Consider the following 71831-nt stretch of genomic DNA (forward strand, 5'->3'; position numbering starts at 1 on the left):
TATAGCGCGCAGTTTTTCATCATTTTTGAAGATTTGAAAAAAATGACGAAATGACAAAAACGATGGGTTATAGCCCATGTTTTTTGAAATTTTGAAAAAAAAAGTTATCCTCGTTTCTCATCATTTTGGACCATGGGCTACAGCCCATATCGTACGGCATACTATAGCGCGCTGTTTTTCATCATTTTTGAGGATTTGAAAAAAATGAAAAAATGAAAAAAACGATGGGTTATAGCCCATGTTTTTTGAAATTTTGAAAAAAAAAGTTATGCTCGTTTCTCATCATTTTGGACCGTGGGCTATAGCCCATATCGTACGGCATACTATAGCGCGCAGTTTTTCATCATTTTTGAGGATTTGAAAAAAATGACGAAATGACAAAAACGATGGGTTATAGCCCATGTTTTTTGAAATTTTGGAAAAAAAAGTTAGCCTCGTTTCTCATCATTTTGGACCGTGGGCTATAGCCCATATCGTACGGCATACTATAGCGCGCCGTTTTTCGTCATTTTTGATGATTTGACAAAAATGAAAAAATGAAAAAAACGATGGGTTATAGCCCATTTTTTTTGAAAATTTGAAAAAAAAACCAGGTCTATGAATTAGAGGATAAAGCTCACATGTTACCCAAAACGTTGAATACACAAAAGCTAAGGCACTGGTGTGGTACTTCTGGTTTACCGGAACGGGGTTCAACTCCCTGCAGTGCTCAATGTGTTGTATTTACCAGAAAAATTCAGTGTTGCGGAGGATGAGAAACATTAGCAAATTGCGGAATGTTGTGGAGTATGAGAAACTTGCGGAAATTGCGAAATGCGGAAATTGCGGAAATGGTAATTGCGGAAATTGTGGAATTGCGGAAATTGCGTAAATGGAAATTGCGTAAATTGCGGAATTGCGGAAATTGTAATTGCGCGAATTGCGGAATTGCGGAAATGGTAATTGCGGAAATTGTGGAATTGCGGAAATTGCGGAAATGGAAATTGCGGAAATTGCGGAATTGCGTAAATTGCAGAAATGGTAATTGCGGAAATTGCGGAATTGCGGAAATTGCGGAAATAGAAATTGCGGAAATTGCGGAAATGGTAATTGCGGAAATTGCGAAATTGCGTAAATTGCGGAACATGGGCTATAACTCATCGTTTTTTTCATTTTAAATAATTTAAATGTACACAATCCCTTGGAGGCAACCCATGACACCCGTCTGAACTCTGATGTCTGATTTTGTACATTAGTTTTCTCAAAAACAAACATGTAAATCACGTGGCATTTTAACATTGCAAATTGCATACATTTACCATATCATTCTGCTTATAATAGGTCGTAACTTAAGTTATAACATTGATTTAAACAAACGATTTCCAGAATTTATCAGCTTAGGTTTTATCCTCGTTTCAAAATGATCTCCATCTCACAAGGGGTGAGATGGATGGGTGTCGTACTATATTCAGTCCAAGCACAATAATAAAACAAAGGCTCAACATGAATGTTTTTATTTCATAGACACCTTTGGGTTTACATGTGAATCAAACATGTTGTACTTTTAACAGAGACAAACACATCTGGCTCCTGCCCTGAAAACTTTAGACAAGAACCTTCATTTACTGTTCTGTCAAAACTCAACAGTCTCTCAGATGTTCCCAGAATCACCACGACTACTGACGGCGTTCAACTACCCTCTTTGCGTGCTCCAGCAGAGAGTCATATTGAAGCGTCTTGCTCTTCCATGCAGTTGGAATTCCCTGAAGTCCCATCTATGGAAATGAAAGCACACTTAGTTATACAGGCATGTTGGTATATCAACATTATTCTATTTAATTACAGAAGCAGGCATTTAGATTCACAGGCATACTTGCCACTGACCGGACTTCTAATACCGTAATAACTAAATTCCTGAATCAATCAATCAATTGTTGTTGCAAAGTTAAAACATCATAAATCCTGTACTAAACCTAGAACAAACAATTTAAATATTCATTCCAGCAGTCCCCAAACTATTTTAGCCCTGCACCCCCGTTACCTCCTGACCTACAGTATAGCTGACGCACCCCTTCGCTAAGTTTCGTTGTATTTGACCGAAAGTTAGATTTTTAATATGATTTATGGCAAATAATCACAGAATGTCACTGCACTGAGAGACAGACTGGATTACCAGCCAAGGTGCCTTGACCATTGAGCCATGGCCCAGGCCTTACAACAGTGTTTTACCAGATTTTACCATTTGTGCTAAATAACACCATAAAACCACCAACCGTGGTGCACGCACCACAATGTGGGTACCCCTGGTTTAACCCGATTTCTAATTGCAGATATGAGAGGACAGCAGCGTTGTGCTCTCAGTAGTACCTGAGCCCCAAGACAGGCCCCGATGAAGGAGCCCCGGCTGCTGGTGCATGAAAAAAAAAGTTAGCCTCGTTTCTCATCATTTTGGACCGTGGGCTATAGCCCATATCGTACGGCATACTATAGCGCGCAGTTTTTCATCATTTTTGAGGATTTGAAAAAAATGACGAAATGACAAAAACGATGGGTTATAGCCCATGTTTTTTGAAATTTTGAAAAAAAAAGTTAGCCTCGTTTCTCATCATTTTGGACCGTGGGCTATAGCCCATATCGTACGGCATACTATAGCGCGCAGTTTTTCATCATTTTTGAGGATTTAAAAAAAATGACGAAATGACAAAAACGATGGGTTATAGCCCATGTTTTTTGAAATTTTGAAAAAAAAAGTTAGCCTCGTTTCTCATCATTTTGGACCGTGGGCTATAGCCCATATCGTACGGCATACTATAGCGCGCAGTTTTTCATCATTTTTGAGGATTTGAAAAAAATGACGAAATGACAAAAACGATGGGTTATAGCCCATGTTTTTTGAAATTTTGAAAAAAAAAGTTATGCTTGTTTCTCATCATTTTGGACCGTGGGCTATAGCCCATATCGTACGGCATACTATAGCGCGCAGTTTTTCATCATTTTTGAGGATTTGAAAAAAATGACGAAATGACAAAAACGATGGGTTATAGCCCATGTTTTTTGAAATTTTGAAAAAAAAAGTTATGCTTGTTTCTCATCATTTTGGACCGTGGGCTATAGCCCATATCGTACGGCATACTATAGCGCGCAGTTTTTCATCATTTTTGAGGATTTGAAAAAAATGACGAAATGACAAAAACGATGGGTTATAGCCCATGTTTTTTGAAATTTTGAAAAAAAAAGTTAGCCTCGTTTCTCATCATTTTGGACCGTGGGCTATAGCCCATATCGTACGGCATACTATAGCGCGCAGTTTTTCATCATTTTTGAGGATTTGAAAAAAATGACGAAATGACAAAAACGATGGGTTATAGCCCATGTTTTTTGAAATTTTGAAAAAAAAAGTTATGCTCGTTTCTCATCATTTTGGACCATGGGCTATAGCCCATATCGTACGGCATACTATAGCGCGCAGTTTTTCATCATTTTTGAAGATTTGAAAAAAATGACGAAATGACAAAAACGATGGGTTATAGCCCATGTTTTTTGAAATTTTGAAAAAAAAAGTTATGCTCGTTTCTCATCATTTTGGACCGTGGGCTATAGCCCATATCGTACGGCATACTATAGCGCGCAGTTTTTCATCATTTTTGAAGATTTGAAAAAAATGACGAAATGACAAAAACGATGGGTTATAGCCCATGTTTTTTGAAATTTTGAAAAAAAAAGTTATGCTCGTTTCTCATCATTTTGGACCGTGGGCTATAGCCCATATCGTACGGCATACTATAGGCTATAAAATGACGAAATGACAAAAACGATGGGTTATAGCCCATGTTTTTTGAAATTTTGAAAAAAAAAGTTATCCTCGTTTCTCATCATTTTGGACCATGGGCTATAGCCCATATCGTACGGCATACTATAGCGCGCTGTTTTTCATCATTTTTGAGGATTTGAAAAAAATGACAAAATGACAAAAACGATGGGTTATAGCCCATGTTTTTTGAAATTTTGAAAAAAAAAGTTATGCTCGTTTCTCATCATTTTGGACCGTGGGCTATAGCCCATATCGTACGGCATACTATAGCGCGCAGTTTTTCATCATTTTTGAGGATTTGAAAAAAATGACGAAATGACAAAAACGATGGGTTATAGCCCATGTTTTTTGAAATTTTGAAAAAAAAAGTTATGCTCGTTTCTCATCATTTTGGACCGTGGGCTATAGCCCATATCGTACGGCATACTATAGCGCGCAGTTTTTCATCATTTTTGAGGATTTGAAAAAAATGACGAAATGACAAAAACGATGGGTTATAGCCCATGTTTTTTGAAATTTTGAAAAAAAAAGTTAGCCTCGTTTCTCATCATTTTGGACCATGGGCTATAGCCCATATCGTACGGCATACTATAGCGCGCAGTTTTTCATCATTTTTGAAGATTTGAAAAAAATGACGAAATGACAAAAACGATGGGTTATAGCCCATGTTTTTTGAAATTTTGAAAAAAAAAGTTATCCTCGTTTCTCATCATTTTGGACCATGGGCTATAGCCCATATCGTACGGCATACTATAGCGCGCAGTTTTTCATAATTTTTGAGGATTTGAAAAAAATGACGAAATGACAAAAACGATGGGTTATAGCCCATGTTTTTTGAAATTTTGAAAAAAAAAGTTATCCTCGTTTCTCATCATTTTGGACCATGGGCTATAGCCCATATCGTACGGCATACTATAGCGCGCAGTTTTTCATAATTTTTGAGGATTTGAAAAAAATGACGAAATGACAAAAACGATGGGTTATAGCCCATGTTTTTTGAAATTTTGAAAAAAAAAGTTATGCTCGTTTCTCATCATTTTGGACCGTGGGCTATAGCCCATATCGTACGGCATACTATAGCGCGCAGTTTTTCATCATTTTTGAGGATTTGAAAAAAATGACGAAATGACAAAAACGATGGGTTATAGCCCATGTTTTTTGAAATTTTGAAAAAAAAAGTTATGCTCGTTTCTCATCATTTTGGACCGTGGGCTATAGCCCATATCGTACGGCATACTATAGCGCGCAGTTTTTCATCATTTTTGAGGATTTGAAAAAAATGACGAAATGACAAAAACGATGGGTTATAGCCCATGTTTTTTGAAATTTTGAAAAAAAAAGTTAGCCTCGTTTCTCATCATTTTGGACCATGGGCTATAGCCCATATCGTACGGCATACTATAGCGCGCAGTTTTTCATCATTTTTGAAGATTTGAAAAAAATGACGAAATGACAAAAACGATGGGTTATAGCCCATGTTTTTTGAAATTTTGAAAAAAAAAGTTATCCTCGTTTCTCATCATTTTGGACCATGGGCTATAGCCCATATCGTACGGCATACTATAGCGCGCAGTTTTTCATAATTTTTGAGGATTTGAAAAAAATGACGAAATGACAAAAACGATGGGTTATAGCCCATGTTTTTTGAAATTTTGAAAAAAAAAGTTATCCTCGTTTCTCATCATTTTGGACCATGGGCTATAGCCCATATCGTACGGCATACTATAGCGCGCAGTTTTTCATAATTTTTGAGGATTTGAAAAAAATGACGAAATGACAAAAACGATGGGTTATAGCCCATGTTTTTTGAAATTTTGAAAAAAAAAGTTATGCTCGTTTCTCATCATTTTGGACCGTGGGCTATAGCCCATATCGTACGGCATACTATAGCGCGCAGTTTTTCATCATTTTTGAGGATTTGAAAAAAATGACGAAATGACAAAAACGATGGGTTATAGCCCATGTTTTTTGAAATTTTGAAAAAAAAAGTTATGCTCGTTTCTCATCATTTTGGACCGTGGGCTATAGCCCATATCGTACGGCATACTATAGCGCGCAGTTTTTCATCATTTTTGAGGATTTGAAAAAAATGACGAAATGACAAAAACGATGGGTTATAGCCCATGTTTTTTGAAATTTTGAAAAAAAAAGTTAGCCTCGTTTCTCATCATTTTGGACCATGGGCTATAGCCCATATCGTACGGCATACTATAGCGCGCAGTTTTTCATCATTTTTGAAGATTTGAAAAAAATGACGAAATGACAAAAACGATGGGTTATAGCCCATGTTTTTTGAAATTTTGAAAAAAAAAGTTATCCTCGTTTCTCATCATTTTGGACCATGGGCTATAGCCCATATCGTACGGCATACTATAGCGCGCAGTTTTTCATAATTTTTGAGGATTTGAAAAAAATGACGAAATGACAAAAACGATGGGTTATAGCCCATGTTTTTTGAAATTTTGAAAAAAAAAGTTATCCTCGTTTCTCATCATTTTGGACCATGGGCTATAGCCCATATCGTACGGCATACTATAGCGCGCAGTTTTTCATAATTTTTGAGGATTTGAAAAAAATGACGAAATGACAAAAACGATGGGTTATAGCCCATGTTTTTTGAAATTTTGAAAAAAAAAGTTAGCCTCGTTTCTCATCATTTAGGACCGTGGGCTATAGCCCATATCGTACGGCATACTATAGCGCGCCGTTTTTCATCATTTTTGAGGATTTGAAAAAAATGACGAAATGACAAAAACGATGGGTTATAGCCCATGTTTTTTGAAATTTTGAAAAAAAAAGTTAGCCTCGTTTCTCATCATTTTGGACCATGGGCTATAGCCCATATCGTACGGCATACTATAGCGCGCAGTTTTTCATCATTTTTGAGGATTTGAAAAAAATGACGAAATGACAAAAACGATGGGTTAAAGCCCATGTTTTTTGAAATTTTGAAAAAAAAAGTTATGCTCGTTTCTCATCATTTTGGACCGTGGGCTATAGCCCATATCGTACGGCATACTATAGCGCGCAGTTTTTCATCATTTTTGAAGATTTGAAAAAAATGACGAAATGACAAAAACGATGGGTTATAGCCCATGTTTTTTGAAATTTTGAAAAAAAAAGTTATCCTCGTTTCTCATCATTTTGGACCATGGGCTATAGCCCATATCGTACGGCATACTATAGCGCGCCGTTTTTCATCATTTTTGAGGATTTGAAAAAAATGACGAAATGACAAAAACGATGGGTTATAGCCCATGTTTTTTGAAATTTTGAAAAAAAAAAGTTAGCCTCGTTTCTCATCATTTTGGACCGTGGGCTATAGCCCATATCGTACGGCATACTATAGCGCGCCGTTTTTCATAATTTTTTCGGATTTGAAAAAAATGACGAAATGACAAAAACGATGGGTTATAGCCCATGTTTTTTGAAATTTTGAAAAAAAAAAGTTAGCCTCGTTTCTCATCATTTTGGACCGTGGGCTATAGCCCATATCGTACGGCATACTATAGCGCGCCGTTTTTCATCATTTTTGAGGATTTGAAAAAAATGACGAAATGACAAAAACGATGGGTTATAGCCCATGTTTTTTGAAATTTTGAAAAAAAAAGTTATGCTCGTTTCTCATCATTTTGGACCGTGGGCTATAGCCCATATCGTACGGCATACTATAGCGCGCAGTTTTTCATCATTTTTGAAGATTTGAAAAAAATGACGAAATGACAAAAACGATGGGTTATAGCCCATGTTTTTTGAAATTTTGAAAAAAAAAGTTATCCTCGTTTCTCATCATTTTGGACCATGGGCTATAGCCCATATCGTACGGCATACTATAGCGCGCCGTTTTTCATCATTTTTGAGGATTTGAAAAAAATGACGAAATGACAAAAACGATGGGTTATAGCCCATGTTTTTTGAAATTTTGAAAAAAAAAAGTTAGCCTCGTTTCTCATCATTTTGGACCGTGGGCTATAGCCCATATCGTACGGCATACTATAGCGCGCCGTTTTTCATAATTTTTTCGGATTTGAAAAAAATGACGAAATGACAAAAACGATGGGTTATAGCCCATGTTTTTTGAAATTTTGAAAAAAAAAAGTTAGCCTCGTTTCTCATCATTTTGGACCGTGGGCTATAGCCCATATCGTACGGCATACTATAGCGCGCCGTTTTTCATCATTTTTGAGGATTTGAAAAAAATGACGAAATGACAAAAACGATGGGTTATAGCCCATGTTTTTTGAAATTTTGAAAAAAAAAGTTAGCCTCGTTTCTCATCATTTTGGACCGTGGGCTATAGCCCATATCGTACGGCATACTATAGCGCGCCGTTTTTCATCATTTTTGAGGATTTGAAAAAAATGACGAAATGACAAAAACGATGGGTTATAGCCCATGTTTTTTGAAATTTTGAAAAAAAAAGTTAGCCTCGTTTCTCATCATTTTGGACCATGGGCTATAGCCCATATCGTACGGCATACTATAGCGCGCAGTTTTTCATCATTTTTGAGGATTTGAAAAAAATGACGAAATGACAAAAACGATGGGTTAAAGCCCATGTTTTTTGAAATTTTGAAAAAAAAAGTTATGCTCGTTTCTCATCATTTTGGACCGTGGGCTATAGCCCATATCGTACGGCATACTATAGCGCGCAGTTTTTCATCATTTTTGAAGATTTGAAAAAAATGACGAAATGACAAAAACGATGGGTTATAGCCCATGTTTTTTGAAATTTTGAAAAAAAAAGTTATCCTCGTTTCTCATCATTTTGGACCATGGGCTATAGCCCATATCGTACGGCATACTATAGCGCGCCGTTTTTCATCATTTTTGAGGATTTGAAAAAAATGACGAAATGACAAAAACGATGGGTTATAGCCCATGTTTTTTGAAATTTTGAAAAAAAAAAGTTAGCCTCGTTTCTCATCATTTTGGACCGTGGGCTATAGCCCATATCGTACGGCATACTATAGCGCGCCGTTTTTCATAATTTTTTCGGATTTGAAAAAAATGACGAAATGACAAAAACGATGGGTTATAGCCCATGTTTTTTGAAATTTTGAAAAAAAAAAGTTAGCCTCGTTTCTCATCATTTTGGACCGTGGGCTATAGCCCATATCGTACGGCATACTATAGCGCGCCGTTTTTCATCATTTTTGAGGATTTGAAAAAAATGACGAAATGACAAAAACGATGGGTTATAGCCCATGTTTTTTGAAATTTTGAAAAAAAAAGTTAGCCTCGTTTCTCATCATTTTGGACCGTGGGCTATAGCCCATATCGTACGGCATACTATAGCGCGCCGTTTTTCATCATTTTTGAGGATTTGAAAAAAATGACGAAATGACAAAAACGATGGGTTATAGCCCATGTTTTTTGAAATTTTGAAAAAAAAAGTTAGCCTCGTTTCTCATCATTTTGGACCATGGGCTATAGCCCATATCGTACGGCATACTATAGCGCGCCGTTTTTCATCATTTTTGAGGATTTGAAAAAAATGACGAAATGACAAAAACGATGGGTTATAGCCCATGTTTTTTGAAATTTTGAAAAAAAAAGTTATCCTCGTTTCTCATCATTTTGGACCGTGGGCTATAGCCCATATCGTACGGCATACTATAGCGCGCCGTTTTTCGTCATTTTTGATGATTTGACAAAAATGAAAAAATGAAAAAAACGATGGGTTATAGGCCATGTTTTTTGAAATTTTGAAAAAAAAAGTTAGCCTCGTTTCTCATCATTTTGGACCGTGGGCTATAGCCCATATCGTACGGCATACTATAGCGCGCAGTTTTTCATCATTTTTGAGGATTTGAAAAAAATGACGAAATGACAAAAACGATGGGTTATAGCCCATGTTTTTTGAAATTTTGAAAAAAAAAGTTAGCCTCGTTTCTCATCATTTTGGACCGTGGGCTATAGCGCATATCGTACGGCATACTATAACACGCAGTTTTTCATCATTATTGAGGATTTGAAAAAAATGACGAAATGACAAAAACGATGGGTTATAGCCCATGTTTTTTGAAATTTTGAAAAAAAAAGTTATGCTTGTTTCTCATCATTTTGGACCGTGGGCTATAGCCCATATCGTACGGCATACTATAGCGCGCAGTTTTTCATCATTTTTGAGGATTTGAAAAAAATGACGAAATGACAAAAACGATGGGTTATAGCCCATGTTTTTTGAAATTTTGAAAAAAAAAGTTATGCTCGTTTCTCATCATTTTGGACCGTGGGCTATAGCCCATATCGTACGGCATACTATAGCGCGCCGTTTTTCATCATTTTTGAGGATTTGAAAAAAATGACGAAATGACAAAAACGATGGGTTATAGCCCATGTTTTTTGAAATTTTGAAAAAAACAGTTATGCTCGTTTCTCATCATTTTGGACCATGGGCTATAGCCCATATCGTACGGCATACTATAGCGCGCAGTTTTTCATCATTTTTGAAGATTTGAAAAAAATGACGAAATGACAAAAACGATGGGTTATAGCCCATGTTTTTTGAAATTTTGAGAAAAAAAAATTATGCTCGTTTCTCATCATTTTGGACCGTGGGCTATAGCCCATATCGTACGGCATACTATAGCGCGCAGTTTTTCATCATTTTTGAGGATTTGAAAAAAATGACGAAATGACAAAAACGATGGGTTATAGCCCATGTTTTTTGAAATTTTGAAAAAAAAAGTTATGCTTGTTTCTCATCATTTTGGACCGTGGGCTATAGCCCATATCGTACGGCATACTATAGCGCGCCGTTTTTCATCATTTTTGAGGATTTGAAAAAAATGACGAAATGACAAAAACGATGGGTTATAGCCCATGTTTTTTGAAATTTTGAAAAAAAAAGTTATGCTCGTTTCTCATCATTTTGGACCATGGGCTATAGCCCATATCGTACGGCATACTATAGCGCGCAGTTTTTCATCATTTTTGAAGATTTGAAAAAAATGACGAAATGACAAAAACGATGGGTTATAGCCCATGTTTTTTGAAATTTTGAAAAAAAAAGTTATGCTCGTTTCTCATCATTTTGGACCGTGGGCTATAGCCCATATCGTACGGCATACTATAGCGCGCAGTTTTTCATCATTTTTGAAGATTTGAAAAAAATGACGAAATGACAAAAACGATGGGTTATAGCCCATGTTTTTTGAAATTTTGAAAAAAAAAGTTATGCTCGTTTCTCATCATTTTGGACCGTGGGCTATAGCCCATATCGTACGGCATACTATAGGCTATAAAATGACGAAATGACAAAAACGATGGGTTATAGCCCATGTTTTTTGAAATTTTGAAAAAAAAAGTTAGCCTCGTTTCTCATCATTTTGGACCATGGGCTATAGCCCATATCGTACGGCATACTATAGCGCGCAGTTTTTCATCATTTTTGAAGATTTGAAAAAAATGACGAAATGACAAAAACGATGGGTTATAGCCCATGTTTTTTGAAATTTTGAAAAAAAAGTTATGCTCGTTTCTCATCATTTTGGACCGTGGGCTATAGCCCATATCGTACGGCATACTATAGCGCGCATTTTTTCATCATTTTTGAGGATTTGAAAAAAATGACGAAATGACAAAAACGATGGGTTATAGCCCATGTTTTTTGAAATTTTGAAAAAAACAGTTAGCCTCGTTTCTCATCATTTTGGACCTTGGGCTATAGCCCATATCGTACGGCATACTATAGCGCGCCGTTTTTCATCATTTTTGAGGATTTGAAAAAAATGACGAAATGACAAAAACGATGGGTTATAGCCCATGTTTTTTGAAATTTTGAAATAAAAAGTTAGCCTCGTTTCTCATCATTTTGGACCGTGGGCTATAGCCCATATCGTACGGCATACTATAGCGCGCCGTTTTTCATCATTTTTGAGGATTTGAAAAAAATGACGAAATGACAAAAACGATGGGTTATAGCCCATGTTTTTTGAAATTTTGGAAAAAAAAGTTATGCTCGTTTCTCATCATTTTGGACCGTGGGCTATAGCCCATATCGTACGGCATACTATAGCGCGCAGTTTTTCATCATTTTTGAAGATTTGAAAAAAATGACGAAATGACAAAAACGATGGGTTATAGCCCATGTTTTTTGAAATTTTGAAAAAAAAAGTTATCCTCGTTTCTCATCATTTTGGACCATGGGCTATAGCCCATATCGTACGGCATACTATAGCGCGCCGTTTTTCATCATTTTTGAGGATTTGAAAAAAATGACGAAATGACAAAAACGATGGGTTATAGCCCATGTTTTTTGAAATTTTGAAAAAAAAAAGTTAGCCTCGTTTCTCATCATTTTGGACCGTGGGCTATAGCCCATATCGTACGGCATACTATAGCGCGCCGTTTTTCATCATTTTTTCGGATTTGAAAAAAATGACGAAATGACAAAAACGATGGGTTATAGCCCATGTTTTTTGAAATTTTGAAAAAAAAAAGTTAGCCTCGTTTCTCATCATTTTGGACCGTGGGCTATAGCCCATATCGTACGGCATACTATAGCGCGCCGTTTTTCATCATTTTTGAGGATTTGAAAAAAATGACGAAATGACAAAAACGATGGGTTATAGCCCATGTTTTTTGAAATTTTGAAAAAAAAAGTTAGCCTCGTTTCTCATCATTTTGGACCGTGGGCTATAGCCCATATCGTACGGCATACTATAGCGCGCCGTTTTTCATCATTTTTGAGGATTTGAAAAAAATGACGAAATGACAAAAACGATGGGTTATAGCCAATGTTTTTTGAAATTTTGAAAAAAAAAGTTATGCTCGTTTCTTATCATTTTGGACCGTGGGCTATAGCCCATATCGTACGGCATACTATAGCGCGCAGTTTTTCATCATTTTTGAAGATTTGAAAAAAATGACAAAATGACAAAAACGATGGGTTATAGCCCATGTTTTTTGAAATTTTGAAAAAAAAAGTTATCCTCGTTTCTCATCATTTTGGACCATGGGCTATAGCCCATATCGTACGGCATACTATAGCGCGCAGTTTTTCATCATTTTTGAGGATTTGAAAAAAATGACGAAATGACAAAAACGATGGGTTATAGCCCATGTTTTTTGAAATTTTGAAAAAAAAAGTTAGCCTCGTCTCTCATCATTTTGGACCGTGGGCTATAGCCCATATCGTACGGCATACTATAGCGCGCAGTTTTTCATCATTTTTGAAGATTTGAAAAAAATGACGAAATGACAAAAACGATGGGTTATAGCCCATGTTTTTTGAAATTTTGAAAAAAAAAGTTATGCTCGTTTCTCATCATTTTGGACCGTGGGCTATAGCCCATATCGTACGGCATACTATAGCGTGCATTTTTTCATCATTTTTGAGGATTTGAAAAAAATTACGAAATGACAAAAACGATGGGTTATAGCCCATGTTTTTTGAAATTTTGAAAAAAAAAGTTAGCCTCGTTTCTCATCATTTTGGACCGTGGGCTATAGCCCATATCGTACGGCATACTATAGCGCGCCGTTTTTCATCATTTTTGAGGATTTGAAAAAAATGACGAAATGACAAAAACGATGGGTTATAGCCCATGTTTTTTGAAATTTTGAAAAAAAAAGTTAGCCTCGTTTCTCATCATTTTGGACCGTGGGCTATAGCCCATATCGTACGGCATACTATAGCGCGCCGTTTTTCATCATTTTTGAGGATTTGAAAAAAATGACGAAATGACAAAAACGATGGGTTATAGCCCATGTTTTTTGAAATTTTGGAAAAAAAAGTTAGCCTCGTTTCTCATCATTTTGGACCATGGGCTATAGCCCATATCGTACGGCATACTATAGCGCTCAGTTTTTCATCATTTTTGAAGATTTGAAAAAAATGACGAAATGACAAAAACGATGGGTTATAGCCCATGTTTTTTGAAATTTTGAAAAAAAAAGTTATCCTCGTTTCTCATCATTTTGGACCATGGGCTATAGCCCATATCGTACGGCATACTATAGCGCGCAGTTTTTCATCATTTTTGAGGATTTGAAAAAAATGACGAAATGACAAAAACGATGGGTTATAGCCCATGTTTTTTGAAATTTTGAAAAAAAAAGTTAGCCTCGTCTCTCATCATTTTGGACCGTGGGCTATAGCCCATATCGTACGGCATACTATAGCGCGCAGTTTTTCATCATTTTTGAAGATTTGAAAAAAATGACGAAATGACAAAAACGATGGGTTATATCCCATGTTTTTTGAAATTTTGAAAAAAAAAGTTATGCTCGTTTCTCATCATTTTGGACCGTGGGCTATAGCCCATATCGTACGGCATACTATAGCGCGCAGTTTTTCATCATTTTTGAGGATTTGAAAAAAATGACGAAATGACAAAAACGATGGGTTATAGCCCATGTTTTTTGAAATTTTGGAAAAAAAAGTTAGCCTCGTTTCTCATCATTTTGGACCGTGGGCTATAGCCCATATCGTACGGCATACTATAGCGCGCCGTTTTTCATCATTTTTGAGGATTTGAAAAAAATGACGAAATGACAAAAACGATGGGTTATAGCCCATGTTTTTTGAAATTTTGAAAAAAAAATCCAGGCCCATGAATTAGAGGATAAAGCTCACATGTTACCCAAAACGTTGAATACACAAAAGCTAAGGCACTGGACAGCTAACAAACCAGTTTGAAATCAAGACCGGGGTCAGACAGGGTTGTCTCTTATCCCCATTCCTGTTTTTACTGGGATTATGAGAACAACAACAGAAAACAGGAAGAATGGAATCAGGTGGACATTATGGACACAGCTGGACGACTTAGATTTTGCAGACGACCTGGCACTACTGTCACATACCCACCATCAGATGCAAGACAAGACCAAAACACTTGCAGAGACTTCCGCACAAGTAGGGCTTAACATCCATCAAGGAAAAACCAAGAACATGAGGATAAATACGACCAGTACCGAACCAATCACACTAGGTGACACCACAATAGGAGAGGTAGAGTCCTTCACCTACCTGGGAAGTACTATCAGCCACCAAGTACTATCAGCCACCAACCGTAACCACACCATAAAACCACCAACCGTGGTGCACGCACCACAATGTGGGTACCCCTGGTTTAACCAGATTTCTAATTGCAGATATGAGAGGACAGCAGCGTTGTGCTCTCAGTAGTACCTGAGCCCCAAGACAGGCCCCGATGAAGGAGCCCCGGCTGCTGGTGCATCCCCCGCAGCTCATGGTGTCTCTGACGGCCTGGTCGTACTCCGTGGCCACCAGGACTCCATGCAGCGCTGCTTGGAACGCACCGGGCAAACCTGAAGGGAGAAAAAAGCAAGGGAGTGTTCATTTCTCACGCTGCAATTCACCCTTTGTCAAGTCCCACCCGTGGTTCTGCCCCTCTTCACACCCATTGGTTGCCGTTTGGTTGGACAAAAATCCTCCCTCTCCATCCACTACCATTGAAATAAGGCGTTTTTCAGTTGCTTCGTATTGATATTCTGTGGCGTTCAATTCGTATTTTAAACTTGGTGTCAGTAAAAAAAAAAGAACATCACAGCTGGAGCATGGTGACTGGGCATATCATGTTTATTTTTTAGTTTTTTCCAAAAGAAAATATAAAAAACAAGGCGGAACCAGGGCGGAAAGAGCCTGCTGGTTAGTCAGACAGGGACCAATCAGAAAGAAAAGCTGACAAAGGGTGAATTGTAAAAGGTTTCTGAGAAGTATCCACACTTTTCCTGGGCTGTGTGTGCTCCAGTTCCTGTCGATTTGATCCAATGAAAGCCAATGAAACTGGTCAGATGACCAATGATATCCAATGAAATCAACAGGAACTGGAGCACACACAGCCCAGGAAAAGTGTGGATACATTGACAAGCTTCAGAAGGCTATATCAGAAGTACTCTGTTGCCAGAATTCAGAATTCAGAATTGCGGTTACCTCAGGTGTTTGGAAACACAGTGGGGATTAGCTCCTGGGGAGTCTTGGACAAATTATCCTTTACTTGATGAATATGGCCTAAAAAAAAAGAAACAACAATGTGCACGTTTTACTTGGAAGGATACAACAATTATTATGCCAAAATATGTAATTTGTGTTTGCGCGCGTGTGTACAGTAGACAAATTGTGCATAATATATTTGTTTAACTAAGAAATATAGTACTGCCTTCAATATCAGGTCAAAGAAAAATAAAATGGCATTGTAACTTAAAAATGCGACCCCAATTAGCTGACTGCTCAAAACAACTGCAGAGGTCACACTCACACACACACACACACACACACACACTTAGGAGCGCTTGGCAGTTGGCACTGCTCAATAAATAAAACAGAAAAAGCTGATGAAATGATGAAGAGAGCATTATTAGCATACAGTAGAATAAACCCTGAGTGCCGTGACCAGGGTCACATGACTGTGGTGTGATGGAGTGAAAGTGCTGTGGGCCTCACATACCAACCACAGCTTTGTCCAGGTCCTGAGCCTGCTTTCTGTTCGGGTCACTGAGCTGCGCAAGCACCGATTCCAAGGCCTTCGGATCGGCACCATTCAGGATGAAATGTTCCAGGAACCTGGAAAAATAATTCAGCTCGTCTATATTTTTACTCCCATTGTCAGCGAGATGATCCCCCTTGTCTGCCGAGGTCGCCTGGTCATTTTGTTCCTCCCTCTCGGGTTTTGTGCTTATTAGATTTGAGGTATTTGGCCATAGTTGATGGACACCAGATTTACAGTAAATCGTTTTTATAATGCTCAAGCAAGTGATTTTCATATCTGATACTCAAAGTAACGGAATCCAATCCAGTGAAAATATAACAAACCACTACGGTGTGTTTTTGTCGGAAAATGTTCGGCAGTAATGTCAAGTGGGCTAAAACAACATGAGCCCTGTTGTTAAATGCACTGACCTCGCTGCTGCCAGAGTCTCTGCCACACACAGGTCGTTGTTCTGGGTGACGCGGACAGCGCTCTCCACCTTTTCCAGCATGTCAGGTTTCCCTGCATAGCGAGCCACCACAGGAGCCAGTTTTGCGATGCCATCTATCTGGCAGTCTGTTTCACAACCTTGAACAAAAATGCAAAGTAACATTACCATGCTTCCCTTTTGGGATATATCCCAGTTAGCACACTTACATTATAGATTTTTAAGCATTGCAGTTTTACCAGTTTCTTCGTTGCCTGCGTCTATATTCTTCAGGAAGCTCTTTAAGCTTGCATGTCTCCATGGTCCCTCAATGGGTAGTTGAGGTCTTGGGCCTGGTATAGCGACAATAAATAAATAGAAATGCATCAAATAAAATGAAAATACATTTATGCATTCTTTGCATATACTGTATGTATTTTACCTACAGCAAAACCTTAGTCCATAACCTTCAATCAATATGAACAGAATAGGAATAATAATTAAAGTATCCTTTTCATGTCACTGTGAAAATGTCTCTTTTCTGTGTCCTTTGACAAATATATTGCACATTCATCCACTATCTCAACACCAATGTCCTTACCTCCTTTCTCTCTGTACGGATCGTTGACCGGTGTATCATACTCTGACCCGGGTCCAAAGGACTGTAATGTCCGCTTCTTCAAATCGTCAACATCTAGACCTGGTTAAGTAGGGAATAAACCACATTGCAGACAACATTATATTCTTCACATCAAACATTAGACTGACACAAAACATAATAAAATTGCCAAAACATGAAGATGCCTTTTGAAGTCCTGTGTTTATTACTTTATTTGAACTAGAATTTCGTGCGCGCTTCGCGCGCACTCATCCCAGAGCTACTTCGCCACGCACTATGGGAAGAAATAAATGGCGGGAGTTGACTCCACATGTAGTAACGGATGGGTTATTGGAAATGTACCATTGTTTTGTCCTGAATATTTCCACAGCCTAATTACTAAAGGATTGTGACTGTGGGACACACATACAGTCTGACATACAATAGGCTACACGTGTGCACAGTGAATAAACAATGACCTATATGCCCAGAGTTCTTAAATTAACATAGTTGGATTTTAACAGAAAGACAATGCCATAAATCAGTCAAAGTAAGTGACAGACTCAACAGTAGCACACAGCATGCAAGGCAGCGAAGCATGCATGCAAACATGTTTGTCCAGCTGAGATTTAGTGTCTCCATCTCTCTGTGGAAGAGGTTGCACATGACCTGTACGGCCACACTGAGGCGCTCCAACACAAACACAGACACAAAACAACACCACGCTGTTTGTCCAGTTGACCCAAATCAACACCAATACCTAGCCTGTTTGTCCAAAACACACTATCTGCTCGCCACGTTTCTACTTCGCCACAACCTAATGTTAGTAACAAATGTAGGGGAGAGCCGCCAAGGTTGTAACGCTTCACGGTTGTAACATGGACGTTATCTCTTGATTGGTCAACGCCACCATGACGCCATCGCGTCAGTATGTGTACAGCAACGTACTCTACGTGCCCAGGAAGTTTGAAGTGTTTACCTTTGTCCTACGGGGAGTTATTGGCGAAAATCTGACTTGTTTCAAAATGCGTATAATTTTACACCTGGAGTATAATATACTCCAGGTGTAAAATTATACGCATTTTGAAACAAGTCAGATTATGTGTGCTACATTTGTTTTCTTTGGTGTTGGTGAATAAAAATCCACATGGATGTCTTCATGCTTATGTTCTTCATTAGTTTGCATCGTGTTTAGACGGAATTCACGTTCATTCTGGTCTGTAAGCAACGGCAAAGAAAACTTGCAAAAGCGGGTCATTTGTAACATGTGTTACAAATGGTCCGCTTCCATTCAATGCCATTATATGTAATATTTACATATTTGACATATTGGCCAAGATTATATGTTCTAAAATTGTATTGTATTGTGTAGTGTATTCTAAAATTAGTTTAGGGTTGTATAACATTGTACAACTCAATCAATCAAACGTTTGTTTAATCAATGTATTGCCCCATTGAAAAAAAAGAAAAGGCCAAACTGGTACACCCGATACTATTTAATATTTCCCTTATGTTTGATACATTTTCTTATCACATCCATGGTATGAAAACAATGCTAAGGAGTTGCTTCAATGAAATGTAATTGCTTTAAGCTGAAAACGGGTTATTAGTTATTATGTGTAGTGTAGTGTAGTCAACATGTTAAGGCTCGTACACAGTGGCCGGTATTTGCTGCGATTATGCTTTCGGGGAGCATTTTTGGCGCTGGCCGAGAAAAACCCCTGATCTGACGTTAAGTGCCCAAATGGTAGATCACGATCTACAAAGGCTTTGCAGGTAGACCACATGACATGGCACGAAAAATATATTTAATTGTAATATCAAAAACGATTTTTGCATCTGCCGCTTTAGATGACCTGAGATGACTTGATTGATTGACATCAAAAAGGGCCTGTCAGCTCAAACACACAATGCAATACTTGTTGTTGCTTACAATCATCAGTAGCAAAGTCAAATACCAACAAAAATAAAAGCCTACGATTTGCATTTTTCCCCCTCTATTTCCCATGCATGTGCGTTTATATGAAAGGCCCCTCAATTACATTTTGTCACTATTTGCAGCAATGGGATGATAGTTTTATTTGGTGGGTATGTTGTGCTGGTGGTTTTGAAAGTAGCTCTCAAGTCCATAAAACAAACTAACATAGGCTACTTCTCTATAAGCAGAATCATGAATAGGCCTATTTAATTTATACAAAAGGAGAAGAGAGAGAGAGAGAGAGAGAGCAATGTGTTTGTGTCTCAAACTTTGTCTAATATTGTTTTAGAGCAGTGGTTCTCAAACATTGTCATGGCAAGAGCAAAGGACCCCCAATATTTTTGTCAATCTACAAAAATAATCCCAAAATCGCTGATAAATTAAAAGACATTACTTACTAATCGCTTATTTGGCAACACTGGCCAGCTTTGTGTTGCAGCTCCGTGGCTGGGAGTTGGGAACTTTCTGTTACAGTTAAATGAATATAAAAGTACCACACAACTGAAAAGTTTCGCGACTGTGTCCGCAAGTTAGAGACGTGTGTGGCTATAATGACGCACAGCTGTGATGTAATCGCGCGTCTCTAAATTCTAAGCGTGTGTGTGTGTGTGTGTGTGTATATATATACATTCCGTCGGTAATTCCCTGTAGGCTTCACGTGAATAATGTTGTGTGCGCGCGTGCGGAGAAATAGTTATTTAATGAATCGCATGTTGGTGTGTGTGTGTGTGTGTGTGTGGGGGGGGGGGGGGGGGGGGGGGGGGGCAGTTGGCTGTGTGGCGAAAATAGGCAAAGTGATCGGTGTAAGGGTGATATTGCGTGTGTGTGTGTGTGTGTGTATATGTATATATATACATTCCGTCGGTAATTCCCTGTAGGCTTCACGTGAATAATGTTGTGTGCGCGCGTGCGGAGAAATAGTTATTTAATGAATCGCATGTTGGTGTGTGTGTGTGTGTGTGTGTGTGTGTGGGGGGGGGGGGCAGTTGGCTGTGTGGCGAAAATAGGCAAAGTGATCGGTGTAAGGGTGATGTTTTGGCACAATCCGATTAATGAAAAAGAACAATGTTGATGTAACTAAGGGAATCGTCGAGTCATTTATTTTGTAAATAAAGAGATTTAGATGGAATAAGCGAAATAGCAATCGTATAATCTCTCCTGTTCCTTCTGTCTCTCATCAATGTCCTGCGCGAGATCAGATTCTGTGCTGCGCGAGATGACATAGTCAAGCTAGTGTGGGGGCGGGGCTGGTAAGAGAGGGAAATGTTGCCAGGTTTGCGAATTGTAAGCGAGTTGCAGTGTATGTAAGTAGCGTGGTTAAAGTCCTTGTTTCTCTCGTGTTGTGGCAACAGCGTATACGACATTGAGGGGTAGAAACCATCCCGGGCGCGTGGTTCATGTAACATGTGTGTCACTGTGAAAGACTGGCCCCATTAAGTGAACGTAGTTGGCGTAGTAGACGCCAACATGACGATTTTGGTAGACGCCAACATGACGATTGTGACGTAGGCTGTTGACGTTGAGCAATAACAGCGTGTTTCATAAAAGTAATATTTGCAGAGTAAATAAGACACTTGAACGGCTAAAAAATAGCCTATGTCAGTTCGGGGAGCGTGGCGAATTTATTTTGCATATAGAGATGTGTGGTAAAAGTGTGGTTCGGTCGGAGATAGAGCACAAAGAATGAGTATGGGTACCACTTCTCACTTGTATAAATAGACTAGAATTTCGCGGGCCTTCGGCCCGCTCATCCTAGCGGCGCGCAGCGCAAATTGGAGGAAGGAAATTGTGAGAGGTAGACAAAGTCACAACATTTAAAATGTTGGTCTCAGTGTATTTTTTATGGAGTCTGAGTGTATTTGTAGGAAAGAATTGTCATGGCTGGTTCTTGCCTTGACAAACATTCGGAGCAGGAGACGTGCGAAAGATGAACAATATATGATTTATTAAATAATAGGCCTATATAAGGAACTAAAAAGAACTGCAGTACTTAACATAACAAATTATATGGAATGTGTAGTCAGTGAGTCAGTGGTGTAGGTGTAGTGTATGGATGTGTGATACATGGTGTGGTGCATGTGTGGATGGAAAGAACAATCAAACATAAAGGAACGGAGGCATGGAGGCTAATGAAGGGAGTGGAGGCAGCAGGTGTGGCTCCTCTGGATCTCTCTTCTCAACTGGGATGAGTGTGGTATTTATGGCCTCTGGGAGACACCGGGCCCAGGTGCTCTCCCATCAGCCATCGGGCCAATGCCCTACCCAGGCTCACCTACAGGATGAAAGTTAGGCAATAGGCAGGCACATCCACTACTCAGTATGTGTGTGGGGTATCACACTCCCCCCCCCCCCCTTAAAGTCGTGGTCCCAATAGGAACCATGACTGTCCATTTATCCTACATACATTTACTATACATCAAATGAATTAACATGTTACATTTTACAATTAAGTGCACTATATTCATCAAATGTATACCTACGGTTAATTAACGAAAATGTCCCACTAATCAAAAGATTTTACATTTTACAATGAAGTGCACTATATCATTTTTAACATGTTGTTAAAGGAACAATTATATTGGGCAGCTGATCCAGAGGAGGGCGTGGAGGAGTGGGGTGATGTGGAAGGGGTGTTTCTGGTTCCAGAGATTGTCATGGTTGAGCTTGTAGAAAAGGAGACAGAAAAGTTTGTCAGTAGAGCCTGCATAATGGGAGAAACATGTCCACCAGGGCAGACGTGAAACAAAGGATAGTGATTTGTTTGATCATAATCATGTTCAGGTTAGCATCAGTTTTATATTATTCAGAAATGACATGTGTAGAAATGACATATGTAGCAATGCAACAGCCTTACGTGAATGGGGATTGTAGGGCCAGGAAGCACAGCGCGAAGCAAGGCTTGAAAAACCACATTGGTAGTATGATGTTCCGGCTGTCTTTCTTTCTGCTTTATGGCATAGGTGAGAGCTTCTGTGGGAGCAAAGGTTGACAAAGTCAAAACATGTAAAATGTTGGTCTCAGTGTATTTTTAATGGAGTCTGAGTGTATTTGTAGGAAAGAATGTTAATGTTAACAGTGAACGCAGTTGTTGTGGAAAGGCCAACTTAGTAAAGGAACACTTATATTGGCCAGCTGATCCAGAGGAGGGCGTGGAGGAGTGGGGTGATGTGGAAGGGGTGTTTCTGGTTCCAGAGATTGTCATGGTTGAGCCTGTAGAAAAGGAGACACAGATAAGGGATGACTCAAGCACAAAATGTGAGTGTTAATGTTAACAGTGAATAGTAGAAGAAGCTGCAGTTTTGGTCAGTAGAGCCTGCATAATGGGAGAAACATGTCCACCAGGGCAGACGTGAAACAAAGGATAGTGATTTGTTTGATCCTAATGATCTTCAGGTTAGCAGCAGTTTTATATTATTCAGAAATGACATGTGTAGAAATGACATATGTAGCAATGCAACAGCCTTACCTCAATGGGGATTGTAGGGCCAGGAAGCACAGCGCGAAGCAAGGCTTGAAAAACCACATTGGTAGTATGATGTTCTGGCTGTCCTTCTTTCTGCTTTATGGCATACGTGAGAGTTTCTGGGTTACCCGTCCTTGAGCTGGCAACATAAAGCTGTCCGTGAGTGAAGACAGGGGACGAAAGCCAGACCCCCACTCTTGTAAGTGTGTGTCCTTGGGATTTGTTGATGGTGGTGGCAAAAGCGGTGCGGACTGGAAACTGCCGTCTGGCCCACACAAAGTAGGAATGTTAATGTTGAGGATCAGCAATGAACTTGATTCTAGGGATCAGGACTTCCTTTTGTGTGGCTGCAATTTTGCATAGCAGCAGTTTGTAATCAACATGTTAAATTGTACAATTAAGTGCACTATATTCATCAAATGTATACCTGAGGTTAATTAACGAAACTGTTCTACTAACCAAAATATTTTACATTTTACAATCAAGTGCACTATGTCATTTTTAACATGTTAGATACACTACTACAATACTTCAAAGTGTAAAACACCCTTAGAGCCCTGGCCTTGCAACACGTGGACCCTCCTCCCCCCCCCAACAGTGAACACAGTTGTTGTGGAAAGGCCAACTTAGTAAAGGAACAATTATATTGGGCAGCTGATCCAGAGGAGGGCGTGGAGGAGTGGGGTGATGTGGAAGGGGTGTTTCTGGTTCCAGAGATTGTCATGGTTGAGCCTGTAGAAAAGGAGACACAGAAAAGTTTTGGTCAGTAGAGCCTGCATAATGGGAGAAACATGTCCACCAGGGCAGACGTGAAACAAAGGATAGTGATTTGTTTGATCATAATGATCTTCAGGTTAGCAGCAGTTTTATATTATGTGTAGAAATGACATATGTAGCAATGCAACAGCCTTACCTCAATGGGGATTGTAGGGCCAGGAAGCACAGCGCGAAGCAAGGCTTGAAAAACCACATTGGTAGTATGATGTTCTGGCTGTCCTTCTTTTTGCTTTATGGCATAGGTGAGAGCTTCTGGGTTACCCGTCCTTGAGCTGGCAACATAAAGCTGTCCGTGAGTGAAGACAGGGGACGAAAGCCAGACCCCCACTCTTGTAAGTGTCTGTCCTTGGGATTTGTTGATGGTGGTGGCAAAAACGGTGCGGACTGGAAACTGCCGTCTGGCCCACTCAAAGTAGGAATGTTGAGTATCAGAAATGAACTTGATTCTAGGGATCAGGACTTCCTTTTGTGTGGCTGCAATTTTGCACAGCAGCAGTTTGTTGTTGAGGGTTCTCAGGAAAAACAGTTTGGTGCCATTGCAGAGTCTGAAGTGTGATTTATGGACAATTAAAGGAGTTCAGTGTAAACAATGTTGTCAGTTTTGCCCTCATCATTATTGTCTATTAAAACTTTGACAGCACTGGCTTTCTTTCCCCTAGAGAAGGCTGTGTACAGTTGGCCATGTGCGAACACAGGCTGAGGCAAGTAGATGCCAACTCTGTCATTTTCCTGGCCCTGACCTTTATTTATGGTAACGGCGAAAGCTAACCTGACAGGGAATTGTCGTCTGATGAAGGTAAAGGGAAACTCCTCACCTCTGTCATAGTGCGGGATCCTTGGAAGGAAGATTCTTTCACCTCTGTTTGTCCCTAGTGCAATTTCACACTCAAGTACTTTGTCCATCATCTGCACCAGCACCATTCTGGTGCCGTTCTTGAGAGTGCGGTCGCGACCTGATTGCAAGTTTCTTAGCAGCATGACAGGAGCTCCTAGTTTGAGCTTCAGGTTATGGTCAGGGATTCCAGAGGGTGTTAGTGAGTTGAGGAATTCTATAGGCAGAGAATCCTTGTAGTTGTCCTCTTTAACTGAGTCAGCTGAAAAGTAGATTTTCTCTTGTCCAGGGAACTCAGCTAAGCACCTGTTGTTGATTTCGCGTATGTCCTTGTTTAATGGAGTGTATACAGTGCCTTTAAGAAGGTTGTCTTTGTGGACACAGCCATTGTGCAGGTCAGGAAAGGTGTTTGAAATGAGAGTATCCATATCCTTTACCAAGTGCTGTGGTGGAATGTGGACTTGAATGGCAGTATCTCCATGTGTGATTTTGTCTTCCCCCAAGTCCAGGAGGTAGTTGGCAAACTCCCTCTCAGCTATGTCAGTCCTCATGTTGAAGTGTAGTTTGTGTTCTTTCATGAGAGGATAGAGTGGAGACATTTGGATGCAAGCTCTAACAATTTGGGCTCTGCTTGCTCTCTTGATAACGGGGAGTGTCTGCCTAGGGTCTCCACCTAACAGGACAGTTTTGCCACCCCAAGGTTGGTCAGAATGCATCAGGTCCCTCAGTGTTCTTTCCACGCACTCTACATTGAAGCGGTTAACACTGAAGATCTCGTCCCAAATGATTATGCTGCTTTCTTTGATTAGCTTAGCCAGGGAGGACTCAGCTTTTATGGCACAGACGGAGTCTTCAAAGATAGGGATTGGTATTTTAAATCTTGAATGAGCTGTCCTGCCACCCTCAAGGTTCTGCGCAGCTAAGCCTGTGCTGCCAACACACAGCACAATGCCATTCTGTGCTCTAATGTTGGCTGCAATGACCTTAAATGTAAAGGTTTTGCCATAGCCTGCTGGGGAGTTGAGAATGAATTGTCTTGTGATGGTGTCCTCTTTTGGTGCATTCACTGCCTGATAAACCGCCTGGCAGAGTGCCATCTGTTCCACATTCAGTAGAGGACTAAGCAGCTGTACAATTTCTTCTTGTTCTGTGTTGTTGAATCTTTCTGATGTGAAAATTTGTGTCAGCTTTTCCTGCTCAGTTAGTGGTGTTGGCTGTGGCATGTCCGTGTAGTTGGATAGACGATTTCCCATTTGTGAGAGCTCATCATCCAGTGCAAGTAGTACCTGGTTGTGGATAAATGCCTTGTCTACTGCATCTGTAGGGCACATCTGTGCAGTGGCTTCTGCATGGAGGAAGTCATCACTGAGCTTTTCGAAGAATTCTTCAAAGAGGTGTTTGGGCTGTGATGGGTGACAGTATTGGAGGATGATAGCAAAGGTTTCTCTGAGTTTTCTTGAGGATGCATAACTTGAGACTTCATGCATGGCAGTGATCCATTCTCCATCGTCCTCCAGCAAGCCCATGGCTCGTGCTGTGTCTTTGAAAGTTGTGTAGTGGTTGCCCTCATACACTTTAAGGTCGTCATAGCTTGTTGGTCCCCTGATATGAGCCAGGAGCATTTTTAAGTAGAATCTTTCTCCCTGGAGTACTGATACATTGGACATCCTTCCTATTGTCGTTGGAGTGTGCGTGTGCGTGGATGTTGGAGATCTTTCCTTCCACATGTGGCTGTTTGAATTCCAAGTGTAGTGTTCTGGGATGTCCATGTACAGATGTTGCCTTGCGTGATGGTCACTGACATTTAGCTGGAAGAAGGCCAGTAATGTAGTGGGTTTGGCTGCTGTCAGGGCCTCCTGTGCATGGCCTTCTGTGAAGATGACATTTTGTTGGCCTTCTGTGTGGATAGCGAGACTGAAGACAGCAGGGACTCTGTGCTGGATTTTGTACTCCATTGTTCTCCAGTGTGCGTCATGAGCATCAATTGTCCTGGCATTGATGAATCTGGAAATCTCATCCTTATCTTCAATGGTGACAGTGCCAACATCAACTCCCTTATGGATGTACTTGTAGAGGTACTTGATGGTGTGAAAGGAGCCGACAAATTCAACATTAATGTGGCACTTGTACTTCAGAAGGACCCAGGGGTTGTAAGGCACGACCCATCTGCTGTCGAAGGTAAAGCCGTGCTTGCTAGCAGTGTGACCGTTGATGGGTCTTCTGTACTCTGGGTAGCCATGGCCATTGTGAGGTAGGCGAGTTTCATCACAGTATGCTTTAGGGAATTTCTTGGTACAGATGCCATTGACCATGCAGGGGCTGTTGGGGTTGACTGTTCCACAGGGTCCATGCAGCATTGTTTGAGACACCAGCTCATACAGCTGTGGCTCTGTCTGTGGGTTGGGTATGTCTGCCCTAATGATGTGATCGATGTCATCAACACTCAAGGTCTCATGTAGGAGTAGGAGGATGTGAGCGTGTTTCAGTCCTCTCAACTGTCCCTCAATGGTGTGTACTCTAGCCTTCATGTTCCCAAAGACACCCAACTTAATGTCTTTGAGGAGGTTATCCAAGAACCATTTGAAAACTTTGTTAACAATGTCTGGTCTGTCATTGGGCTGCTGTCCTGGAAAGAGGTTTTGCAGAACACCGTCACTCCGTGGGTTTGCAGTCATGGTGATGAATAAGTCAAAGTTCTTGTATCTGGCTGCTATTGCAAGGGCATCAAGATAGTGCTTGTACAGGTATCTGGGGCTCCCAGTGTGGCTAGCTGGAAGAATGATGCGTTGACCAATGTGGGCAGCCTCAGTCTGTCCTGGCTGGGTTTGTTGAGTAGCCAGGATGTCAGACAGACCTGAATACTGATGTACCCTGTATTTGTCTTGCAGTTCCTTCCTCCTGTAGAAGATCATCCGGCAGCTTTCTATCTTGCTGTACTGATCGCAAAAGTACTCTTGGCCAAGTCTCCCCGACCTCAGTAGAGTGTTGAAGGAGGTAGTTCTGGGATGCATGTGGAATCGGAAGAATTCTTGAAGGCTGACTTTTTGTGTGGTTGAAGTTGCATGAACTTTCATAATGTGATTATCAATGCTGTAGCCGGCATCTCCATGTGGCAAGATTATGGGATAGGCGGTTGGATCATACATAGGATGGAGTGCATTGATTCGTGTTGTTTGTCTCTGATTAGGTGCATTAGCTGCAGTTCTGTAGAGTACAACATCCCTCGGCTGTGTTTGTTCCCCGGGTGCCAGAATAACCACATTAGTCACATCTGGATTAAGATGACGTTTGTGTGCTCCCTGTGAGCTTTTGGCCTTGAACACAATGGTGAAGTCCTCACTTGGGTTGAGGTTGAACATTTCCGCTCCGCTCTTAAAGGACCTGACTAAAGGATTAACTGTTTTCAGGGCATCCTGAATCAAGGTCAAAGTGTCTTCCCTAACTCCATCTCCCCTTGCGTGATGAAGGCGGTTCTTAATTTCATTGTCTTGGTCATAGACAAAGATTTGTGAGTATTTGGGTTTGTGTGTGTTGTCAGGAAAGACTGCTGAGGGAGTGAGGTGGTACATCTGGCCACTCATCTTGAATGGTTGTGGGCCACGTCCTCTGAAGTTCATTTTCGTGCCAGACACAGACTTAGAAGCCATAGAAACCAAGCCATTGTACTGTCTGATGTTGTCAAAGAACTCCCTTGACTGTGGTGACGTTCTGGCAAACAGAGATGTTAGTGCAGGAGGTGGGTCCATGAATGGTTTGAGTTGAATTTGGCCATAACGGCAACAGGCACTGAAGGTTTTTTTTCCAACAGGACCTTTTGACGTCTCCCAGGGGAACATGAGAGCATGGCATGAAATGCAGACCGAGTCCATCCTAGGTGTCTGTAATGGATTGCTGTGTGTAAGTAGTTGAGGTGGTGTCCAGGCTTTTCGGAAGTGTGTTGTCTTTTGTCTGGTCATGCGTGATTGTGGTTCTGTGAAGGTAGATAGGAGAGTATTAATGAGTTATTAGAAGTGATGAGAGTTGTGAAATGTATGCATGTTAGGTCATGGAGTGAATGGTTATCAGCAAAAGTGCAGTACAGGGGTAATGGGAGAAGATGAGTAGTTAGTTACCTGTGGCCAGAGGCGTTTCCAATGAGCGGGTGTGTGTCGTTGTGTGGTGGCTGGCCTCATGATGCTGAGCTGTAAAGGTAGTGGTGAAATGTAAATATTGTGTTGTTAGAAGTAATGATAAACTGCAAGTGTAGGTCATCAATGGAAGAAGTGTTATTTAATGATGGTGTTGTTGCATTAAAGTGACACACACACACACACACACACACACACACACACACACACACACACACACGTATGTTGATAAAATGGAGAATAGGAAAGTGCATGCAAGCACAGAAAGATAACAATGCACGGGCTTGAAAACTATTAAACACAGACAGAAGTTGTCAGAAGCACACACATGCAACATGTTATGAACGTGTGATTACCTGTTTCTGGTGCTGTTGCGTGAGTGGAACGCTTCCGTTTGGCGTTGCGTGTATCTGCTGAAAGTGATGTGCGTTTTTTTCGTGGTCTGATGTGTGTTTCTGGGGGTGATGTGGTAGTTGTCCTGTCCTCATGGCTGGGAGCTGAGATGGTAGGGGAGAAACGTAAATTGTATGTAGTTATGAGAGCTAATGTTATCATCTGTGGTGCAATAGTTATGTAATAATGCTGCTGTGCATTAATGCAGTCAATTTAAATATTTGTGAAGTTTGTAAAGCACACACATGCAACATGTTATGAACGTGTGATTACCTGTTTCTGGTGCTGTTGCGTGAGTGGAACGCTTCCGTTTGGCGTTGCGTGTATCTGCTGAAAGTGATGTGCGTTTTCTTTGTGGTCTGATGTGTGTTTCTGGGGGTGATGTGGTAGTTGTCCTGTCCTCATGGCTGGGAGCTGAGATGGTAGGGGAGAAACGTAAATTGTATGTTGTTATGATAGCTAATGTTATCATCTGTGGTGCAATAGTTATGTAATAATGCTGCTGTTGCATTAATGCAGTCAATGTAAATATTTGTGAAGTTGGTACTACCATGTGGGTAATGATATTAGTGTGTAGTTACCTGTGGCCAGAGGCGTTTCCAATGAACAGGTATGTGTCCGTGTTTGGTGGCTGTCGTCATGCTGCTGTGCTGAGATGGTAGATGAAAAATGTAGATATTGGGTATGAGAAGTAATGATAAACTGTATGTCAGTAAAATGTGTTATTGCAGAATGTCAGTAGTGCATACATAATGTAACATAGATGTGTACACACACACACACACACGCGCACACTGAGCAGGGGGGAGGTGTCACTCTCTGTGTGTCACACGCACACACAGAGCAATGCAATGGGCTGTATAGGAATGAGAAAGCAATAAGCATACATTGACATTGGCAAAGCTGAAGGTGAAATAATGGCATCCCCATGCATCAAATGTCTGTTGTGTAGAAATTCTGAATGTCCATGTAATCTGTGTTTCTGTGGTAAGGCTGCTCCAATTAATTGATGAGTCGTTATGGAGTTGCTGAGTGATTGGCAACTAATGTAGTGATAGATTAATTGAATGGGCCTGAATATATCTGTGTAGGCTGCAACAATGATTTCATAAAGCGTAGTTTAAAATAGTTTTGAACAGGCAACTAATGTAGTGATAGATTAATTGAATGGGCCTGAATAGATAGATAGATAGATTTCTTGATTTTTGTGTCATGCACCAAAGGCGTCCAGCCCACATGGGCTTACAGGACACACCATGTCATTGCATTCAATATTGCATTGTGTACAATAAACAGATATGTTTTGTTGATATTCCCTTTTTTTTTTGTTACACAAACAAAACATTCTGCCTTATTTCCCACGCCCTGCATAAAAAGTCTGGCAAAGCAAAAGTACCTTTCCTAAAATAAAATTCCAGTTTTTCATAGTCCTCCAACCAGAAAAAGTCTGCAAATGTGTTAATGCTTCATATAATGGGCAGTAAAACAAAAGATGATAGATTGAACAGGCAACTAATGTAGTGATAGATTAATTGAATGGGCCTGAATAGATCTGTGTAGGCTGCAACAATTGGCGTGCTTTGTGTGAATGGCTGTGGTGAGGTGAGGTTCACTGTAACTTTTTAGACATTCCACAGCGCCAGCGCCATGGGGGAGGGAGGAGGGGCACACACACACACACACACACACTGGGGCCAGCGTGTAGGCATAGTGTACTGTAGTAAATATAGGCGACTAATAATGTGCATGGAATGGATAGTGCATGAGTGTGCCGGTTCAGCGCACAGGCGCAATTGCGATGTATGGATAAATGAAATTATTAAGCACGCAACATTGAGAAGCATGCAACATGCTGTGTGATTACCTGTTTCGGTTCGCGACACACACACACACACACACACACACACACACACACACACACACACACACACACACACACACAGGGCGATGTATGGATAAATCAAACGAACGATTAAGCAAGAAACATTGAGAAGGATGCAACATGTTCAGCGCACAGGCGCAATTGCGATGTATGGATAAATGAAATTATTAAGCACGCAACATTGAGAAGCATGCAACATGCTGTGTGATTACCTGTTTCGGTTCGCGACACACACACACACACACACACACACACACACACACACAGGGCGATGTATGGATAAATCAAACGAACGATTAAGCAAGAAACATTGAGAAGGATGCAACATGCTGTGTGATTTACCTGTTTGGGTTTGTGTTGCGCGACTGGCTCGCAAAAGTTTGGAGGCACGCGTGTATTTAGAAAGTGCGCTGCGTTTTCTTCGTGGCATATTGTGTTTGTGGGGGGGTGATGGCAGAGTATATTCCAGTCCAGTTGGCGGTGGCAAGCATGAGTCGTTGTTGTTTGTGTCTTTGTTGTTGGTGGAGTGAGTACGCCTACAGTGCAGTCAGAGAGTAGTTCACAGGTCACACACAGGAGCAGTGAAAGGGGGAGGGGACTTGGGATGGCAGTGTAGAGTAGGCACGACATTGAGGGGTAGAAACCATCCCGGTCGCGTGGTTCATCTAACGCGTGTGTCACTGTGAAGGACTGGCCCCATTAAGTGAACGTAGTTGGCGTAGTAGACGCCAACATGACGATTCTGACGTAGGCTGTTGAGGTTGAGCAAGAATAGCGTGTTTCAGAAAAGTAATATTTAAGCAGTAAATAAGGCATTTTTGGCGAATGCTATGTAGTCTATGTCTTTTGTGGGAGTGTGCAGGTTTTATTTTGCATAGAGAGATGTGTGGTGGAAGTGTGGCTTGGTCGGAGATAGAGCACGAATGAGCGGCCAGGTGCTCATGCACCCCTTTCTATTAGGGTAGCAGGATGACAGACTAGGCTAGGCTACTTATATACAGTATGATGGATTCTAGGGATGACTTTAACGACAATTTCATAATCGATTAATGGGCCGATTATTTAAGCGATAAATCGTGTTATGGCACTCATTTAGCTATCAGCTCATACATTTGATTCCAGGTTCTTCTACTTCTAACTAACAAAAAAGACATTAAAGATGAATAATTCATTAAAAAAAAACATTATGTTTTGCTCGGCTGCTGATTAGGCTGCTATTCAAATAAAGCCACCATTGTTATGTGTGATATTTTGTTTTGCAGTCGCTATACTGTACATGTGCGACTATCAGCACATTGTAAGGGAAGAGAGATGGCTCATTGCTCTTTTGCTTATATTAGTTACATTTAACACTCCCACAATTAATTGCAAAAAAACCTCCAGCAATTAGTTGCTGATTCGATTACAATTACTAAATTAGTTGGCAACTAATTGAATGCGTATTTCACCCAGGCCAAGAACTTACTTCTTTTCTATCAATACACAATACACCCATTGAAGCCTTGTTGAATTCATGGAGATATTTTGGTTTTTGTCACAAGAAAGACAATTATTTGATGACCGTCTCAGTCTCCTCAAATTACGAGGAATACGACCCAAAAAATATCAATGAATTCAAGGCTTCATGTGTGCAATTTATTGGGTGTGAACTACTCCTTTAAGCTTATTCAACAAGGTTGGAGCATCTGGTCAGGATGCCTCTCAAGCGCCTCCCTAGGGAGGTCCTCGATGCACTTCCCACTGGAAGGAGACCCCGGGGCAGACCAAGGATGAGATGGAGAGATTATATCTCCAAAATGACCTGGGAACGCCTCGGGATCCCCCGGAGTGATGTTACTAATGTTGCTGTGGAGAGGAAAGTCTGGAGCTCTCTCATGGTGGAGCCTTTGCCCCCGCGACCCGACTACGGATAAGCGGTTGAAGATGGACGGATGGAGCGGCAAGCCTACCTCCACATACGGACAACGACTCCAGCAGCACATAGGCCTGGTCTCCGTAGCAGCTCTGCTTGCCCGTCTCCCTCCTGTAGAACGGGTTGGCAGACTCCGGGCGGAACTCCGGCTGAGGGTTCTCGGACAGCAGACCTTTCAGCTTCTGCAGGTCGTACACCCAGTGGAGAGGCTGGGCTGCAGGCAGCGACGGGACATGATGGGGACAAAAGGTCATTCATCATCGGACACAAGGAGCCGGTGGAGCAGATTGACTGATTGGAATAAAATAGAACAGCGCACATTCTCCAATCTTGGTGCTGAGCCAAACTGTTAAACTTAACAGAAATCATGAAGAAAAAGCAACTCACTTTTGTAATGCTCCAAATATTTATTCACAACCACAGCAGGCAGGCAGGACATCAGGGCTCGAAATAGCGACCATTTTGGTCGCAAATGCGCCTGAATTTGAACCTTTGCGACCTAAAAATATATTTGGGAGCACGAGTGCCACTACAAATAATTACTGTGGTGCGCCTGGCTACAACGATCGATTGTACAAAAACGGGCGCTCTGAGCCGCTCTCTGACATCCACTGCACTGCTCCTGTCTGCTAGCTGCACTAGCACTTGATGCTAACAAACCAACGTGTGTAGTTAACTACTCTTTGACACAACGGTACGGGACAACGTTGAGCGCTGCATCGCTCACATTGTGTCAGAAAGTACATTATTTCAAGACAGCGATTCAGAAAAGACCGGAGCCTCTAGCCAGCTAGTGGCGGACCGGCATGTGTGTGTGTGTGTGTGTGTGTGTGTGTGCGCTAGCGCGCTTGCAAGAGAGAGAGAGCGAGAGAGAGAATGAGAGAGAGGGAGGGAATGAGAGAGGGGGAGGGAGAGAGAATAGCAGACCTGTAAGTGTTTCTACCTGGTTTCTACATAGCAGCAGTATTGCTACTTTTACTTAAGTATAACATTAGAGTAATTTTCCAGCACTGAAGTGGTAGGCATAGTGAGTACTGGCATAGCTATAAATACCATGTTTTACATAGAAATTATTTTATATTAGAAATTCTAATTTTATGATCTAAATAGGCTATGAAGGTGAAAAACACAAAACAAAGAAAAAGAAAACGGGTGATGTGACTGGCCGGAATCAGTGTAGACTAGAGGGTCCTCAACTGGATATGTTTGATGCCTCGGCCTCTTTGAAGAGATGGATGGATGAGGGACAGAAAGTCTGGACACTACATTTTAAATTCTGGCATGTATTTTTATACTTTAGTCATTTTATGGTATTTGTAAACCACACGTTATATTATTGTTTTTATGAATGTAAAAAATCGATTACATATTGGTGCTCCTTAGATTTTGGTGGGTGCTCCTAATTTTTTTCTGGTGCTCCTTCATTTTGAAATTGGGAGCACCAGTGCTACCAAGTAAAAAAGTTAATTTCGAGCCCTGCAGGACATACAACGTTTCTTCTGAAGACCAATACCGGTCGAAACATTGTATGTGAATAAATATTTGGAGCATTACAAAAGTGAGTTGCGAGCCTTTGCAGATTGACTGATTCCCAATAGGATTACATATGCAGGAAACGTGTACTTCATGACATGAGCTGCGCAGCGCTGGCAGGCTTGCCAATATGCTGATGCTTGCTATGCTGATGAATTGACTACATACTAGGACCTCAATAGAAACAATTAAGTCCACAGGACTTTTTTTGTCCTATATCCTTTTCGTGATAGTTTATTTTATTAACAGTCCAATTTTTACACAGCAATGTCAATTCAAACCTCCTTAATTTGACTGCATCATGTGCATGCCATTCCAAATAGAAGATGCTGATGAAACAATTGAAACTATAATGATGAGCAGACACATGATCTTGTATTTCTCGCCCCCCTAGTGGCGAGAAATAAAACTTCTGGGAACTCAGATTAGGGGTTAGGTAAACAGAATGCAATTGTGATTAGTTTGTGATTTTACCAACCTGCTGCATCTGCTACAGCTGCTCCAAGTATGGCCCCTAGAGCTCTGTCGGCCAGAGCTAAGGACATCTGTAAGTAACGATCAAAGTGCAGATCATCGTTAATGCATGTTTAAAATGCATTTATTCAGCGCTGCAGTCAGTGCAAAAATAAACATGCAACGCTACACTTGATTGTAACACACTGTGTTCTGTATAGCCTATGTTTTTAATTAAAAAACGTATCGGAAGCCCGCCCCCGTTCATAATTCATATGAGTATTAAGTGGGTAACATTAATGAAAACTTGAATAACGTGCAAACGTGGTAAATTCGTCTTACCGTAACCGTTGACTCCTTATCTAGTACCAGATAGATAGATACAATAGATCACTCACATGATCACTGTTATGAAACCTGCTGTTTCCTCACTACGGAATGGCCAAAGGTCCAAAATTACACTACCAGATTCGCCCTGTGAAAGCGCACAGCGGCGAATGCGCGTTTATATTTATAACGGTTTATAAAACGCTATGATCATCATAAAGATAAAGCATTCCTACCCAACTATAAAAATAATAATAAAATGGAGAACACATTCAATGGGAGATTATGGGACATTCTTCATAATCGAGTATGTTTATACTTCTGTACTTTTACTCAAGTTTACATATTATTATTTTTTTACTTGTAACAACAAGCCATCTCTATTCTCTACAATCATGTAATATTAAATCTGAGTAGCCTGCTTCTTCCTCCACTGTAAACGACCTTTATATATGGGGATGATCTTTACGTCATTTCCAGGACGTCTTCACCAGTTTAAATAATATAGCTTATTCTGGGTCAGATCTGACTATATGATATGACTTAAGTTGATCTGGCTTCGATCGGACTCTCTATTCTATAGGGACGTCCGTCTTAGTGGGCAGAATGTCTGTTGGTTGAAATCAGGTGATATTCTGGGTCAGATCTGACTAGTCTTGGTTTGACTTGATCTGGACCCAATCAAGACGTCACTAATTCGTCCAGGTCCTGACCGGGCTTACTGGGCAGAGTTAGTGTCCAAGGCCTCATTCACACGTACCAAACAACAATCAAGCAAATGTTTGGTCGTTTTTTTTGGGCCACCACAATGCTTTTCCAATGGGAGTCACATGGTTGGATCAAACATTTGTGTTTGATTGCTGATTGCTGGTGGTGTTCTGCCCAGCGTCAGGTTAGTTCTGCCCCTCCCCCCTCATCAAACAAAAATGTTTGGTCAAACCATGTGACTCCCAGGCTTCGTACACACATAAAGAACGAATGTTCTGTGCTCTGCCTGTGTTTCATGACCGCCCCAATGCTTTTCCAATGGAAGTCACGTGGTTTGACCAAACAGTTGTGTGTGATGGCCGGGGGCCCGGGGGAGGGGGCAATCACACACAACAGTTTGGTCAAATTAATTCATTAATACATGATGTTTGAAAGACTTAAAACCAAGATTATATCAGGCCTGTGTGTAATTGTGTTGTGTAAATGGGGTTGTGTAGTGATAAGAAGAGCTGTCTCTCACTTCTAGTTGTGTCAGGGGATTATTTGTGGGAAATCCTTATAAACCTAATGTTTAACCACACGTTACGAGGTCAGCCTGTATCTGGCACTGAACCAGCATCATAATTATTTGATTTGATCTTTATTTATCTTGAACATAAAACGTACAAATGACAGTACATCATCAACACAATAACAATCACACTATTATTTCGTTCAAGAAGGGACAGAGAGGACAGAGAGAAGCAATGCTTATATTGTCCCTTCTTATACCTTCATATATATATATTGTAAAACAATAATAATCTCTCTCCTTAAAAAAGTTTTTGAATATTCACAGGTAAACATTTATTCCAGGCTTTAAACATGATTTTACAGTTTTACATTTCACCAAGTCTGGGAACTTTAGAATATAAGATTTTAAAAACAGGTTATAGGTATGATCAAGGTATCCTGCTCCATTTATTACCCATACTGCTCTTTTTTGTAAAGTGCAAATCTTTGTCAAAGTGCTTTTATAGGTATTGCCCCATACTTCTACACAATAAGATAGTTAACCCATTCTGACCTGGCACCCATTTTGGTGTCGGCATCATGTTATGCTTTACCTATTGAAAAATAGCAGATCTACAAGCTCATATCGCGCCACCGAGTGGCGCGATACGAGCTTGTAGGTCTGCTATTTTTGAAAAATCGAAGAACGACTGACATTTTTAGAATCTGATCTCAGGTCAGAATGGGTTGATCAGACCAGTTGTGTGTCCAGTGGAAACCTCGTATGAATCTGATCTCAGGTCAGAATGGGATAAGGGTCAACAAGTGAATTGTACAGCATGTGTAATGGTTTGCTATCCAGTATGTCTAGCTTTACCCAATATCCCTATTGGTCTTGCCAGTTTTGAACACAAATATTTTGTATGGGATTTCCAGCAGAGTCTGTGGTTACTAACCATAATCGCACGTGGAAGCCACGGGGCGAGTCATAAAAGTGTGATGGGCGGGGCCTATTTGGGTCCTCTGTGACGTGCTCTGCGTCGACTCGCAGCAGTGTCACCTCCGTGCGCAACAAGCTTCCCGAATCGAGCCTATTGGACGAACAACAAGCTTCCCGAATCGAGCCTGTTGGACGAACAACAAGCTCCCGAGTCGAGCCTATTGGACGAACAACAAGCTCCCGGGACGAGCCTATTGGACGAACAACAAGCTCCCGGGACGAGCCTATTGGACGAACAACAAGCTCCCGAGTCGAGCCTATTGGACGAAACACATTTTCTCTCCTTCTCGTGTCTGGCCCCATGCAGCCGTAATATGCTGCAGTACCTCTGGTCGGCCAGCAGGTCCAATCTGCTTCAGTTCTCCCTCAGGTTCGTCTGGGGGCTGGGGGTCAATTAAAACAAACAACTGCGGAGCTCGACCAGTCCCCTTGATCGATCTCAAAGCCCTGAAACTCTCCCTGCCAGACTTCTTGTTCGTCAGGCCCCAGCAGTTGAAGTGAAACGTACTTCTGACTGACATCCATCTTCACATCAAACGTTGGACGGTACGTTGGGCCACAGTTCAAACGATAAGTGATAGCCTTGGGGGGGGGGGGGGGAAATAGATAATCGTATTACGTTAGCTGTGATAGAAGTGGTTGCATTTTTAGCAGCAGTACTATTTCATAATCTATCTAGGAGGACTATCAATTCTAAATTTAAGAAACGCCGTCGGTCGGTAAAAAGTGTCGCCTGTCTGATGTGTGTCTGATGTCTGATACGGTACCACATACAACTGCAATGCATCGCCCCCTAGCATCACACACATCGCAGGCCTCGAAGCGGCCACTTCGTCGGCCTGTACTAAGGGCCGGGCCTGGCCAATTATATATGTGTGGGGGTCCTTGACATGAAAATTGACAGTCGTTCCAAAATTGAGAACGACTGACACAGAAACATAGGGTTTTTCAGAAAACTGTCAGGATTTAGAAGACATTAAATGTGACTACATTTGACTGAGGGACTGCCATTGGATTTTTTGGAATTTTCGGTTTTTTTCATGTCATATGAAAGCAGTGAATCATAGCTTCATATTGGTTGTTCAGTTTGACCCACCAGTTTTGGAGATATGGCTTATAGAGTAAAGCGAGTTGAGAAAACAGGCCTGAAAGGTTCACTTCTGTAGTCTCTAACATTATACCTAGCTACTTGTTTAAGCATTTATTTCATATTTACGTCTTCTGTGGACTATAACATCACACATAGCTACATGTTTAAGCAATTATTTCATATTTACGTCTTCTGTGGACTATAACATTACACCTAGCTACATGTTTAAGCATTTATTTCATATTTACGTCTTCTGTGGACTATAACATTACACCTAGCTACATGTTTAAGCATTTATTTCATATTTACGTCTTCTGTGGACTATAACATTACACCTAGCTACATGTTTAAGCATGTATTTCATATGTACATGTTGATTTCAGCTCTGACACTTATTTCAGACATGCTCTAGTTCTAGTATGTGCCTAGTATGTGTTCTGCCTGTGCTATTAAACCATTTTGGGGGAAAATAAAGTTTTTCTCCTCTGGTGAAAAGCTGGAATGGGTTAATGCAGTGGTTCCCAAATTGGGGTCCGGGGACCCCCAGGGGTACTTGAGGGAGTTCCAGGGGGGACCCAGCTAAATGATAATTTGTAACCAAATGGACCCTAATGGGTCTGTAACTCAGAGAGTTAAATTAACAGTGATTTTACAATATAAATTACCAGAGGTACCAGAGATAGAAATGCCATTAAATCGGGGATCCGTGGCATAATGCGTGTGAAACTGGGGGGGTCCTTGAAGTTAATATGTTTCGGAATCACTGCTGGAGCCGTAAGAATCCTCCCTTATCGGGGTCACTGGCATGTGTTTTCAAATGGGGGGTCCGTGGCCTAATAAATGTTGATTTGGGGGGTCCTTGACATGAAAGAGTTTGGGAACCAGTGGGTTAATGTGAATTACCTCAGGCTCCACATGTAAGGAAGTAGTTATATAACTACTTAAGGATGACGAGCCAGACTTCAGACGGTAGCGTTGGTTTGGAGTGAGAGTACAAAGGTCAGTCTGGATGTGTTCATCCTCGCCATGTTGTTGTTCCACCTACAATGACACAACACAACCTGAACATGTTGTTTAATCTACACAATGACACAACACCGAAGTCTGACGTCAATATCGGTAGAGGGCGCTAAGGCTTCACTCACACCTGCACAACCATTGAAATGCTTTGGCAGAATCCACCCTCATACGTAGAATAAAAGCGCGGTGTGACCGCGCCCTACATGTTGATTATCATCTAGTTCTCTTTTCAAAAACAGATTCTATTTTATGCTGAAGCACACGGCAGTCTACAACGATTTAACACAAACACTGCGACCTGCTGGACGCAGAGCACACGCTAGACTGCCGCTAGACCCGGATCTACTTTGTTTTAGTGTGTTGCACACTGGATGCACGTCCGGTTTGCGCGGCCATCTTAGATGCTAAATAATTAGTGTCAATGCTAGCGAGCTAAAATTAGTCTATCCTTGCTCCAGAAAGCGCCAATGTTCCAATCGAGATCACCGGATAATCAGCAAAGACCTCCGAACATTGTGTGTTATATCTAAACCATGGAGAGCTCCGTAGATTTAGAGTTATTCCGCTTTTCAGACCGACTGTATACAAGAAGTGAACGGCACTGCGCATGCACGAAACCAGCCTAGGATCACTGAAGAAGGAAAGGCCAAGCGATCCGGTTTGATGTCAATAAATAAAGCTTATATGGCGGAACGTTCCGTCATGAGCAGTTCATCACGTAATACCTTCACATATGCTAGCTAATGAACAGATAACATATTATTTTACCTCACTGACAGGCACGTTGCTGGGCAGCAGAAACACACTCAGAGTCTTCTTTCGACCTGTTGCTGGTTGAGATTGACGGAACACCAGAACCTGAGCACGCTTTGGATCCGAGTCGTTCCCCAGGAGCCCAAAGTTCGACAGGTGGGTCACATTTACGATGGCGTGAGTCTTGGTCACGTCCTGCGGTCCCAAGAGGAGCACCCTCTCGTCTGTGATGTGGGCCACTGACAGCTCATCTGTGGAAGGGGTTTGGAAACATTACACATTCTATCTTATGATAAAAAACTATCGCCCCCGCGGTTGAATGGATGGATGGATGGATGGTAAAAAAAAAGAGGAAAACTTTAACAAGCTAAGCAGGAACATGTCCATTACCGTTACCGTTGTACCGTGTTACCGTTGTCGGACGCTTTGCACAAGACACTTGAACGTGATTGATTGGGAAATGAGAACTTGAGAAGAGCAGTGCCTCACCAGGTGTCCACCAGATGTCATCGGTGCCGCAGTGAGGCAGGTGTATCTGGACCACGGCGTCCTGAGGACACTGGATGGAGAACAGAGGACCCGCGGGAGTCCTTTCTGTGGAGCGGAACCACCTCTCGTCCCACTGGACGCTCCTGTAGGTGACGTCTCCCCCCATCGTCGTCCTGAACGTCAACCTTGTCACGTCGCACTGGAACACCCCCGCCCCGGGGAACTTGAACCTGTGACACAAAACAAGTAAAGCGTTTTTATTGATAGGAAGGAATCATTTGACTTAATTTGCCGTATCAAGTTATCAAGACCCCAACCTCCCAGTCTGAGGGCACGGACACAATGGATTGCATTTGTATGTCGCTTTTCTATGCACTACGTGCTTACTCAAAGCTCTTTAGTCCATTCATTCATACATGGGGAGGTGAAGCGGCGAACAGTCGACACCAGCGTCCTCACTTCCCACATTCACACACCGACGGTGGCGAACTCACACCGACCGACTCATTGGAGGCAGTGTAGGGTTCAGTGTGGGGTTCAGTGTGTCATTGGAGGCAGTGTGTGGTTCAGTGTCTCACTGGAGGCAGTGTGTGGTTCAGTGTCTCATTGGAGGCAGTGTGGGGTTCAGTGTCTCACTGGAGGCAGTGTGTGGTTCAGTGTCTCATTGGAGGCACTGGGGTTCAGTGTCTCACTGGAGGCAGTGTGGGGTTCAGTGTGTGGTTCAGTGTCTCACTGGAGGCAGTGTGTGGTTCAGTGTCTCATTGGAGGCAGTGTGGGGTTCAGTGTCTCACTGGAGACAGTGTGGGGTTCAGTGTCTCACTGGAGGCAGGGTGGGGTTCAGTGTCTCACTGGAGGCAGTGTGGGGTTCAGTGTCTCACTGGAGACAGTGTTGGGTTCAGTGTCTCACTGGAGGCAGGGTGGGGTTCAGTGTCTCATTGGAGGCAGGGTGGGGTTTAGTGTCTCATTGGAGGCAGGGTGGGGTTCAGTGTCTCACTGGAGGCAGTGTGGGGTTCAGTGTCTCACTGGAGACAGTGTTGGGTTCAGTGTCTCACTGGAGACAGTGTTGGGTTCAGTGTCTCACTGGAGGCAGGGTGGGGTTCAGTGTCTCATTGGAGGCAGGGTGGGGTTCAGTGTCTCATTGGAGGCAGGGTGGGGTTCAGTGTCTTGCCCAAGGACACTTCCACATGTGGACAGGAGGAGGAGCCGTGATTCGAACCGCCGACCCAGGGATCATTGGATGACCTGCTCTACCTCCTGAGCCACAGCTGCCCCTCACTCTAACCGCGAGGCCACCGAGCTGCTGGTCTATACAGGAAGGTAAATGGTACATAAATAAAATCAAAGGGAGGGTTCTTACCTGTATTCATTGGTTCTCTGTTGTGTACTGAGAACGCTCGGTGAAAAGCTGCTCTGAAAGACAGAAAGCAACCAACCAAACAAACAATGAGCAACTCTCCTGATGTTCAGATTATTCTGTAGTGTAGAGGATATGGTTTTACTCACATGTTCCATGTTTGGATGACAGACCTGAGAGGAGAGTCTGCGCACACACACACACACACACACACACACACACACACACACACACACACACACACACACACACACACACACACACACACACACACACACACACAATTGAAATAATTAATTCACAATGTTGCAGAGGTTGAGATGCTAAGATACAAGAGAGAGAGAGAGAGAGATATGTGATATGTTGTCTCTGCTACAAGATGATCTGAGAGAATGAGTTGTTATAGAAGGTCTGGTGCAGTGTTACTAGACAGATGGACCTTATAGAAGTTCTGGTGCAGTGTATTCTAGACAGATGGACTGCTGACTGACCTGAGAGTCTCCAGAATACAAAGGCTCTGTGGTCTGGCGGTCAGCAGCGCAACTCCAGAAATCCGCAGGCCGTTGTCAAACATGTACAGCTCCCTCAAATGAGAGGAGCCGGAGCCGAGAACCCGTGATAACGCTTCCCAGCATGTCTCTGTCAGGTTGTTTCCATTCAACCTATGGGACATAATAGAATGAGAACAACCATTCAACCTATGGGACATAATAGAATGAGAACAACCATTCAACCTATGGGATATAATAGAATGAGAACAACCATTCAATCTGTGGGAACTCGCTATAATTATAATTATTAATATTAGTATTATTATTAATACTAGTTATATTAATAGTATTAATAGTATTATCAATATTATTATTATTATTATTTAATCAGTTATTTAATCAGTCTGAATGGTGATAGGTAAGGTGTGGAGACAGAAGGAACACTGACCTAAGCGTCTCCAGTTTACACACCGCGCTCTGCAGTCCAACACAAAGCTCTTTCACACCCAGATCCAGCAGCTGGTTGTCGCTGACATCCAGTTCCCACAACGAGCTGGAACTGAGGACTCTGGATAACTCTCCACAGCATCTGTCTGTGAGGTTGTTCTTCTTCAACCTGACAAAATGAATAGAAGATCATTCGACTGGCTGTGAATCAAGAGAATAACTTTTACTGGACAACCTAGAGCAGCACGCACGCACGCACGCACGCACGCACGCACGCACGCACGCACACACACACACACACCATTCAACCCGGCTGCACTGTGGACCATTCAAGTTTCTGAACCTTAACACTGCACACACCACCTCGATGCCCCATGGAACACTAACATGTGAACCTGGTTAAGTTATGTGTTCACTCACTGACTGAAGCTGCAGGAGTACTTACTGACCTGAGAATACCTAGTCTACAGTGTTCACTTCTCAGTCCGGCAGAGAGTTTCACGACTCCTGAATCCTGCAGTTGGTTGTTGCTCAAGTCTAGCACTCTCAGAGAAGAGGGGCTGGAGCTGAGAACTGAGACCAGATCTCCACAACATCTCTCCGACAGGTTACAGCCACTCAGCCTGAAAACAGAGTGGTGATCATTGTCACATTAAGTAATTATGTAATACGCTGTTGATATGTTTTTATGGAGTCAACACAACAGACCCCTAGGTTTCTGTTACAGGATAACTAGCCTGAGCTAACGATAGACCTTTCAGGCCTAGATGGGAGGGTCGCGGCTCAGATTTGCGCACACCCTGATTGGTTCACCGATCTCGCACGCACACGGCACAGTTTCAGTTTTGGTATGGAATGAAAATATAATAATTAGGCCTGCATTGCTTTGGGGAAAGCCTGCCGCTGGCTCCCATTTGTTGAATAGATACATTTTCAAATTATATTGATATTATGCTTAATTACATCGCTTTGGCTAAAACGCTGTATCCTGCTGATGAAGTAGGCTATGTATATAACTACAGGAATTCATAACTACAGACATTAGTATAGCCTACCGCATAGGATTGTACAATTATATAGCCTACATTTAACAAACAAGCTTGATTGACATTTGTAAATGTTTGTGACAACCGTATGGAAAAAGGGGCAGAAGAACTGGGAGGCCCGGAGTGATAGCAGAAACGAGTGCAAACACACACATGGACAGACAGATGAAAACAGTCTTGGCAGCGGTGTTAATGTTGTCAGTTTGAAACCATCTATATTTCAATCTCTAGGCATTTAGAACATTTCCTATATTAAATTAATCGTGTGTACTCTTACAGCGCTGTCGATGTAGCTTTGACCACTGGCATCAGCCTCAGAAGACCTTCCTCCGAAGCAGAGTACTTCTCCAGGTCAAACACGTCCAGCTCCTTCTCGGATGACAGCAACACAAACACCAGCGCGGACCACTGAATGGCGGACAGTTTGTCTGTAGAAAGCCGCCCTGAGGTCGTCAGGTACCGCTGGATCTCCTCCACCAGAGAATGGTCCTTCAGCTCGTTCAGACAGTGGATCAGATTGATGCTTCTCTCCGGGGAAAGATCCTCCCTCATCTTCAGCTTGATGTACTCTGCCGTCTCCCGATTGGTCCGTGGACTGCTGTCTGTGCGGTTCAGCAGGCCTTGTAGAACGATCTGATTGGACTCCAGTGAGAGGCCGAGGAGGAAGCGAAGGAACAGGTCCAGGGATCCATGCTCACTCTGTAAGGCCTTGTCCACCGCACTCCTGTAAACCTCGATGGCAGAGGGTTTTCTTAATAGCGCCTTCAGGAACTGAATGATCCAGTGGGAATCATCCAGTTCATTCTTATTGTTGTTGATGAGTGATGTGAGCACATGAACAGCGGCAAAGAAGCCCTGAATGCTTAGATGGACAAAGCTGAATGTATTGCCCTCGTTCATCCGTTGCTCCTTTTTGAAGAACACCCCTGAGGATAGCACTGAATCAATGCCATTTTTCTTCAGGTCTTCTTCGTAGAAATTCATGCAGCCTTCCTGCAGTTGGCGAAAAGCCAGTTTTCCAATTGACTTAATCTGATTGATATCTTGTGTCTCATACTTCAGTGCCATCTGTTTGATCTGAAATTCCAGGAATTTGGCAAACATCTTAGTCAACGTCTTGGGAATCTTTCCTTCTGGATCTGTCCTCCAAATCTGTCCCTGGACCACAGACGTGACCCAACAGAACACTGGGACGTGACACATGGTGTTGAGGCTCCTTGATGTATTGATGTGTGAGATGATTTTGCTGGCCTGAGTGTCACTGAATCTCTTCCTGAAGTACTCTTCCTTCTGGGGTTTTGCGAACCCTCTCACTTCTATCACCCTGTCAATGAAGTCTGAGGGGATTTGAGCGGCTGCTTCAGGTCGTGTGGTTATCAAGATGCGAGCGGATGGAAGCAGCCTCCCCTTGATGAGGTTTGTCAGCAGTACTTCCACGGTGGCCGCCTCAGTGACGTCAACGGGCCGATGGTCTTCGGTCCAGTTGCACAGCTGAAGCGTGCTTTCATCTAATCCATCCAGAACAAACACAACTTTGTACTTGCTCTTGTCAAAGTTGTTGTTTCCTGATGTCTGCAGTGCGGCGAAGATGGAATTGAGGTCCTCCTCTGTGATATCTTTGCTTTCGCTGACATACATGTGGATGAGCTGAGCCAAACTTAATCGCTCTGCCTTCAGCATGTTCAGCTCGCGGAATATGAATGGGAACATGAGGTGGGTATCTTGGCAAACTCTGCCACCTGCCCAGTCCAGGATGAATTTGTGAAGCAGAAAGGTTTTGCCAATTCCCACAATCCCGATGATCAGCACCATCCTCATGGGCACGTCTTCTCCATAAGGGTGTTGAAACAAGTCGACGGGTTTGTTGGTCGTCTCCACTGTCTTTTCGGATGTTGACTCAATCTCTGTGACCTGGTGCTGACAGGTGACGTCTTCATCTGTTCTTTCAATGATCTCGAGTTCTGAGTAGATGTCGTAGAGATACTTCTTGTTCTTCCTCTTGGTCAGCGCCTCAGGAACGCAGATGACCCTGCTCCAGAGGTTCGACCGGAGGGTGTGCTGGTGCTGAATGATGGGTACTGAAGGCTCTGCAACAACACAATAGCATCAGATTAAAACGTGAACTATTTACACTTTGTGTCTAATAGACACTCTTTGTTCAGCTCTGGCTATGGTCCCGGAAGTCGATGATCATTACTAGCCTGCCTAAATAATCACCCCGGGCCACACTTCACATTGGAAGCAATAAAATAATACTCTGGATCGGATGGATAATATGCTATATGCTACGGAAACCTTGGTGTTGAAGGAGAATTCCATGCTAGAATGCTTTGTTACCTTTATCTGTAGTTGTTACGTCTCCACCAAAGAGGTCCAGGTGTTATTTGTAGTCGTTACGTTCCCACCAAAGAGGTCCAGGTGTTATTTTGTGCAAAAGCACATTATTGGCTATTTCCACATTTACAATTAATTGAATTGCATTGCATTGACTTTAATGGGGTGTTGTGTTAATTTGCTTATTTCCAGCGCTCATCGCTTTTTCTTTTTCTATACCCTCTCTTCATAATGTAAATAGTATCCCAAGCGGCACAGTTTACTGCATATTTCGATGGAAATAAGCGAATTAGCACAAAAACCCAACCCCCATTGAGGGATTATATTAGGGGAAATAGCCAATAATGCACTTTTTGCACAAAATAACACTTGGACCTCTTTGGTGGAGACGTGACAACTACAAATAACCCCTTTACCTCTTTGGTGGGGACGTAACAACTACAAATAACACCTGGACCTCTTTGGTGGTGACGTAACAACTACAAATAACACCTGGACCTCTTTGGTGGTGACGTAACAACTACAAATAACACCTGGACCTCTTTGGTGGTGACGTAACAACTACAAATAACATCTGGACCTCTTTGGTGGGGACGTAAGAACTACAAATGACACCTGGACCTCTTTGGTGGTGACATAACAACTACAAATAACACCTGGACCTCTTTGGTGGTGACGTAACAACTACAAATAACACCTGGACCTCTTTGGTGGTGACGTAACAACTACAAATAACACCTGGACCTCTTTGGTGGTGACGTAACAACTACAAATAACACCTGGACCTCTTTGGTGGTGACGTAACAACTACAAATAACACCTGGACCTCTTTGGTGGTGACGTAACATCTACAAATAACACCTGGACCTCTTTGGTGAGGACGTAACAACTACAAATAATACCTGGACCTCTTATGGTGGGGACGTATCAACTACAAATAAAGGTAAGAAAGCCTTCTAGCATGGAATTCTCCTTTAAACATAAAAATGCCTTTAACGGGGGCGGGGCAAGCAAGATTGTGGGGGTAAAATTCAGCTGTCTGAGTCATACAGTATATACTGTATGACGAGCAGGTGCTCAAGAAAGTGTCATCTATCGGAGCAGACAGCTCTCACGCCCTAAATTAGGATTATCAATTCTTGCCTTGCGGTTAACAGTTAGAGATCACTGTAACAAACAATAGATGCAAATTCTCATTCATACCCACTTCCATTCGTGCCATTAATAATGGAAGCAGGAGGAGGTAGCATGTTTTAGTTTCAGGGGTGGGTGGGAGGATGGTTGCACTTATATTCTGGATCTTGTGACCGTATATCATGTCGATGTCTGTTCTTGTTTATGTTTTTGTGTTTTTGGATTTTGTATTACCTTCTGTAACATGAATTGGTGAAATCAGTAGGAAGTCTATATCATCGGGTACCAGGTCTTTGTCTAACCCTGTAAGCTCTGTGTGTAAGTGGACAGCTGTGGGGTTTTTCCTCTGGTGTTGTTTTCTCCAGAGGTACAGCATTTTATAAACTCTGTCATGGTCCGACTCAATCTGCTGCAGTTTAACCTCAGTGATGCCCAGCGATATGCCGATCTTCCTCCACGCTTTTCCAATTTGATCAGCCACCTGCATCAGCTGCTTCTCTGTGACGATGTCTGAGTCTGTGAAAGTGTGAGGGAGAGTTATAGGGTAACACGTTTCTACAACGGACCATATTGCAGATCAAAATTTACACTGAGTTACACTGAGCATTTTACTTGTGATAGGAATCCACCAGTCTTCTTTTTACATGGGACAATCTCTTTGTCACATTTCTGTTCAATATACTGGTATATTATAGACAGACTGTATGAGAAACAACATGCATGCAGGCTGATGTTCGCAGCATACCTGTGGCCTTGTGCTTTTTCTGCATAGCTTCTTCTGGTTGCTGGGCCATGGCTAAATGTCAATCACATCAGAATCTGAAATAATAATACATGCAGTGATTTATTTTATTTGGTGGGGACTCGGGAGTATACAAATCCTCTTTGAACAATATTTATGAATCAATATCTAGTGTGGCATCTTTGAGGGGCCCCTGAATACACAAAAAGGGAATTACAAACTATTTTTTTGCACAAATGTAAGCCACTAAAGTGACTAAACAATGACTGAGTAAGCAAAGTGTCATTGCTAACGGTCAAACGGTTCATGAGATATTCACGTTCAAAGTTTGCATTTTCAATTGAGTGCTATAGCGCCACCATTTGGCCAATCGTCATGGGCTTCACATAGTCATCGTTTGGCATGGCCCTCTACCAGATTACCACGTTTCGCGAAAACCGAGTGCACCGTTAGGTCAGAACTGCATTTTTTAGCACAGGGTTTGTCACAAAGTGACCAAAGTCACTTTGTGACTTCTTGGTCCCTTAAATATAACTAATAATCAAAACCGCTCTCAAAGGGCACCTACAGACGGCTGCAATTCGAAACTGGCCCCCAAAATCTGAATCATCCCCCCCACCACCCACCCCCTTTTCCCCCTCACTGTATCTGTTTATTTTTACCTCCTTTATGATGAATTCCTGTTCTGTTCTTTGACTATATAGAAGTGTCTATTTGTACGACTCTAAATGTTTTGATGAATTGAACAAGGTGGACCCTCTTGTAAACAAGTGTAATGCTTTATTGGGTTGTCCACTCACAGTGGACTTTGTATTGACTGAGTTTGTGCTTGAAATGTACTGTAATCCTGCAAATTGTTAATAGTACATAATTCAATCGATTAATCAATCAATCAAAAAGCTGTTTACAAAATGCTGTACCTCCAACTGTATATACTTTCCTCGTTTTCTACTGCTTTATTATATTTTGACGTATGTTTTTTTAAACGTATGTTTTCTCATGCCAATAAAGCTCATTTGAATTGAAAATTGACTGCAGATTAAACAGAGTTGATACCTTTAGTTTAAACACAGCTTAAATATGAGTCTTGATCCTGTCAGAAGTTCCCATTGGGCGGTAGTGAGGGGGCGCATCCGGTGAACGCCGGAAATACACGCAATGTAAACAAGACGTAAACGAGCGGGGGAAATGGCGTTTGGCCACAGACGGCATTGAAACACTTATTTATTGATAAGTACGGACTAATGCGTTGCACAATCACCCCGCAGGCCTCTCTAACATTTGGGGCATCAGGGTAAGATACTTCATATTTCGTATTTGTACATGTTCAGAGTTGTAGGAGCTCTGCGGGTGTCTGTCCAACATCTACAGGGAAATGGGGTTTTTTGATTGATTGATTGAAATATTTATTAACAGTTTGCAGAATTACAATACATTTCAAGTAGTGATGCACCGAATATTCGGCCGCAGAAAATATTCGGCAGAAAATGGCTAAATATGCATTTTCGGCCTATTCGGTTTCGGCCCAAATAGGCAGAAAATATATCACCGAATAGTGTATGCAATTAATGCATTCAAAGAGCTGAATAAATGTTTTATGGATCCATAATAGTGATTATTATTTAAGTAAAGTTTTGCCATAACCATAACATTTGTAGAATCAAACTCAGGTTAATGGGTTAAGTGAGGATACTAAAACAGCGATATTCAGTTACACTTCATACCAATTATACTGTGCGGGTGTAGGTATGTTAAGTGATAACCACTTTCAACATGGCATTATAGGCAAATCTTTCTAAATCTTTCACATTTTCCAAACATCTACAAGCTTGTAGGTCTACAATCTTTGCTATTTGTTGTACAACAAAGTATATAGTGCTTAAGTGGCATTCTGGACTAGACCTGTCTGGCTGGAAACATTGTGGTTGCAAGGACTGCATTTCTGACCTTTCAGATACAGGACTGTGTCACAGTCATTACCAGGTGATTGAGAGATTATTTATTCTGTACTTACTCTGTATAAACATACTATTTTAACTAGTGATGCTAGTGATTCAGCCGCAGAAAATGTTCGGCAGAAAATGGCTAAAATATATCACCGAATAGTGTATGCAATTAATGCATTCAAAAGGGCTGAATAAATGTTTTATGGGCCCATAATAGTGATTATTATTTAAGTTAAGTTTTGCCATAACCATTTATTTTGCCATAAATCAGGTAGCTTTAAGGTACGGCCATGACAGCAATGGTAGGAAAAAAAGATGTATAATATTAATCATATTCGGATATTCGGTATTCGGCCAACTGTTTCCTATATTCGGTATTCGGCCAAGAATTTCAATTTCGGTGCATCCCTAATTTCAAGCACAAACTCAATACAAAGACTGTTTTAACTGTGAGTGGACGATCCAATTAAGCATTACACTTGTTTACAACAGGGTCCACCTTTGTTCAATTCATCAAAACATTTAGAGACGTACAAATAGACACTTCTATATAGTTAAAGAACAGAACAGGAATTCATCATAAAGGAAGCAAAACGGGAAAAGAAACATATACAGTGAGGGCAGTTTCGAATTGCATTGAAGGAGTCAAGGGATTCACATGTCTTAATGACTGTTGGTAGGGCGTTCCACATTTTGGTGGCATAGGAGCGAAAATAATTTAGTCCCTTGTCTGGTCCATATAGTTAGAACTCCTTCCTTGTCTTTCGATCCAACCGATACAGCGCTATATGGACCAGCGCTAAATCAACTAACACACACACACACACACACACACACACACGCACACACACACACACACACACACACACACACACACACACACGGCCCGGCAGTTCGATCGTTCTGCTAACTTTGTTTGGACGTTTGGTTGCTGTTGTTTGGATAAAGTTATTACGTTCTGACCCAAACACACCTCTGGCGGATTGACTGGGTCATTATTGAACAGTTTCCCACCTTGCACTAAGTTAATATAAGGACATGAAATGTCCATAGGCCTACCTGTCCTGTAGCCGCTGCTTTGGTGGAAAGAAATTAAGACAAATAATACACGACAAGGAAGGAGAAAACGAAAGTAAACACTCATAATTCCGTTTCCTGTGGAAGCTGCTTGCTCGTCATCTGGAGCTAGTCTATTCCCTCCCTCCCATGTCCCAAACCAAACGGACCAGTGTCCAGTTAGCTAGGACCGGAGGTCTTATCCTAGCTGACTGGACTCTGGTCCCAAAACGTCCCATGCAGGACCGTCTATCCATAGATCTATGAGTCTACCGCCCCCCTCCCCATGTAGCCTACATTTACATTACAATGTACAGTGTACATTCATTGTAAATCCAGTGTAGTAGTAGGCAACCAACTTAAAACGTATGTAAATGCCTCCATCTAGTGGTGTGCAGTAATACATTTCCACTAGTACAGTGCCAAACTGTGCCGGCATACACTATAGTATAGGCTAAATAAAATTAATTTAGTTGATATTTCCGCGACAATGCTGGCCTCCACCTAGCGGCATTCTGTGAGAAGAACATTACATTGCGGAATACTGCTCCAGACAGTCTCACAGACATTAAGCCCTGGAGGACCCCTGGGGGTCCCCGGGGGGTCCCCGGGCCCCACTTTGAGAACCACTGGTATAGATCCCTTTGCTTTTGGTTCTAAATTCTGACAGAGCTGCCAGACAGCAAACATTCAAACATTTTAAAATAGACCACAATTATGTGAATTTGTATATATGTATTTGTATATATGTAAATCTAATTTATTTTTTCAGAGACAAAATGTTCCTCAGCCTTCCCTAACTAAATGGCTGAGGTTGTCAACAAATTCCCTTAAAGGATTTGCTTTTTTATATAGCCATATTCATATGGGCTTTTTCCTCTAAATAATTATGGGCCTAACCCTACACATTTCTTTCCACCTGAGCCTTTATGTTTAAACATCAATGTGAAAACAGCTTATAGCTGTTTACCCCCCCCCCCCCCCCCTCTCTCTCTCTCTCTCTCTCTCTCTGTCCCCACACAGTCTGATTTTCTCGTGGTTAGTGACACCATGCACATCCCCAGCTCAAGCATCAGTGCACCTCTCATCATGTCCCAAACATTTCCCCTGGCACACATTTCCACCTCATACTGCATCATAGAAAACAGTGTACCACAGTGATTATGTGGGCTTGTGCACATCCAGCTATGGAACGAGCCGTGTACGAGGGAGGAGATATGAGATCATATGGCAGGTCTTTTTTTATTTATAACTCGCACCTCTCCCCTTTCCATTTGTAAACAAATATTGCAAGTAATCAACACACGCACAGACCAGGCTATGCCGTTAAGACCACACAGTGTAAGATAGTAGTCGTGCATGTGTTGAGGCACGTCAACACATAGACACCCCCCGCCCCCCCCAACAAAACAAATACTTTATGATTAAACTCATTTAGTTTGTCCTTGATCCTGCGGTTACTGGCCCACGACTCCTGCATGACACCCGTGTCAGTCTAATGGATCTTTAGCAGGTGCATCACCCCCTCCACCCCCAACCCCACCCCACCCCCCCCCCTGTCCCTGAGTAACCTAGGGCCACATTCTAGCACCACGCCAGAGCCAGTAGCAGAAAACTGGACACCAGCGACCCCAGCTCCTGATATGTACTTCGCCTTCCTAACATCCATTATTTTTAGCCGGGATCCGAGCGCGGCCAGCCATCCCCTCTTAATATGGGAAAAGAGTTCCTCGTATATACACACACGGCATGCAAGTCTCTATATTCATCTTCCCAATCTTCCTGTCGTTTGGCTCAAGGTAGCTGCATGGCGCTCTCTATGCAACGGATGTCAGACCCTGATCCTCTTTTTATTCATCTCACTATTTCTACCTCTCTCTAACTCTCTTTCTTTCTTCGCTCTTGTCTTCTGCTGTCCTCTGTCTGCACAGGGGGAGCAGGATGTTGCCCCTGCACCTCTTCACTCCACCCACTTCAAACTTGTAACATACGCACATGCATACACACGCACACACACACACGCACACACACCTATATTCAGAACTTAGCCCAACCCCTCTCACACCCTATGCCTTGTTGCCAGCTCCCCATGTGGGGTTTTTAATAAGAAGGGTTCAGGAGTTGGTCTTGCTCTCTTCTGGGTGGCGCGGTTCGGAATTGCTCCTTCATCGTTTCTCACCAGTTCTCTCTTATTTTTCTTTTTAATTATAGATATTCTCACATTTCTACCTTTTTGAGACTACAGCGTTATCGGTTGTATAGGTTGTGCCAAAAACCAGAGAGGAACCATGAAGTGGAGCTGGGTGCTTGTGGTGGTGCTGCTGTCTCTCAGCGGACTGTCATGGGGTGCAGGTGACAGTGACAATGGCCTGGACTTCCCCGAGTACGACGGCAAGGACCGGGTCCATCACCTGAGCGCCAAGAACTATAAGGCCGTGATGAAGAAGTACGACGTGATGGTGGTGTACTACCACGAGCATCCCGGGAGCAGCCGTGTCGCCCAGAGACAGTTCCAGATGGAGGAGCTTGCCCTTGAGGTGGGTTTGGAGAACCAGTTGGGTTCTGGAGAACCAGTTGGGTGGCAGCCAGGTCTTAAATCAGAACCAGAACCAGTTGGGTGGCAGCCAGGTCTTAGGACCAGTCTTAGAACCAGTTGGGTGGCAGCCAGGTCTTAAACCAGAACCAGTTGGGTGGCAGCCAGGTCCTAAACCATAACCAGAACCAGTTGGGTGACAGCCAGGTCTCAGGGGTTGTGGATAAGGTGGACTGATAACATGTCATGGAATCATCTTGACATAACTTCTCAAAGTATACACCATATAGGCACATACACACATTCTACGAGGACTGGGCTATTATATACAGGAGGATACATTTGCTCAGGAATAATTGATAAAAGCCTGTGAGTGTAGGTTCAACAGGGTGTTTGATATTTTAATGTATTATTGATGTACAGATGTCATTTTTACCCTGGGTGCTGCTGCTGGAACATTTTTAGTTTTAACAAATATTTTGGCAGGTGAGGTGAGGTGGTAGTAGAGGTGAGGCTGGGGTGGGGAGGTGTAGGGCCACAAAAACACCTATATTGTTTACATTGCTGACATTATTGAATGCTGAAATGAAATACAAGAGATGGGAGGGGCTGGCTGAGGAGGATGTTTGAGGGGTGATGCTGTGTAGGAAATAGATTTGCTGGAATGAGAAATGCTGATAACTGAAGTGCTGAAAATGGTGGTCAAGAGGCTGTGAGACAGCATCCTGCATGCATGGGGCCAAGCAAGAGTGCTGAGGTCGGAAGGCGGATCACAGCCGTCATTCTGGCGTATGGTCAGAAAGTTGTTCACGGTATTGCATTTCATACAGTACAGTACATGCGTGCGTGTGTGTTTGTGTTTTGGGTGTGTATATAGTGTGTGTGCGTGTGTATGTACGTACATACGTCCATCAGTATAACATTGCAACCGACTGGAACCTACAGTAACAACTACTGTGTCTGTATGCGTACAGCAGGGGAAGTATGTGGTCAAAGGGACTGCTGTCATGTGAGATGACTCCTTTCTAAGGAACAGAGGTTACATCATCATATACACCCGAGCTGTTGCCTTATGGCCTCAGTGGCATCACTCAGTCATGAATCCTCACACCATCTTTTTTCATCATCCAACGTTTGAAATGTTTGAAATGTTTTCTGAGGAAATAGGCTATACTATATAGCCTATTTCCTCAGAAAACATTGATATGATATGTTGGTATTTGAACCTATAGCCGTGTGTGTGTGTGTGTGTGTGTGTGTGTGTGTGTGTGTGTGTGTGTGTGTGCGTGTGCGTGTGCGTGTGTGTGTGTGTTTGCGTGTGCGTGCGTGCATAGTTTCAAATACCAACATATCATGTTTTTGTTTTGCGTGACCTGCAAAACATCAGTTTGATGTTGATACATTGTTTAATGTCTTATTTAGCTGTCTGTTCTTTTTTTTACAATCTTAGAACACACAGTAACATTTAGCTGATTAGATAATGCTAATGATTTATGGTGAAATGGACAAGAACAACATGTGCAATGCAGAGACTTCCAAAGTGACTACCGGTATATGGAGCCACACATTTTAAATTGCAGTCATTCTTCTTTGTTTCTATTTAAAGCATCTTTGAGTGTTCAGAAAAAAAGCACTATACAGTCGATGTTGTATGGATGTTGTTGTTGTTGTTAATATTATTATTCATCTCCATATGTAATAGAATCTTGAACTAAACTCTCAGACAACATTCTGATGACATCTGATGACCAAACACTTAACTGTACATCCGATCTGTGAAGAAATACAGAGTAACATATACATCTCCAGCATGGACTGCATATTACTGAACAGATGGTCGGAATGACCTACTTCGTGGAATACATTCTGGACTATACTAAACCTTTGGGGTTTCCTGCATGGTTTGATAGCATATTGATCAATGTTTTTCAAAGAGCAATATGACAACAGATATGTTTCAAAGCTTTACCGGGAAAACATGAAGAATGTAGCTGTTACAGCACTCTTTTGAGAGAAGCCCAAGATATTCATGTGGCTGCATGGGTCCAAACCATCAAACCAAACCTTTCTGCACATCGACACAATAAAGCAGGTAGCATTAATGTATGAATTGCATTTTTATAGCGCTTTTCCAAGTGCTCAAAGCGCTTTACAATGGTTCATTCATTCATACATTGGGAGGTGAAGCGGCGAACAGTCGACGCCAGCGTCCTCACTTCCCACATTCACACACCAAGCAATGGTAGCAAGCTCACACCAACCGACTCATTGGAGGCAATGTAGGGTTCAGTGTCTTGCCCAAGGACACTTCGACATGTAGGACAGGAGGGGTCGGGATTTGAACCGCCGACCCAGGGATCATTGGACGACCTGCTCTACCTCCTGAGCCACAGCCGCCCAAAAGCATTAGTTCTAGCCTGCCAGCCTGGCACGGCGGCCAGACTGATTGGTCTGGAATCGCTGTGTGGAACCTGCATTTCCACTAAGGGGAAGATAAAAAGCAAGAATGCCTCTGGTCTGGTGATGAACCCGCGCCACATTTGCATACTGGGTCCTGGTTGGTCCCTCGCTACTTCGGAGGGAGCCAAATCCAATCACAACTGAGCGGTGCCAGACCAAATCTGCCGAGGACGAATCGACTTTGCAATGGCAGATTGGTCTGGTTTCCAGGCTACTTAATGTCACCATACAGAAGTTAACACACCACCGACCCCCACTGCAGTGTCACCATCCACTGTCCCCTTGGGGTCAGGTTGTTTTGTGAAATTGTGACCTACTGCAAGGCTCCGTAAGCTCTATGCACAGTTCCCAGGGTTACTGCATGGAGCCATAGGAGCACATTCAGATCCAATTAAATGGCTGTTCTGTTAGACTTAGAAGGATATTTTAACGTTGATTACCAGTCCCACGGTATCTTCTAAAAATCATAATCAATCATTCAGGTTTTTCTTAGACCCATTATTAACGATAAACCCATATAATAACAATCAAAGTGGAAGATTGGATATAGAAAAACTACAGTCGTTTTTTTTATACAGTATGCTTTATAGACTATATTTATAGGGCTGTGTGGACGTCCTGTGTGAGGCCAAACGTAAATACTTTTTGAAAAGGTTGAAAGACACAGACTCACCAGAGAGAAAGAGAGAGAGAGCTCAACCCTACTCTCTGCCAGTGGTGGAAAGTACATTTACTTAAGTACAACTTTGAGGTATTTGTACTTTAATTGAATATTACCAATTGTCGATATTTTTACTTCTACTTTTGTACTTTTACTCAAGTACATTTTGAAAACCCGGCCATAGTAGTAGCCTAGATACTTTTTCCCACCAATTCTCTCAACCCATGCGGTCTCCTCTGTGTTGAAGAAGAAGCTGTGGTCATTGGTCAAGCATGCTGGAGGTTCTGGCAGCAGCAGTGCCCGGTCAGCTCTGTTGGTTCTGGTTCTGGAGGTTCTGGCAGCAGCAGTGCCCGGTCAGCTCTGTTGGTTCTGGTTCTGGAGGTTCTGGCAGCAGCAGTGCCCGGTCAGCTCTGGTGCCTGATTGACACATGCAGCGAGCACTGTACAGTACATGTCAGCAGGAACACCTCCTGTCCAGAATAGCCCAGCAGGGTCTGCTGCTATATTTAGACAGTGCTGCTTTTGTGGTGGATATGGAGCTCCCTTGATTTTGTGTTTCTCTTGAGGAAATATACAATATAGAGGGTATATGCACATAATAAAGTGAGTGGCAAATGGAGTGGTAAAGTGTGAGGCAAAGTGAGTTTAACGTTGTTTATCAGGTAGAACTATTCTGTTTGGATGTATGGGCTGTTAAGACCAGAAAGTCGTTTTTTTGCCACTCGGTAGGCGTTCCCGCATAACTTCCGGGTATGATGATGATGTCATGCGCATACAATGTTTGATTCGCCATTCCTCAGTCTTGAGTACTGTAGGAGCCGTTTGAGCCACCATATTGTTTCAATGTTTCATATTGTCAATGTGTCAATCGAGGCCTAGGTTGCCATGGTTACAGGGAGGGTATTTAAGCCCTAATGAGGCACAGGTGGCAGAGGCAAACAGTTTTTAGACTGTGTTCATATTAAGATCTGTATCCTCCGGTTTATCTTTATATTGTATGCAATTAGTATAGGACTTTGAGCAGCTAATAAAAATAATTGAATATGAACTCAGTGAATGTTTGGATATCAGTTTCTGGAGCACATGTCTGAACTTCCACGGCAACCAGTAGCACCCAAGTATAGGACTTTTGGCTCTACAAGTACCTTAGGAGTTGGGACTGAATGGGTAGTAGTCACCCCCTCAAACACACGCCAGGTTGTACGGATGTTGTAAGAAAGTTTGGGCAATAAAGATTTACACCAGAAGACAACTGGTTAACCATAATGATTGATCAACCACAACACTATGAATTGTTTACAAAGGGAGTCTACCAACGCGCCTCAAGCCTAAAACGGCTGATCCGGTGCTTCACAGGTGCAGGGACATCAAAGTTGCATAAGGAGAAGAGACTGGAGCAGCACGGACATTTAGAGCCTTTTATTAAGGTGCTGAGTATACAAAACGACTAACGTTTTTCAGAAGACCGCAAGGTCGAAACGTTAGTCGTTTTGTATACTCAGCACCTTAATAAACGACTCTAAATGTCCGTGCTGCTCCACTCTCTTCTCCTTATGCAACTATGAATTGTTTATTACATTTTAGATTAGAAACTCTCAGACCTGAACCATTCCTCAAAATTAGCAATTTAGAGAGTTTGAATGCCCACCTTTTGCCAACATTGTGAGTCCTATATGGATCTATACAGAAAGGCCTATACTGTAGTGTAGTATCGATTGAACCGAAATAGATATTTTATTATTCTAAACCAGGGGTGCCCAACAAAACAGTACCAATTCCATTTCAAGTGTGTCTGTCTTATGTAACACCAGCGCCGCTATTCCAAAGCCCCTTCGGGGTTTTTTTTTAACTTTTTTCAGCAATGGGATAATACTTTTTGGGTGGGTACTGCATGGGTAGACCTTGTTGCGCTGAAAGTAGCTCTCAAGTCAAAAAAAGTGCAGGCAAAAGGAAAGTTCCATGAAATATGAGAGACTACTTTTATTTATATATTAAGGGATGGTTGGAGTAAACAATTTGTATTTATACATTACAGATGACATAATCACGAGTGTCAACAACAGAATGTGGAGGGGTGTTGTCCATGGGGTATTTAGTTTTTGGACTGCTAGTTGTGTTTTGTTTTTTGTTTGTTTTTACTTGTCTTTTTCTTTTGTGTAAGTCATGCTAATTTTGTATGATTTATTGAAAGAATCCCTGTTCTAAACTGTCTGGTGGAGAAGTCAATCACATATAGTCAGGTTCTCTCAAGTTTTACAGAATTCGGTATCTGAGATGAAAGTTTAAATCTGCCTTCAACTAACATTGTGTTTTATTTTTCAGCTTGCCGCCCAGGTCCTAGATGACTTTGAAGATGAACAAATCGGGGTCGCTCTCATTGATGAGAAGTTGGACAAGGCGGTTGCAAAGAAATTTGGTAAATACACAGTGAGTTTGAGATTGCTACACAGATATATGAATGTAATTCCATTCTCAAATCAGACCAGTGGTTATAATTAATATTCACAATCTACACTAAACCTGAATCTGATTGGAAATGTATCTTTTACCCCCAAATTTTCAAACTCTTTTGGGTGGCAAATATGTATTATGTGTGGTAAGGATAAATGAGGTTACCCACAGGTTGTACACTTACAACTCACTGTACTATAGAATGCACATCTGCAGTCAATAACTAGGAAGAAAACAAAACCAACCAACGGACAAGTCTGACCTCTGGTGGATTTGAGACCCAACGGCTAATGTATACACGGTCTACGACCATGTGTAGCTTGCCATAAATAACGTATTATTAGTTGAGAATTGGGCTTAACATCTCTCTTTGTTTCCCCAGACCTCGATGAGCCCGACAGTATCTACATCTTCACGGCTGATGAAATCATAGAATATGACGGAGAGCTCACACCACACACGCTTGTGGAGTTCATCTATGATGTTCGTGAGGATATTATGCTCCCAGTGAAATAATAGCCTGCTTTATCTAGTACCAATATATAATGCATGAGTCGCTATTTAATTATTTCTTAAAGGACCACTTCACCACTTTTCAACCTATCTTCATATAATAGGTCCTCACTAATAATCATGATAAAATGGCACGATTTATTCTACTCAGTCTGTGTCTCATAGGAGGGCTGTGGGCAGTTTAGAAACAGTCTTCCAGTGACATCATCATTAGGCTGATTTTTTTTTTACAAAAAAGTTAGATTTTCATTATCGTGAGAACGATGGCTTCCATTTTCGCATTGCAACTTTTCAGGACTAGAAAGACTGCAGTTTCCATTAGCTTGTGGCTTGTATTCCCCATCGATTATGTCACTGGAAGACGGTTTCTAAACTGCCCACAGCCCTCCTATGGGACACAGACTGAGTAGAAAAGAATCGTGCCATTTTATCATGATTATTAGTGAGGACCTATTATATGACGATAGGTTGAAAAGTGGTCCTTTAAAGGAGTGTCTGACAGCCATATCTACGACTACTCTACTAGAGTCTCTACATACTCTGCCTCATCATGTCCGTCTCTGTGTCTCCTCCGACTACACAATGTTCCCCTATAGGTCCTTGAGGAACCCGTGGAAATCATTGACAGCATGAGGGAACTTAAAGGCTTCCAGACCCTTGACGAGGACACCAAACTGATAGGCTACTTTAAGGGTCTCAAGTCTGAACGTAAGAATGCATGAGAAAATGTTTTAATCGGTTGCCAATTTTCACTTTAATCATTATCAAAGGGGTGGTATGAGAGAATACAATTTAGAATACAGTACAAATTTGGCAACAACCGTGCATGTTTCACTTTCACTTAACATTCAGCTTGCTGTTTTATTTACTGATATCTTGTTGGAGCTGTGATTATGCTGTTGTTTTTTTACCCCGTAGTTAGTATTATGTTGTTGTTTTTTTAACCTGTTCTGTAAAGCACTTTGTGACTATGTCTTGAAATGTGCTATATACAGTAAATAAATTCATTATTATCATTAAGTATCTACGATATAGTATGATGGTGCTTTCTTGCAGACAAAGACTAATTAACTCCTTCAGTTCCTTGTCCACAAGAGACACCATTGTGGGATGGAGTATAAATTAAGCTATAAGTTCTTCTGAAACAGCATGATGGATGCCTGTACATTTTCAGATTTTGTGGCGTTTGAGGACGCTGCTGAAGAGTTCCACCCTCACATCAAGTTCTTCGCAACCTTCAATCCCAGGGTGAGCAACATCATGATCCCTATACCTGGCGTACCTGAAGTGACCTCTCTGTTTGGCAGAGCCTTTGCAAGTTTTCAAAACAGACAAGAACAAGCAACTATTTTAATTCCTTTCTGGACGAGCAAAAAAGAGATGCAGTGTTGTATCCCCATAGCTCAATGCAACAACACTGCATCTCTGTGTCTCTTTTGCTTGTCCAGAAAGGAAGTAAAATAGTTGCTTGTTCTTGTTCTTGTTTTGAAAACTTGTAAAGGTCTTGTAGTTGTGACTGTGAGGTCAACTTTTTGACTTTTCAAAATGGCCTCAACCAGAACAGCCCATTCTGGTAATCAACCATATAACTTGTTTCAATTGTGCATCTGCTGCACCGCAGCACCAAACACCACAATGCTCTACCAAAGTGAAATATCACCCTATGAATGCGCTAGTCACCACGTGATCAAAGGGTTACTTGACATACAGAATGTTCTCTATAGTGTAACATAAAGAAGTAACATCAAGCTCTGAACAACCTGTGAGGTGTTAAAGTAGGAGACCCCTTGTGAAAGTAAGTTGTATATACTCTACTGTACGTGATGGTTGGCTAGCCTCCAACTGTTTGGTACAATCCACTGCGGTACAGATCGCCAGAGCTCTGGAGCTGAGGATAAATGAGGTGGACTTCTACGAGCCTTTCCTAGACGATCCCCTTGTCATCCCTGGAAAACCCTACAGTGAGAAAGAGCTGGTGAACTTCATTGAAGATAATGACAGGTGAGACCCAATGGGATGGGAGGGAGATGGAGATAGAACCTTTGTTCTGATTGGCCAATGCATAACCGGGTTAACCTGAGAACACCTATAGAATGAATGAAAGCCATGGAAGATATATATTTTAAATGTAACGTTGTAATAGTTTTTGAGACTATATATATTCCTCATGCACGCGCACACACACACACACACACACACACACACACACACACACACACACACACACAGTTATAATTTAATAAGATCATGTCATTCCTTGACATAGACCAACCCTGAGGAAACTGCAACCAAACAATGTGTACGAGATATGGGTAAGCTCCCAACGGTGACAGCATTTTGTGACATTGTTAAGCCTCACTAACAATTCTTTTTTAATTTTTTTGTAAGTATGATTTTGTCTGTCAAACTGTGCATCATCAAGCTACACTAATCCGAGAGGACGGCCATGGAGTTCAAGTCAGCTTTGCGTTGGATGTCACAGCACACACAAGCTCAAAATTTCACACAAAAAATTGTATTATGCAAAGAATGATAGCTGCTTCCCTCATCGTTAATGCACTTGCACGATCTACAGTTAATATGAAACTCTATGTTATTGCGCAACATTTCAAACGGAAGTACTGTGATGCAAAATTCCACACTTTTTTTTGGTTTTATTTTTATTTATTATTATTATTTGCGTGGTGCTAGAGCTCGACCGGCCTAATTTGGTACCAGAAAAAGCATCAACTGACACCTGCCTGGCTCTTCATTTGAAACGGTCTATATCTGCCACTGGGCTCTATGGATTGTTACAAAAAAAAACATTTGAGATAGATTTGTATTTTTTTGTATATAGAGTTATGTAAATGTGATAATGCAGAAATAATTTAAAAAATAGGTACGGTATATTATATATTGCAAGTTGGAATGAAACACAATTTCTGCATTTGTATTCATTTATTGAGTGAGGACCAATTATATGAAGATGAGTGGTGAAGTGGTCCTTTACTGGGTTAATGAAAATCTAAATTGCAACCCGTTCCCCTCTGCTGTATTCTTCTGACAGGACGATGATGTGGGCGGTCAACACATAATAGCCTTTGCAGAGGAGGCTGACCCAGGTAAAGAAACCTCAGATAAAACATTCCAATCTGAATTTAATCAATGTATAGGCCATTGTTGTGATGTTTCTGGTAGATGGACATAGCTCTGATTTATTGTTTACGTCACCAATAATAAGCCGACTACACTTCACAGATGGTTTTGAGTTCATGGACATCCTAAAGAAAGTTGCAGAAGACAATACAGACAACACTCAACTCAGCATTCTCTGGATTGACCCAGATGACTTCCCTTTGGTAAGAGACTATAGTTTCTGGTATTGTATACAAACAAACACAGGAATATTAGGGTTCAGGTCTATGTCTACACAATTCATCAATCATTATTTATGTTTGCCAGGAAATATAAAATGTTTTCTCTGCAGGTTGTTCCACACTGGGAGAAGATCTTTGGAATCGACCTGTCCGTTCCACAGATTGGTGTTGTTGATACATCGGATGTGAGTATATTGTCTTTATGCACTTTTTACGTTATACGTTTGGCCCAAACTAAAATGTTACAGATAGATAGATTATTCTGTGTGCCTGCCTTGCAATGGTTTGGATTCCGCCATAGTTAAAGGATAGCTTTGTTGTTGTTTTTTCAACCAAGGTTCATGTTTTAGGTTGTTGTTAGAGAAAGTAAAAGATGAGTGTTTTTTCTTTTTCTGCTTTCTTTTGTTTTAATGATTTTAGCTATTTTTGACAGGGGGGTGGGGGCATTCGAAGATTTTTTTCCCCAGGTACTACAGACCTCCAGTTTCATCAAAAATGACCACTTTCATTTATTTGACCCCAAGATTGCACAGACTTAGCGAGTTAAAATCCACCCGAAATAGTTAAATTGCTTACGGTAGTAATTCTTTCTTTATCACTCTACAGGCTGACAGTATATGGATGGATATGGATGATGATGATTTGCCATCTCCAAACGAGCTTCAGGACTGGATTGGAGATGTATTGTCAGGTGATGTTGATCCTGATGAGGATGACGATGATGATGATGACGATGATGATGATAATGATGACGACGACGACGATAACGACGATGACAATGATGACGACGATGATGACGATGATGATGACGATGACAATGATGATGATGACGATGATGACGACGATGACAATGACGACGATGATGACGACGATGACGATGATGACGATGACAATGATGACGATGATGACGACGACGATGACGACGATGATGATGACGATGACAATGATGATGACGACGACGACGACGATGACGACGATGATGATGACGATGACAATGATGACGACGATGACGACGATGACGACGATGACGACGATGACGACGATGATGATGACGATGACAATGATGACGACGATGACAATGACGACGATGATGACGACGATGACAATGACGACGATGATGATGACGATGACGATGATGACGATGACGATGATGACGATGACGATGATGATGACGATGATGACGATAACGACGATGACGATGATGACGACGATGACGATGATGACGATGACGATGACGAAGACAATGATGATGACGACGATGATGATGACGACGACGACGACGACAATGATGATGATGACGACGATAATGATGATGATGATGACGACGATGACAATGATGATGATGACGATGATGACGACGACGACGATGATGACGATGATGACGATGAATAAATTGTCGGTGGCACACACTATTCATAAGTCTGACCAAATCAGTTTCAAGAGTCAAGATTTTCTTAAATCCATCCATTTTTGTCATTATATTGATCTCACCATTATGTTCATATCCCGTCTCCTGTCTTCATCATTATCACTGCTCTGCATCTTGCCAGAACAATATTCCATTGCTCAGCTCCCCCAGTTCACAAGCTATATATCCCCAACCCTTCTGTTGCCTAAAGGGTGCTTAAACGTCTCCCACTTTGGTAGAGGTTTGGGTTGTGTAGTTACCTTGCCATGATGTAACTCTAAAACGTATTGCTCCATCCATCCAATTGATTTAAAGAAATTGATCATTCAAAATAAGCTCTTCATTGGCTTACATTGTACAGTGAGGACTCTCGGGGAGAGAACTTTCTACCCATAAACAAACACAAACAAAGCTGATTCTAACAATATAAAACATCACTAAATCCAGTTTTTTAATACAAATGTCAACGTCCTGTTGATTTTTCTAGTTTCATTTGGGAGAAAACCCTGACTGGATCTGTGGATAATGGATCAACAGGAATTTGACATTTCTATTTAAAAAACCAAACAGTAAGTTACTGGGTTTGGTGATGTTCTACATTGTCAGAATCAGCTTTGTTCGTTTAAGGACTAAAAATATATATATTTTGTTTAATTCTTGCACACCTTTGGCGTTACATCATGGCAAGGTAACTACACAACCCAAACCGCTACCAAAGTGGTCTAGCCCTTTAAAAAAAGAGAGCGTGCTTTCTAAGACCCCTTAATATCTTTTATTATTTTATTAGAGTAAAAGGAGAAACCAGTTTGAAACCTCAGCATCTAATGCTATTGATTTTTTTTTTTTATATTGCTCATGTTTTTTTTTTTCAAAGTGCTGGTGAACTGGTTGCAATCTCAATGCATTATGTCTGAGTCCATCTGTGAAGTCTGTTGCATTTTGAATATTTGAATTGTTGTTTATGTTCAGTTTTTTTTTACCCCAAACTCCAAACAAATGAAATATAATTCTACGGTGCTAGCAGGCCTCTCCAACGGGTCATAAGTCTCATGAGCGTAATCTGTAAAATTATTGTAACTTTGTGCACTGAAAGTGCTGTACATCTTATGTGGATGTTTTCTACTATATGACAAGAAATGTGTACAACAGTCATATTCTATTTTTGTAACAAGATAAATTACCTTACTGTAAAGTCTTAAATAAAGAACACCTTGGACAAAATTCCCCCCAATGTTTCTTTAGCAGTGTGTGTGTAGAAATACAAATGACTACCAGTATACTTGCTCATGTATGTCCAACTACAAAGATTAGAGGGACCTTATTTATAGTGCATGGAAGAATGAAAATGAATTAAATTGCATGCCTATCACTTCTTCACTTTAAAAACTATATTATTTTCACATTTCCAACACACATGCACGCACGCACAAAACCAGTACTATACCTGTATAAACCTACATTGGCGATTTGAAAATATATCTAGCCCACAATGTGTGCCATGACACTCTGGCCCCTTTTCCACCGGTTGGTTCCCAATGGGAACCGGTTCAGTTCTTTTTGGTTTTTAGTCCATAAAATTGAAATGTTAATTATGAGTGGGCAAACCATACCTATATCACCATTAAACTTCCCCAATTGTGTACTTACACGAAGACAATGATTTATTGTATTACAAATTTTACATTTTTAAAAATGCAAAAAAATATGAAAAAGCTACTACTGTGGAAGGGTTATCGTGTATTAATTTACATGTATTGATCCTATAAACAATTTAATATAGGGTATAGTTTGCCCACCAATTTTTGAGCTCTGGCTCATGGACTAAAAACCTGTGGCCCACTTTTCCACCAGGCTTGAAGCGGCCCAGTTCTTAGTCCATGATCCAGAGCCCCAAAATTGAAACGTTAATTACGAATTGAGTAGGCAAAACCATCTATATTAAATTGTTGATATAGGAAAGTAAATTCATCAGTTTAACTGGACACTTGGAATAAGCATAACATACAAAGTAATATCATCCTGGGAAGGGGATTTGAGAACTCACTATCAAATGGCTGACTGGAAGGCGAGCGTTCTCTCTTGCCGCAGCACATTTTGTTGCAACAGACTGAGGGAGACGCAGTACAACATTCTGCATAGACAGCACAGAACACCATGCTGTACGTGTTGAATAATGTCAACCCCTCAAGATCTCCGTTACGCTCAAAATGTAAAGACAAAACTGATACTTATGCACTGCTTCAGGGGACTGTTCGACAATCTCCAAATTCTGGTTCTCTTTTTCCAAAGAGATTAATATCATTTTTAAATGCAACATGGAAATGAAACCATGCAGGTCCCTTTCTGCTCAGCCTTCCAGACTGACCATGTCCCTGAACCCATCTAATGTTATGCTTATTCAAAAAGTATTAGTTCTGGCAAGAAAATGTATCCTTTTCAATTGGATTATGGAGAAACCCTGGTAAATGAAGACAGTGATGCCTGGTTTATCTCTCTATAGCTGATTGTTTTGAAACATTAAAAGGAAATGCTTGATGTGTCTTTGTTGCTCTAATGAAATAATACAAAAATAACTAATGATACTTTTCCCCCCCTTTACTTCTACTTTCTTGTGTTTGTTTTTTGTTTGTTTTGTAAATTTGTAGTTTTTATTCTTTTTTATCTTGATGTATTGAATGTAGGTGACTTATTTTTGTCTGAAAAAAGGGCGACACTGAATGTGTGTATCGTATAACCTGAAGTGCCCAAATAAATAAACATTTAAAAAAAGGAAAGTAAATTAATATATGATACCGTTCCACAGGAGTAGCTTCATATTTATAACACATTTTGTTATTTTCACCTACAATATACTACATAATAAGTGAATAGGTAAAAATGTCCCTGACCCCAAAAAAGTGCGAGGTCGCGTGCACGCATCCGCCTGGGTGACGGCAGACTACTGGGTGAGCACTGGCGCTTTGGCATGGAGGCATGGGGGGGGTCAGATCAACATATGGAATGAATTCTGTACTGGCCATACATGGAGCGTGTTGAGTGCACAGGGTTTGATGAGGTCAGATCAACATATGGAATGTCAGAACAGGAAGGACGGGTGGGGAAGAACCTGTTCTGACATGTCCAGGGCAGCTCCATATATGGAGAATAGAGATCTAAGTGGAGGTGTGGGTAACGGACAGATGGGAGATGCAGGTTTTCATAGTAAATGCGACCTACAGTCACAACAAAGACAAAGAATTATTGTATTACAAGTTTTCTGAAATTGTACATTTAAATATGCAAATTATGCATTATATAGAAAATGTGCAAAAAATTGAAAACATGAAAAAGATACTACTGTGGAAGGGTTATCATATATTAATTTACTTTGATTGATCTTAAACTATTTAATATGGGTATGGTTTTGTCAACTTAATTCATCCGATTTTGGAGCTCTGGCTCATGTAGATCTGCTATTTATTTATTTTATCTTTAAAAATGTGAAAGATTTTGAATGTTTTTGAAACGTTTTAATGAGTCTTTAGCCTACATGAGACATTTCACTTGCACAGCAGCGACCCTGAAAGTGCATTACATATACACTTGGCGCGCCTGCGTAAACATCTGACACGCCCCCACGAACAGTCGCCCACATGGTGGTGGATGGTAAATAACTCTACTAGCAGCACTGCTATCACAGCGTCCATGGTGGCCTTCTCGAAGAGAGAATACACATCTAGGTCTTATACTACAACACACACAGACAGATGCCACCATGTCTCTGTGCGGCACCACCCTGGTGGAGAACGTGGAGATCAGCTTCCAAGTCCAGGTGGAGACGGTGCTGGGCGCCCTGGTGAAAGAGGCTACGGCGGAATTGACCAAACTGTTCGAGAGTCAGTACCAAGCAGCCACCACCACCACCACAGATCAGACCACGTCCATAGGACCTGCTGCCGGGGGAGGCTGCAGTATGTGCAAGCGTGATAAAGTGGTCCGCAGTGTCGGAGTGCAAGTGGGCGACGATTCTTTGCCATCATCATCATCAGAGCAGTTATTTGGTAATTTAACGCAAACTTGTTTTGTTTCGTTTTAGCTTCCCGGATGTGTAGAGCAATGCTATGCTAGTAGTAGTACCTACGTTATTTATGTTTCGTAGTACGGTGGTGTATCGCTTTGCCATATAAAGAAAAGGACCTGCAAGCTTAAACAACGCTTTGTGCATGGTTTATTGACAGAACATGTTATCTGTAGCCTTGGGCCAAGACTACCATATCTAAAGGTATTTATTCGAGTCTGACTTTTGCTTTCGAAAGCAAAAGTCAGACTCGATAAAAAAAAAGCTATAATAGTCTTGATCCAAGGCTATAGTATTTATTTGCTCGGTTAAACCAAACCCAAAGCATTAATTACAATATTATTACATGCACAATGTGCACAGTGTATTTTCCAAAGTAAACATGGCGTGCAACTTGTTGATGCATCTCTGTAGTGTAGTGCAATGCATGTTTGTAGTTTGGTGTTCGGAATGCATCATGCATGCAAAATCACGCGGAATGCACGTCAGCATGACCTCGCTGCATGGCGTTATCATTCATTATTATGCTTTACTACTACTACTACTAAACGGGATCTGAGCGTGATGTTCATGTGAAGACTGAACTGAGTTACACTGGACACACACAACAGTCACCGTGCATTGCAACCACTGTCTGTCTGTCTGTCTGTCTGTCTGTCTGTCTGCAACGGCAACCTTCTTTAATCCATGGGTTTTGTTTTGTGTTCCTCCTCGTTTCCTCCCCTCCCCCCTCGTCTGCTCACAGATGACCAGTGTTCGTCCACACGTTTGAATGGAGAATGTTTAAATACTTCCACCACAGCGAAGGAGGAGGAGGAGGAGGAGGAGGAGACGGCAGCTCCCCCTCCTGCAGATAAACCCCTGGCTGCAGAGAATGGCCACACCGCTGACCCTCAGCATTCTCTCTTAAAAGAGGTCAGTACATGTGGGCGCAAATAGGGTTCAATCATAGATGCAGATGTTGAAAGTCCACCATGAAACCAAAAAATCACATTAATGTCACCATTGGACAATGATATGACGCGTCTTTAACATCTAAAAGGTCTACCTTAGTGAGAAACATGAGAGCCAAGAAGAGAGATGTGCTGCATTCCCGGGGGGTGCTCAAAATAAAATTCAAGGGGGTTCCCATCTGTAGACACCTGGCATTAGTCATTGCTATTTTATGGCCCTTCAGACAGCCAGAGTGGTTTATTAGCGCTGCAAAGATAGAACTCAAAGTTAAAAGTTTTAGTGGTATTTGCTCTTGGTTTTGTGACCTTATTACCGTATTATTTACAAATAATATGCTTTTGCTATTAAAATATTAGTGCTGCAATGTGCCATCATCACACTGATGTGTCAGTTGAGTCAGGCTCTGAAATACGGTTAATCATTGTCCAATTTTGTTGGCTTGACGTTTATCTGAAACGCGGTAATATAATCAGACTTTTATTTGAATATAGTACCTTTCCAAAACAAGGTCTACATTAGTAGTAGATGTTTGTGCCGTTTACCCGTGTGAAAGCATTTTGATGGGGTTAAGAGTCATGAATATCAGTCAAGAAGCCATGATGGCACAGGTCTGGTATGTATTGTTTTGGGTACAGCTTGGTCCCGTGACACAAACAAAGTTCCTCTCTTATCTTTGTCTGTCAGACTCTCCGTTTGCCTAGGCAAAGCTGATTGATAACACATTGATTCCTTCAACACCGGCACGAGAAATTTGTTTTGCTACAAACTATTGTTAAAACAAAATCTTACTGCCTTTCTTCTTCTTCTAACTGTTGTACAAATCTGTTTTTGAAGGATGTGAAAATGGTGGAGAGAAGTAAGTCAAGTAACTCCACATCAGAGCCTCCAGTCACCAGTGTCCTTGGAAAAGCAGTTGGTAAGAAAGTCCAATATAACAAAGTGGCAGTTCTCTTACTGCCGATGTGTTTTCGTCGGTCTTAAATGATAGCTTCCCTGTTTTGGTATATTTTTGACATACAGTGAGTGCATAATTGCACCGAACAGTTCACTCAGTATTGAGAAACTTGCCCACAGATTAGATCTCATTGTCAGCCTCTAATACAGTGTTTAAACTGTCATGTGTTCTTTTCAAAACCTCAAAGTATAGTCATGTTCTACTGATTTCACATTTTCTATTTTTTACGTTTTGCACTTCCTTAAACCCACTATCTTGGCTGACCAATGCGGTGCCGAGTTTGACCTCATTGCCAAGAGATAATATTTCCAGGATACAGCACTGAGCTTTAGTTTCCTGGGTATTCAATTCATAATCATGACATGAAAAAATAACAACAAAATTCAAATCAACATTCAAATCAACATAAAAAATAGCCTGTTTTAAAGGACGCCAGGGATTCGCATTTTTTTGAGGGAGGGAGTCGGGGCATTCCACACTCGTGAAGAATTTTCCCATTTTTGTTTTGAAATGTGGCTCTTTCTGAGGTAGTTTGTCAGGTACAGAGAGAATAGAGGGCAATGCTGCATTTACAATTTTAAATGTCAGTCCCAATTTCAATTGCTTAACTCTGTTTTCTACCCGGAGCCACCCGGCCTAGACTATCAAAATGGGTTGCAAAAAGATGAGTCATGGGCCCCAAACCGACGAGTAGTCAAATTAGTTTTGGGAGGTTTGAACTGTAGCTTGGTCTTTAGTGACATAGAGGTGTTTGAGAACCAAGAGGCGCAAGCATAGTCAAAGTAGGGCAGCTAGTCATGCAATAGTGTGAAATTCCTGTTTTTGAAAACTAAATAATTTGCTGTGAATCAGGGTGTGGTGACCTGTATTATGTTACTTTTTAAGAACAACATTAGAGTGCCAGTTGAGCTGGTTATTCCAGTCTGGGACATTTGGGCAAAAGCATGTAATCGCAAGGTGGAATAATAAATCAGTTCTGTGGGGCATGGCTATACTGTTTTTATGTCTTTTAACGGCATTCAACCTGCCATCCCTACTTTGGGCATGTCATTATAGGTTCAAATGTTCAAATAAACTGAGAACATATAGCAGATCTACAACCTCATAACCCGTTGCAGTTCTTTCACTAGAGAACTATTTGGTTTACTTTAATGATTGATGATTGGCTGCTGTAATTCATTGTAAATTTAAGCCGATTATGAAATTCTTTATTGCTATAATTCATTTTGTCTGACGGTGTCATGTGAAGGATATGCCATACATTTCTACTCCCCACAGATGAAGAATACGCAATAATACGAATAGAAAACTCAAACAGCAGCTTGAATACACAGCCATATAATTATTAACTAGGAAAATAAATACCCAATACCACCTCAGCAGTGAAGAATATATAATATCTTTAACGAGCAACATAAAACCTACATGCATAAATGTAATGACGGC

The 71831-nt window shown here is 41.6% G+C and overlaps 5 protein-coding genes and 1 long non-coding RNA gene across 6 annotated transcripts in view; 2 read left to right on the top strand and 4 right to left on the bottom strand.

The window, feature by feature from the left end:
• Window positions 1-1488: 1488 nt before the first annotated feature.
• LOC308325858 (crystallin J1A-like) lies at window positions 1489-35042 on the bottom strand. Its single transcript, XM_080778580.1, has 10 exons — window positions 34948-35042; window positions 34631-34697; window positions 32657-32833; window positions 17259-17357; window positions 16918-17010; window positions 16662-16818; window positions 16210-16325; window positions 15696-15773; window positions 14931-15070; window positions 1489-1754 (listed from the first exon to the last, which is right to left on the bottom strand). The coding sequence occupies exons 2-10, from the start codon at window positions 34695-34697 to the stop codon at window positions 1656-1658; spliced, it is 1026 nt and encodes a 341-aa protein (XP_080634706.1). The 5' UTR covers window positions 34948-35042; the 3' UTR covers window positions 1489-1655.
• On the bottom strand, window positions 21076-25157 carry LOC308325859. Its single transcript, XR_013965072.1, has 3 exons — window positions 22700-25157; window positions 22088-22443; window positions 21076-21896 (listed from the first exon to the last, which is right to left on the bottom strand). It is a non-coding gene; the product is annotated as an uncharacterized lncRNA (long non-coding RNA).
• LOC308325360 (uncharacterized protein) lies at window positions 25209-31182 on the bottom strand (the record flags this gene model as incomplete). Its single annotated transcript, XM_080777844.1, has 7 exons — window positions 31050-31182; window positions 29407-29475; window positions 29099-29239; window positions 28789-28929; window positions 28418-28486; window positions 25289-28275; window positions 25209-25235 (listed from the first exon to the last, which is right to left on the bottom strand). The coding sequence occupies exons 1-7, from the start codon at window positions 31135-31137 to the stop codon at window positions 25209-25211; spliced, it is 3522 nt and encodes a 1173-aa protein (XP_080633970.1). The 5' UTR covers window positions 31138-31182.
• A 1906-nt stretch (window positions 35043-36948) lies between the features above and the next one.
• Window positions 36949-48090, bottom strand: LOC308325276 (NACHT, LRR and PYD domains-containing protein 3-like). The gene is made up of 12 exons (XM_080777756.1): window positions 48036-48090; window positions 47525-47806; window positions 44100-45909; window positions 43226-43399; window positions 42778-42945; window positions 42330-42500; window positions 41988-42024; window positions 41842-41894; window positions 40485-40714; window positions 40011-40246; window positions 39126-39263; window positions 36949-37714 (listed from the first exon to the last, which is right to left on the bottom strand). The coding sequence occupies exons 1-12, from the start codon at window positions 48082-48084 to the stop codon at window positions 37523-37525; spliced, it is 3540 nt and encodes a 1179-aa protein (XP_080633882.1). The 5' UTR covers window positions 48085-48090; the 3' UTR covers window positions 36949-37522.
• A 5019-nt stretch (window positions 48091-53109) lies between these two features.
• On the top strand, window positions 53110-65643 carry casq1a (calsequestrin 1a). The gene is made up of 11 exons (XM_080777211.1): window positions 53110-53571; window positions 59011-59104; window positions 59522-59622; window positions 60249-60360; window positions 60827-60900; window positions 61523-61653; window positions 61919-61964; window positions 62702-62756; window positions 62893-62993; window positions 63122-63196; window positions 63618-65643. Exons 1-11 carry the CDS (start codon window positions 53323-53325, stop codon window positions 64401-64403), a joined length of 1824 nt encoding a protein of 607 aa, XP_080633337.1. The 5' UTR covers window positions 53110-53322; the 3' UTR covers window positions 64404-65643.
• Window positions 65644-68119: 2476 nt separating this feature from the next.
• Window positions 68120-71831, top strand: part of LOC308324865 (uncharacterized protein) — a 6665-nt gene continuing 2953 nt past the window's right edge. Inside the window, exons 1-3 of the mRNA XM_080777192.1 lie at window positions 68120-68459; window positions 69222-69391; window positions 70265-70346. Of these exons, the coding sequence (XP_080633318.1) occupies window positions 68174-68459; window positions 69222-69391; window positions 70265-70346 (538 nt within the window). The 5' untranslated portion in view covers window positions 68120-68173. The remainder of the gene's footprint in view (window positions 68460-69221; window positions 69392-70264; window positions 70347-71831) is intronic.

This window comes from Protomyctophum bolini, assembly GCF_963924005.1.
Source record: "Protomyctophum bolini genome assembly, chromosome: 12".
In the NCBI taxonomy this organism is placed as follows: domain Eukaryota; kingdom Metazoa; phylum Chordata; class Actinopteri; order Myctophiformes; family Myctophidae; genus Protomyctophum; species Protomyctophum bolini.

Bases quoted from the DNA above. Each gene is read 5' to 3' on its own strand.
- casq1a (XM_080777211.1), top strand. From the start codon at position 53,323: ATGAAGTGGAGCTGGGTGCTTGTGGTGGTGCTGCTGTCTCTCAGCGGA. The intron at 53,572-59,010 runs GTGGGTTTGGAG...TTTATTTTTCAG, and splicing joins TGGAGGAGCTTGCCCTTGAG to CTTGCCGCCCAGGTCCTAGA. The intron at 59,105-59,521 runs GTAAATACACAG...TTGTTTCCCCAG, and splicing joins GGCGGTTGCAAAGAAATTTG to ACCTCGATGAGCCCGACAGT.
- LOC308325276 (XM_080777756.1), bottom strand. From the start codon at position 48,084: ATGGCCCAGCAACCAGAAGAAGCTATGCAGAAAAAGCACAAGGCCACA. The intron at 42,946-43,225 runs GTCAGTAAGTAC...TCATTTTGTCAG, and splicing joins TGTAGACTAGGTATTCTCAG to GTTGAAGAAGAACAACCTCA. The intron at 39,264-40,010 runs GTAAAATAATAT...GTGTCATTGTAG, and splicing joins GCAACGTGCCTGTCAGTGAG to GTGGAACAACAACATGGCGA.